General features: G+C 45.7%; 1 long non-coding RNA gene and 1 pseudogene across 1 annotated transcript; one reads left to right on the forward strand and one right to left on the reverse strand.

Annotated features, from left to right (window-relative positions):
• Positions 1–31,784: 31,784 nt before the first annotated feature.
• Positions 31,785–38,715, reverse strand: LOC147974107 (polyubiquitin 11-like; annotated as a pseudogene).
• Positions 38,716–46,563: 7,848 nt separating this feature from the next.
• Positions 46,564–60,359, forward strand: LOC147974108 (uncharacterized). The gene is made up of 3 exons (XR_015603093.1): positions 46,564–46,821; positions 47,871–48,086; positions 60,125–60,359. It is a non-coding gene; the product is annotated as an uncharacterized LOC147974108 (long non-coding RNA).
• The last annotated feature ends 11,730 nt before the right edge of the window (positions 60,360–72,089 follow it).

Here is a 72,089-nt window from a genome sequence, read left to right on the forward strand (position 1 = left end):
CCATCGTCCCCGTCGCCGCGCCGCGCCCCACCCCGTCCTCCCGTCGTCCCCGCCCGGCCCATCCTCCCGTACGTCGTCCCCGCCTGGCCCGTCCCCGTCCCCGTCGTCGCCGCCCCGTCTCCGTCTCCGTCCCCGTCCCCGTCACCGCCCACCGTCGTCGCGCCTCGCCGGTGAGCTGTGCCCCGTCCGCCAACCACACACACACACACACACATTGTAATAGAATTGTTAGCAATCTTTCTGTTTTTTAGTTATAGAATTATTAGAAATGTTAGTTTTAGTTATAGAAATGTTAGTTATATAGAAATGTTAGTTATATAGAAATATTAGAGATGTTAGTTATATAGAAATGTTTTTTAGTTATGGAAATATTAGAAATGTTAGTTTTAGTTATAGAAATATTAGAAATGTTAGTTTTAGTTATAAAATTTAGAATTTGCATATATGAAATCACAACCCATCATTTAAAATTTACTTTTGTGGCATATAGTATTTGTTGTCGACGATGCCCGGCCCGCATCCTCGCCGTCGACCTGTTCGTGACGACGTCCTGCTTCAGAGGACCCATGTCCGGGACTGGGCTCTGCCGGGCTAGCACTGGGAGGTGCTACCTTCAGGGGCGCGATGCTTGGTGAGGAACCCGGCCCCGGGTCCCGTCGTCGACCCTCATCTCCTTTGGTGGCGTTCGTGTGGGCCACTTTCGGTGCGGAGGGAGCCGGCCCCGCCGGAGGTGGTACGTCGCCGTGTCAGGGAGGAGGACGAGCACGTCCATCGCTACATGGCTGCTATGGACGTCAGGTTCTCCAATACCTGGCAGGTTCTTTTGGGAGATCACCCGAGCTATGATCCAGTGATGGTTCCTTCTCTTTGGGTGTCCACCGCCCGCACCTCAGGAACCGCGAGTGGCCTAGATTACTCTGTAGTATTCGATCTTTATTAGCTTGCTAGCTAGCTATTGATGTATTTGATATTATATCTATTATTCGAGACGATGTATTCGAGATTATATCTATTATTCGAGATGATGTATTCAAGATTATATCTATTATTCGATACGACGTATTCGAGATTATATTCGATGATGCTTATTATGTACTATGATTGATTCAGTTTTTCCTCATTAATTGATTGCATCCATGCATTGTAATTTGAATATATTTCTTTTGGATTAGTGAAACAAAATCTATGGCGGACAATACCGGCAGAGAGGGAGAAGAGGCCCTGTTCAATAGCATACGCAATCCTCGCGGGCCAGATGTTGATCAGAATGAAGAAGATTATGACGGCTCTGAATATCTAAACAACACCGGGGAGGGTGATATGATATTCGATCGCGACGACCGAATTGATGAAGTCATGAACTATGAACATGACGAAGAAAATGTTGATCTTGAAACAACAAAGACCGGCGAGGTATATATATTTATATAAGCAGGCATCTGATGATCATCACATGTTTTAAATGACTTGAAGATATATTAATGAATCGATCTTTCTTCTTTCAGCCATCCAGATTGAGCAAATCTTTAGGCAAAAGGAAACGCAGCCCGAACAAAAAGTTCAAGGAGGGCGTAAAGTACAATATCGAGGCCATCAGACCTAATGGTGAACCATTAGCGCCTAAGAATATTGCGGACAAGTTCATTCGTCAGTGCGGAGTTCTTCTGAAGGACCAACTCCCGATATCCCTTCAAGAATGGAGAGAGCCACCAAAGCCACGTCCAGGAGTTACTTTTGTCGACGACAGACAAAACCTTCTGCTTTGGGAAACGCTCATGGAAAATTGCACCCTACCAGATCATTTCACAGATGCAGATGTGGAGAAAGTCAAGGACGCTGCTCTTAGGAAGATGGCGGTTGCATTCAAGAACCACAAGATTCGTGAATGGGACAAGTACGTCAACGGAGGAAGGAAGACTCCAGTATTCGAGGGAACACTAGAGAAGCAAAGTGTTCATTGGGACGATTTCGTGAAATTCAAGGATTCGGAATTATATAAGGAATGGTCGAGAATAAACAAGGCCAATGCCGCAAAAAAGGATAAGTTCCATAAGCTGGGGCCAGGTGGCTATGCGGTGGGAATGCCTAAGTGAGATAAGTCTGAGAAAGAGATGCTGGATGCAGGTGTCACTCTAGAAACATTGAGCTGGCCCCCCCAGGTGCAGGACTTGGTTCTATGCGCATGGGAGGGGAGTTGGACCCGAAGACAGGCAAAGTTTCGAAGAAGGCATGTCTGGACGGAGCCGAAGATAAGCTACTTGTTGCAATAGAAGAGGATCGATCGGGGTTGTTCGAGCCCAACAGAGAGAACGACGAGCTTACGCGTGCCCTGGGAAATCCTGAACACCCGGGAAGAACACGAGGCATGGGCGCTATTCCGTGGTATGAGGGGTTTTCGGACTGGAACACCGACTACAGAACCCGTGTGAGAAAGAAGATTGCGGAGGAGAAGAAGAGGAAGATGGAGGAGGAGCAGAGGAAGCTAGACTATGAATGACTTCAAGGCCTAGAATCAGCGCACGCGGACTTGGCAGTCAAATTTCAGCGGCAGCAGGAGCAGATCGACTCACTTAGCCAGCAAAGGGGGTCTCAGCAGCTAGCGGATGATCCACCATTGGATAGCACCGTCCCATCCATGCCAAGAAGCAGCGTGGGTTCCGCCCCGGGCGACGCATTGCTGGATAGCTACCCTGTGGATGACATCATGGAGAACACTAATTGCGAGCTACACTTCAAAATGAAGAACATATCCATGAAGGTGGCGGACGCCCTTGCTTTTACAAATCCCCCCGAGGCAACCTTCCATGGCAACCCGATTCCAGAGAGCTATGCTCGTGTCTTGGTTGATGAGGTGGTGGACCAATATTCGGGGCTAGAGCTTGACATTCCTGGAGGTGCGATGAGCACACACTAGGAGAGGCCAACTATCGTATCATCCTATGGAGAAAGGATTGCATCATCTTTCGAAGGCCACCGACACCGCGTCATCCGACTCCTCGTCGCAGTCCGCCACCGAGTGAGCAGACTCCCGCTCCTCCAAGTCCACCAACGCATCAGGCCACTCCTTTCCAAGTCCGGCACAGCTTCAGGCCACTCCTCCTCCTCCATGTCCAGCAAAGCGTCAGGCCACTCCTCCTCTAAGTCCGGCACAGCTTCAGGCCACTCCTCCTCATCCAACTCAGCCACATCAGCCGTCTTCGCCGCCTCAGCAATCACGGAAGAGAGCCGCCTCAGTTATGGTGCGTAGCGGTACAACTCGAGGTAGTACTGGAGGTACAGGCGGAGGCAAGCGATTTCAATATGGTCCAAGCCTCACGCCTCTTCCGCAGAGGCCTAACGACAAGTCCAAGGAGGAAAATGTAGCCATATCGAAGGCCGAGGTGGAAGCCCATTTTGCACCGAAATCGCCACCGCTGCCAAGGGAGAAAGTGCCTGTGGCTAGAGCACCAGCTCCCAAGCCTGTTGACACAGACTATGAGCGCCACATCAAGAAGTTAAATCGAGCACGTCTACAGAAAGAGGCGAGCTCGAGCTCAAGCAAATCAGCTGGCAAAAGGAGCGGTAAAACCGTTCCCCAGCTGGGAGAACAGGCGGTGCAATCAATCCCCCCGCTTGTTGTGCTAACAACACATGAGAGTAGGCGCGCCCAATATTATTGTGGGCAAACCGTTAACGTTCCCGGGGTGGGCGATGTGGTAATAACCGAGGAGCATATTGCGCAGGCTGAATCGATCGGGATCACTGTTGGACAACTCCTCGATATCGAGCCCATGTCTCCGACTAGAGAGGAGGAAATAAAACGGAAATATGCCCGGGGCCAACCTTTGGTCGAGCCAGAGGAGCTCTATAAGCTCCCAACGAGAATGTATGAATTGCATCAATGGTACATGGACATTACCAAGATTTCCAATTGAGAGTCCCTCATGGTGAATGTCAACAAGGATCATTACTACCATGAGAAAGCTGTGACCGTTGAGTATTTAGAACTATTTCAGCTATACAATCAAGACGCACTCGATAAATCTATCGTCAGTTGCTATTGTCTGTAAGTGATTTCTTTCTGTAATTTAAGTCTCAAGCTAGCTGTAGTGATCATTTTGATCAATCATTACCTGTAATTATCCTCACTATATTCTTTTCTGTGGTATTATGCAGGATGAAGATTTATGAAATGAAAAAAGGTGGACGCTATGGCATTGGGTTCGTTGACGCAAATACCATTAATGAATACACATGGAAAATAGATCCATATCACGAAAAAAGTGTAGAGGAAAGCATGCTACAGTTCTTCAAGGAACTCAAATACAATGAAGATATACTACTTCCTTACAACTTCCAGTGAGTCACACTGTCTTGTACTACAAATTCTGTTTTTCCCTACTAGCTAGCTACATGTTTTTGCTTACATATGCCCGCTTAATTAAGACATGCAAACGTGCATGCATGCAAATTTCACTGGATCTTGTTAATCATTAAAGTTGATGAAGGAACAGTTGAAGTACTAGACTCACTACTTAAGAAAGCAAGTGACTACACCATCGTGAAGGGGATAGTCAATAGGTAATTTCAATCATTATTAACTATATCTCGACCTATTTAATTAGTTCATCATTTCCTGATAACAACTATTTAATAACCCATTTATTCATTTTCTTTGTCGGCGGGCAGGGCTTGGGCAAAGTTCATCAGGGCCACTCTAGGCCCATGGAAACAAAATCTGAAATGGTATCGACCCAAGGTAAGTAATTAAGTAGTACTAGCTAGCTGCCATCTCTTTAATTATTATGCTTGATTAATTATTATCTGATCAAATTCCATTCTCGTAAAGGCCCTGAAGCAGGCGCCGGGGAATGATCTATGTGCATACTACATTTGCGAGAACATTCGCATGATGGCGTCCGAAAGGAGCAAATCTCAAAGACAGGAGTGGGTACGATATCGATTGTCAGAACACTATTCACAATTTTTACACCATTATCGATATCTAATCACACAACTAATACACATGCATATTGATCTCCTTAATAGTTCAAAGATGTGCGGGACAAGCTCCTAGCACAGGACCGCATAGAAGCAATTCAAGAGGAAATAGCGCGATTTTTGCTCGACCAGGTCATAGATCCCAAAGGAGAATACTATTACCCGCTACCGCCCACATGAACCACTTCCAATTGTTATCGTGCTCCGAAGGCACCAATTAGCTAGGCTAATGCCACTGGCTCCGAAGGCACCAATTAGGAGAAATTGTATATATATATATACATGTGTGTATATATGTGTGAATTAATTAATGGTGGTTGTGAGACATTCGATGATATATATATATATATTATGATCGGTTCTACTAGAAATTCTATTTATATATATGCATAACGTGTACAATATGTAGTATCATAAAATACCAGCAAACGCAAAATAATTAAATGGAAAACACAAAATTAAATGAAAAAGAAATCATAAACCCCAAACCCCCCCAACCTTTTAATACCGGTTGGTGACACCAACCGGTACTAAAGGGCTCCCTGCCCCCGAAGCTGGCTCGTGCCACGTGGTTACCCTTTAGCACCGTTTCATGCTGAACCGGTACTAAAGGGGGGGCTTCAGTGCCTACACTTTAGCACCGGTTACCAAACCGGCACTAAAGGGCCTTACGAATCGGTGCTATTGCCCGGTTCTGCACTAGTGAGAGTATATCCAATTGAAGGAAATATGCCCTAGAGGCAATAATAAAGTTATTATTTATTTCCTTATATCATGATAAATGTTTATTATTCATGCTAGAATTGTATTAACGGAAACATAATACATGTGTGAATACATAGACAAACAGAGTGTTACTAGTATGCCTCTACTTGACTAGCTCGTTGATCAAAGATGGTTATGTTTCCTAACCATAGAAATGAGTTGTCATTTGATTAACGGGATCACATCATTAGGAGAATGATGTGATTGACTTGACCCATTCCGTTAGCTTAGCACTTGATCGTTTAGTTTGTTGCTATTGCTTTCTTCATGACTTATACATGTTCCTATGAATATGAGATTATGCAACTCCCGTTTACCGGAGGAACACCTTGTGTGCTACCAAACGTCACAACGTAACTGGGTGATTATAAAGGTGCTCTACAGGTGTCTTCGAAGGTACTTGTTGGGTTGGCGTATTTCGGATTTAGGATTTGTCACTCCGATTGTCGGAGAGGTATCTCTGGGCCCTCTCGGTAATGCACATCACTTAAGCCTTGCAAGCAATGCAACTAATGCGTTAGTTGTGAGATGATGAATTACGGAATGAGTAAAGAGACTTGCCGATAACGAGATTTAACTAGGTATTGAGATATCGACGATCGAATCTCTGGCAAGTAACATACCGATGACAAAGGGAACAACGTATGTTGTTATGCGGTTTGACCGATAAAGATCTTCGTAGAATATGTGGGAGCCAATATGAGCATCCAGGTTCCGCTATTGGTTATTGACCGAAGATGTGTCTCGGTCATGTCTACATAATTCTCGAACCCGAAGGGTCCGCACGCTTAACGCTACGATGACAGTTATATTATGAGTTTATATGTTTTGATGTGCCGAAGGAGTTCGGATTCCCGGATGAGACCGGGGACATGACGAGGAGTCTCGAAATGGTCGAGACGTAAAGATCGATATATTGGACGACTATATTCGGACATCGGAAAGGTTTCGAGTGATTCGGGTATTTTTGGGAGTACCGGGGAGTTACGGGAATTCGTATTGGGCCTTAATGGGCCATACGGGAAAGGAGAGAAAGGCCTCAATGGGTGGCCGCACCCCTCCCCATGGGCTGGTCCGAATTGGACTTGGGAGGGGGGGGGGCGCCCCCTTCCTTCCTTCTCCTTTTCCCTTCCCTTTCCTTTCCTCCTACTCCTACTACTTGGAAGGGTCCTAGTTCTACGAGGAAAGGGGGAATCCTACTACCGGTGGGAGTAGGACTCCCCTAGGGCGTGCCATAGAGAGGGCCGGCCCTGCCCCTCCTCCACTCCTTTATATACGGGGCAGGGGGCACCCCAAAGACACACCAATTGATCTCTTGATCTCTTAGCCATGTGCGGTGCCCCCTCCACCATAATCCACCTCGCTAATATCATAGTGGTGCTTAGGCGAAGCCCTGCGTCGATAGAACATCATCATCGTCACCACGCCGCCATGCTGACGGAACTCTCCCTCAAAGCTCGGCTGGATTGGAGTTCGAGGGACGTCATCGAGTTGAACATGTGCAGAACTCGAAGGTGTCGTGCGTTCGGTACTTGATCGGTCGGATCGTGAAGACGTACGACTACATCAACCGCGTTGTGCTAACGCTTCCACTTTCGGTCTACGAGGGTATGTAGACAACACTCTCCCTTCTCGTTGCTATGCATCACCATGATCTTGCATCTACGTAGGAAATTTTTGAAATTACTACGTTCCCCTAACAATGGCATCCGAGCCTGGTTTTATGCGTAGATGTCATATGCACGAGTAGAACACAAGTGAGTTATGGGCGATATAAGTCATACTACTTACCAGCATGTCACACTTTGGTTCGGCGGTATTGTTGGCTGAAGCGGCCCGGACCGACATTACGCGTACGCTTACGCGAGACTGGTTTTATCGCCGTGCTATGCACACAGGTGACTAGCGCGTGTCAGTTTCTCTAACTTTAGTTGAACCGAGTGTGGCTACGCCCGGTCCTTGCGAAGGTTAATACAACACCAACTTGACAAACTATTGTTGTGGTTTTGATGCGTAGGTAAGAACGGTTCTTGCTCAGCCCGTAGCAGCCACGTAAAACTTGCAACAACAAAGTAGAGGACGTATAACTTGTTTTTGCAGGGCATGTTGTGATGTGATATGGTCTAAGACATGATGAGATATAAGTTGGTGTATGAGATGATCATGTTTTGTTGAAGTTATGGCAACCGGCAAAAGCCTTATGGTTATCTCTCTATTGCATAAGATGCAAGCGCCAAATTATTGCTTTACTTTATCGCTATGCGATAGCAATAGTTGCAAGAGCAATTGTTGGCGAGACAACCATGTGACGACACATTGATATAGATCAAGATGATTGAGATCATGGTGTCATGCCGGTGACGATGGAAATCATGACGATGCTTTGGAGATGGAGATCAAAGGCACAAGATGTTGATGGCCATATCATGTCACATATTATGATTGCATGTGATGTTTATCTTTTATACATCTTATTTTGCTTAGCTCGGCGGTAGCTTTATAAGATAATCTCTCACTAAATTATCAAGGTATAAGTGTTCTCCCAGAGTATGCACCATTGCGAAAGTTCTTCGTGCTGAGACACCACGTGATGATCGGGTGTGATAGGCTCTACGTTCAAATACAACGGGTGCAAAACAGTTGCACACACGGAATACTCAGGTTAAACTTGACGAGCCTAGCATATAACAGATATTGCCTCAGAACACGAAGACCGAAAGGTCGAGCGTGAATCATATAGTAGATATGATCAACATAGTGATGTTCACCATTGAAAGCTACTCCATTTCACATGATGATCAGACATGGTTTAGTTGATATGGATCACGCGATCACTTAGAAGATTAGAGGGATGTCTGTCTAAGTGGGAGTTCTTAAGTAATATGATTAATTGAACTTTAATTTATCATTAACTTAGTCCTGGTAGTATTGGCATATCTATGTTGTAGATCAATAGCTCGCGTTTAGCTCCCCTGTTTTATTTTTGATATGTTCCTAGAGAAAATTAAGTTGAAAGATGTTAGTAGCAATGATGCGGATTGGATCTGTGATCTAAGGATTATCCTCATTGCTGCATAGAAGAATTATGTCATTAATGCACCGCTACATGACAGGCCTATTGCAGGAGCAGATGCAGACATTATGAACGTTTGGCTAGCTCAATATGATGACTACTTGATAGTTTAGTGCACCATGCTTAAACGGCTTAGAATCGGGACTTCAAAGACGTTTTGAACGTCATGGACCATATGAGCTGTTCCAGGAGTTGAAGTTAAATATTTCAAGCAAATACCCGATTTGAGCGATATGAAGTCTCCAACAAGTTCTATAGCTAAAAGATGGAGGAGAATAGCTCAAGCAGTGAGGGTACTACAATCGCTTGAATCAAGTAGGAGTTAATCTTACAGATAAGATAGTGATTGACAGAGTTCTCTAGTCACCATCACCAAGTTACTAGAACTTCGTGATGAACTATAGTATGCAAGGGAGTACGAAAACGATTCCCGAGCTCTTCGTGATGTTGAAATCGACGAAGGTAGAAATCAAGAAAGAGCATAAAGTGTTGATGATTGATAAGAACACTAGTTTCAAGAAAAGGGCAAAGGGAAAGAAAGGGAACTTCAAGTAGAATGACAAGCAATTTGTCACTCCCGTGAAGAAGCCCAAAGCTGGACCAAAGCCTAAAACCGAGTGCTTCTACTGCAAAGGAAATGACCACTGGAAGCGGAAATTCCCTGAATATTTGGTGGATAAGAAAGATGGCAAAGTGAACAAAGGGTATATTTGATATACAGGTTATTGATGTGTGCCTTACTAGTGTTTGTAGTAGCCCCTGAGTATTTGATACTTGTTCGGTTGCTAAAATTAGCAACTAGAAACAGGAGTTACAGAATGAACATGAACTAGTTAAGGGTGAAGTGACGATGTGTGTTGGAATTGGTTCCAAGATTGTTTTTTCATCATCGCACACTCCCTATACTTTCGGGATTAGTGTTGAACCTAAATAAGTGTTATTTGGTGTTTACGTTGAGCATAAATATGATTTGATCATCTTTATTGCAATACGGTTATTCATTTAAGTTAGAGAACAATAGTTGTTCTGTTTACATGAATAGAACCTTCGATGTTCATACTGAAGGAAATATGCCCTAGAGGCAATAATAAAGTTATTATTTATTTCCTTATATCATGATAAATGTTTATTATTCATGCTAGAATTGTATTAACCGGAAACATAATACATGTGTGAATACATAGACAAACAGAGTGTTACTAGTATGCCTCTACTTGACTAGCTCGTTGATCAAAGATGGTTATGTTTCCTAACCATAGAAATGAGTTGTCATTTGATTAACGGGATCACATCATTAGGAGAATGATGTGATTGACTTGACCCATTCCGTTAGCTTAGCACTTGATCGTTTAGTTTGTTGCTATTGCTTTCTTCATGACTTATACATGTTCCTATGAATATGAGATTATGCAACTCCCGTTTACCGGATGAACACCTTGTGTGCTACCAAACGTCACAACGTAACTGGGTGATTATAAAGGTGCTCTACAGGTGTCTTCGAAGGTACTTGTTGGGTTGGCGTATTTCGGGATTAGGATTTGTCACTCCGATTGTCGGAGAGGTATCTCTGGGCCCTCTCGGTAATGCACATCACTTAAGCCTTGCAAGCAATGCAACTAATGCGTTAGTTGTGAGATGATGAATTACGGAATGAGTAAAGAGACTTGCCGATAACGAGATTTAACTAGGTATTGAGATATCGACGATCGAATCTCGGGCAAGTAACATACCGATGACAAAGGGAACAACGTATGTTGTTATGCGGTTTGACCGATAAAGATCTTCGTAGAATATGTGGGAGCCAATATGAGCATCCAGGTTCTGCTATTGGTTATTGACCAGAGACGTGTCTCAGTCATGTCTACATTGTTCTCGAACCCGTAGGGTCCGCATGCTTAACGTTACGATGACAGTTTCATTATGAGTTTATATATTTTGATGTACCGAAGGTTGTTCGGAGTCCCGGATATGATCAAGGACATGACGAGGAGTCTCGAAATGCTCGAGACATAAATATCGATATATTGGACAGCTATATTCGGACACCGAAAGTCTTTCGGGTGATTTCGGAGAAAACCGGAGTGCCGGAAGGGTTAACGGAACCCCCCGGGGAAGTATTGGGCCTTAGTGGGCCTGAGGGGAGAGAGAGGGCAACGGACCAGGAGGTGGCGCGCCCCCTCCCATGGGGAGTCCGAATTGGACTAGGGGAGGGGGGCGCAACCCCTCTTTCCCTCTCCCTCTCCCTCTCTTTCCTTCCCCCTTCTCTCTTCCTAGTTGGACTAGGAAAGGGGAGTCCTAGTCCTACTAGGAGGAGGACTCCCCCCTCCTTGGCGCGCCCCAAGGGCCGGCCGGCCTCTCCCCCTTGCTCCTTTATATATGGGGGCAGGGGGCACCTCTAGACACACAAGTTGATCTTCGTGATCATTCTCTTAGCCGTGTGCGGTGCCCCCTTCCACCATAATCCCCGGTAATATTGTAGCGGTGCTTAGGCGAAGCCCTAAGACGGTAGAACATCAAGATCGTCACCACGTCGTCGTGCTGACGGAACTCTTCCCCGACACTTTGCTGGATCGGAGTCCGGGGATCGTCATCGAGCTGAACATGTGCTAGAACTCGGAGGTGCCGTAGTTTCGGTGCTTGATCGGTCGGGCCGTGAAGACGTATGACTACATCAACCGCGTTGTGCTAACGCTTCCTCTTCTGGTCTACGAGGGTACGTAGACAACACTCTCCCCTCTCGTTTCTATGCATCACCATGATCTTGCGTGTGTGTAGGAATTTTTTTGAAATTACTACGTTCCCCAACAGTGGCATCCGAGACAGGTTTTATGCGTTGATGTAATATGCACGAGTAGAACACAAGTGAGTTGTGGGCGATATAAGTCATACTGCTTACCAGCATGTCATAATTTGGTTCGGCGGTATTGTTGGATGAAGCGGCCCGGACCGACATTACGCGTACGCTTACGCAAGACTAGTTTTACCGCCGTGCTATGCACACAGGTGACTAGCGGGTGTCAGTTTCTCCAACTTTAGTTGAACCAAGTGTGGCTACGGCCGGTCCTTGAGAAGGTTAAAAAAACACTAACTTGACAAACTATCGTTGTGGTTTTGATGCGTAGGTAAGAACGGTTCTTGCTCAGCCCGTAGCAGCCACGTAAAACTTGCAACAACAAAGTAGAGGACGTCTAACTTGTTTTTGCAGGGCATGTTGTGATGTGATATGGTCAAGACGTGATGAGATATAAGTTGTTTTATGAGATGATCATGTTTTGTTGAAGTTATCGGCAACTGGCAAAAGCCTTATGGTTATCTCTCCATTGCATAAGATGCAAGCGCCAAATAATTGCTTTACTTTATCGCTATGCGATAGCAATAGTTGCAAGAGCAATAGTTGGCGAGACGACCACGTGACGACACATTGATATAGATCAAGATGATGGAGATCATGGTGTCATGCCGGTGACGATGGAAATCATGACGATGTTTTGGAGATGGAGATCAAAGGCACAAGATGATGATGGCCATATCATGTCACATATTTTGATTGCATGTGATGTTTATCTTTTATACATCTTACTTTGCTTAGTTACTATGGTAGCATTATAAGATGATCTCTCACTAAATTTCAAGATAAAAAGTGTTCTCCTTGAGTATGCACCGTTGCCAAAGTTCGTCGTGCCCAGACACCACGTGATGATCGGGTGTGATAAGCTCTACGTCCATCTACAACGTGTGCAAGCCAGTTTTGCACACGCAGAATACTCAGGTTAAACTTGACGAGCCTAGCATATGCAGATATGGCCTCGGAACACTGAGACCGTAAGGTCGAGCGTGAATCATATAGTAGATATGATCAACATATTGATGTTCACCATTGAAAACTACTCCATTTCACGTGATGATCGGTTATGGTTTAGTTGATTTGGATCACGTGATCACTTAGAAGATTAGAGGGATGTCTTTCTAAGTGGGAGTTCTTAAGTAATATGATTAATTGAACTTAAATTTATCATGAACTTAGTCCTGGTAGTATTAGCATATCTATGTTGTAGATCAATAGCTCGCGTTTAGCTCCCCTGTTTTATTTTTGATATGTTCCTAGAGAAAACTAAGTTGAAAGATGTTAGTAGCAATGATGCGGATTGGATCCGTGATCTGAGGATTATCCTCATTACTGCACAGAAGAATTATGTCCTTAATGCACCGCTAGGTGACAGACCTGTTGCAGGAGCAGATGCAGACATTATGAACGTTTGGCTAGCTCAATATGATGACTACTTAATAGTTTAGTGCACCATGCTTAAATGGCGTAGAATTGGGGCTTCAAAGACGTTTTGAACACCATGGAGCATATAAGATGTTCCAAGAGTTGAGATTGGTATTTCATACTCATGCCCGTGTCGAGAGGTATGAGACCTCTGACAGTACTTTGCCTACAAGATGGAGGAGAATAGCTCAACCAGTGAGCATGTGGCAGATTGTCTGAGTACTACAATTGCTTGAATCAAGTGGGAGTTAATCTTCCAGATAAGAGAGTAATTGACAAAGTTCTCTAGTCACTATCACCGAGTTACTAGAACTTAGTGATGAACTATAATATGCAAGGGATGACAAAAGTAATTCCCAAGCTCTTCGTGATGCTGAAATCGACGAAGGTAGAAATCAAGAAAAGCATCAAGTGTTGATGGTTGAAAAAGACCACTAGTTTCAAAAAGGGCAAAGGGAAGAAAGGGAACTTCAAGAAGAACGGCAAGCAAGTTGTAGCTCAAGTGAAGAAGCCCAAGTCTGGACCTAAGCTTGAGACTGAGTGCTTCTACTGCAAAGGGACTGGTCACTAGAAGCGGAACTGCCCCAAGTATTTGGCGGATAAGAAGGATGGCAAAGTAAACAAAGGTATATTTGATATACAGATTATTGATGTGTATTTAACTAGTGTTCGTAGCAACCCCTCGGTATTTGATACTGGTTCAGTTACTAAGAGTAGTAACTCGAAACGGGAGTTGCAGAATGAACAGAGACTAGTTAAGGGTGAAGTGACGATGTGTGTTGGAAGTGGTTCCAAGATTAATATGATCATCATCGCACACTCCCTATACTTTCGGGATTAGTGTTGAACCTAAATAAATGTTATTTGGTGTTTGCGTTGAGCATGAATATAATTTGATCATGTTTATTGCAATACGGTTATTCATTTAAGTAAGAGAATAAATTGTTGTTCTGTTTACATGAATAAAACCTTATATGGTTACACACCCAATGAAAATGGTTCGTTGGATCTCAATCGTAGTGATACACATATTCATAATATTGAAACCAAAAGATGCAAAGTTAATAATGATGGTGCAATTTATTTGTGGCACTGCCGTTTAGGTCATATTGGTGTAAAGAGCATGAAGAAAATCCATGTTGATGGGCTTTTGGAATCACTTGATTATGAATCAGTTGATGCTTGCGAACCATGCCTCATGGGCAAGATGACTAAGACTCCGTTCTCCAGAACAATGGAGCGAGCAACAGATTTGTTGGAAATCATACATACTGATGTATGTGGTCTGATGAATATTGAGGCTCGTGGCAGGTATCATTATTTTCTGATCTTCACAGATGATTTGAGCAGATATGAGTATATCTACTTGATGAAACACAAGTCAGAAACATTTGAAAAGTTCAAAGAATTTTAGAGTGAAGTGGAGAATCATCATAACAAAAATGAAAGTTTCTACGATATGATCGCAGAAGTAAAATATTTGAGTTACGAGTTTGGCCTTCAGTTAAAAACAATGTGAAATAGTTTCACTACACACGCCACCTAGAACACCAGAGCATGATGGTATGTCCGAACGTCATAACCGTACTTTATTAGATATGGTGTGATCTATGATGTCTCTTACCGATCTACCACTATCGTTCTGGGGTTATGCATTAGAGACAGCTGCATTCACGTTAAATAGGGCACCATCAAAATCCGTTGAGACGACACCGTATGAACTATGGTTTGGCAAGAAACCTAAGCTGTCGTTTCTTAAAGTTTGGGGTTGCAATGCTTACGTGAAAAAGTTTCAACCTGATAAGCTCTAACCCAAATCGGAGAAGTGCGTCTTCATAGGATACCCAAAAGAAAATGTTGGGTACACCTTCTATCACAGATCCGAAGGTAATATATTCATTGCTTTGAATGGATCCTTTCTAGAAAAGGAGTTTCTCTCGAAAGAAGTGAGTGGGAGGAAAGTAGAACTTGATGAGGTAACTGTACCTGCTCCCTTATTGGAAAGTAGTTCATCACAGAAATCTGTTCATGTGACTACTACACCGATTAGTGAGGAAGCTAATGATGATGATCATGTAACTTCAGATCAAGTTACTACCGAACCTCGTAGGTAAACCAGAGTGAGATCCGCACCAGAGTGGTACGGTAATCCTGTTCTGGAGGTCATGTTACTTGACCATGACGAGCCTACGAAATATGAGGAAGCGATGATGAGCCCAGATTCCGCGAAATGGCTTGAGGCCATGAAATCTGAGATGAGATCCATGTATGAGAACAAAGTATGGACTTTGATTGACTTTCCCAATAAACAACGAGCCATTGAGATTAAATGGATCTTCAAGAGGAAAACGGACGCTGATAGTAGTGTTACTATCTACAAAGCTAGAATTGCCGCAAAAAGGTTTTCGACAAGTTCAAGGTGTTGACTACGATGAGAGTTTATCACTCGTATCTATGCTTAAGTCTGTCCGAATCATGTTAGCAATTGCCGCATTTTATGAAATCTGGCAAATGGATAAACAAAACTGCATTCCTTAATGGATTTATTAAAGAAGAGTTGTATATGATGCAACCAGAAGGTTTTGTCAATCCTAAAGGTACTAACAAAATATGCAAGCTCCAGCGATCCATCTATGGACTGGTGCAAGCATCTCGGAGTTGGAATATACGCTTTGATAAGTTGATCAAAGCATATAGTTTTATACAGACTTGCGGTGAAGCCTGTATTTACAAGAAAGTGAATCGGAGCACTACAGCATTTCTGATAAGTATATGTCAAAGACATATTGTTGATCGGTGATAATGTAGAATTATTCTGCAAAGCATAAAGGAATGTTTGAAAGGAGTTTTTCAAATAAAGACCTCGGTGAAGCTGCTTACATATTGAGCATCAAGATCTATAGAGATAGATCAAGACGCTTGATAAGTTTTTCAATGAGTACATAGCTTGACAAGATTTTGAAGTAGTTCAAAATGGAACAGTCAAAGAACAAGTTCTTGCCTGTGTTACAAAGGTGTGAAGTTGAGTAAGACTCAAAACCCGACCACGGCAGAAGATAGAGATAGAATGAAAGTCATTCCCTATGCCGCAGCCATAGGTTCTATAAAGTATGCCATGCTGTGTACCAGACCTATTGTATACCCTGCCCTGAGTTTGGCAAGGGAGTACAATAGTGATCTAGAAGTAGATCACTGGACATTGGTCAAAATTATCCTTAGTGGAATAAGGATATGTCTCTCGATTATGGAGGTGACAAAAGGTACGTCGTAAAGGGTTACGTCGATGCAAGTTTTGACACTAATCCAGATGACTCTAAGTCTCAATCTGGATACATATTGAAAGTGGGAGCAATTAGCTAGAGTAGCTCCATGCAGAGCATTGTTGACATAGAAATTTGCAAAATACTTACGGATCTGAATGTGGCAGACCCATTGACTAAACTTCTCTCACAAGCAAAACATGATCACACCTTAGTACTCTTTTGGTGTTAATCACATAGCGATGTGAACTAGATTATTGGCTCTAGTAAACCCTTTGGGTGTTGGTCACGTCGATGTGAACTATGGGTGTTAATCACATGGTGATGTGAACTATTGATGTTAAATCACATGGCAATGTGAACTAGATTATTGACTCTAGTGCAAGTGGGAGACTGAAGGAAATATGCCCTAGAGGCAATAATAAAGTTATTATTTATTTCCTTATATCATGATAAATATTTATTATTCATGCTAGAATTGTATTAACCGGAAACATAATACATGTGTGAATACATAGACAAACAGAGTGTCACTAGTATGCCTCTACTTGACTAGCTCGTTGATCAAAGATGGTTATGTTTCCTAACCATAGACATGAGTTGTCATTTGATTAACGGGATCACATCATTAGGAGAATGATGTGATTGACTTGACCCATTCCGTTAGCTTAGCACTTGATCGTTTAGTTTGTTGCTATTGCTTTCTTCATGACTTATACATGTTCCTATGAATATGAGATTATGCAACTCCAGTTTACCGGAGGAACACTTTGTGTGCTACCAAACGTCACAACGTAACTGGGTGATTATAAAGGTGCTCTACAGGTGTCTCCGAAGGTACTTGTTGGGTTGGCATATTTCGAGATTAGGATTTGTCACTCCGATTGTCGGAGAGGTATCTCTGGGCCCTCTCGGTAATGCACATCACTTAAGCCTTGCAAGCAATGCAACTAATGAGTTAGTTGTGAGATGATGTAGAATGAGTAAAGAGACTTGCCGATAACGAGATTTAACTAGGTATTGAGATATCGATGATCAAATCTCGGGCAAGTAACATACCGATGACAAAGGGAACAACGTATGTTGTTATGCAGTCTGACCGATAAAGATCTTCGTAGGATATGTGGGAGCCAATATGAGCATCCAGGTTCCGCTATTGGCTATTGACCAGAGACGTGTCTCGGTCATGTCTACATTGTTCTCGAACCCGTAGGGTCCGCACGCTTAACGTTACGATGACAGTTTCATTATGAGTTTATATATTTTGATGTACCGAAGGTTGTTCGGAGTCCCGGATATGATCACGGACATGACGAGGAGTCTTGAAATGGTCGAGACATAAAGATCGATATATTGGACGGCTATATTCGGACACCGGAAGTGTTTCGGGTGATTTCGGAGAAAACTGGTGTGCCGGAAGGGTTACCGGAACCCCCCGGGGAAGTATTGGGCCTTAGTGGGCCTGAGGGGAGAGAGAGGGCAGCAGCCGAGGAGGTGGCGCGCCCCCTCCCATGGGGAGTCCGAATTGGACTAGGGGAGGGGGGCGCGGCCCCTCTTTCCCTCTCCCTCTCCCTCTCTTTCCTTCCCCCTTCTCTCTTCCTAGTTGGACTAGGAAAGGGGAGTCCTACTCCTACTAGGAGGAGGACTCCCCCCTCGGCGCGCCCCAAGGGCCGGCCGGCCTCTCCCCCTTGCTCCTTTATATACGGGGGCAGGGGCACCTCTAGACACACAAGTTGATCTTCGTGATCGTTCTCTTAGCCGTATGCGGTGCCCCCTTCCACCATAATCCCCGGTAATATTGTAGCGGTGCTTAGGCGAAGCCCTGCGACGGTAGAACATCAAGATCGTCACCACGCCGTCGTGCTGACGGAACTCTTCCCCGACACTTTGCTGGATCGGAGTCCGGGGATCGTCATCGAGCTGAACATGTGCTAGAACTCGGAGGTGCCGTAGTTTCGGTGCTTGATCGGTCGGGCCGTGAAGACGTATGACTACATCAACCATGTTGTGCTAACGCTTCCGCTTCTGGTCTACGAGGGTACGTAGACAACACTCTCCCCTCTCGTTGCTATGCATCACCATGATCTTGCGTGTGCGTAGGAATTTTTTTGAAATTACTACGTTCCCCAACACATACACACCAACGAAAATGGTTTGTTGGATCTCGATCGTAGTGATACACATATTCATAATATTCAAGCCATAAAGATGCAAAGTTAATGATGATAGTGCAACTTATTTGTGGCACCGCCGGTTAGGTCATATTGGTGTAAAGCGCATGAAGAAAATCCATGCTGATGGGCTTTTGGAATCACTTGATTATGAATCAGTTGATGCTTGCGAACCATGCCTCATGGGCAAGATGACTAAGACTCCGTTCTCCGGAACAATGCAGAAAGCAACTGATTTGTTGGAAATCATACATACTGATGTATGTGGTCCGATGAATATTGAAGCCCACGGCAGGTATCATTATTTTCTGATCTTCACAGATGATTTGAGCAGATATGAGTATATCTGCTTGATGAAACAAAAGTCTGAAATATTTGAAAAGTTCATATAATTTCAAATTGTAGTGGAAAATCATCGTAACAAGAAAATAAAGTTTCTACGATCTAATCATGGAGGAGAATATTTGAGTTATGAGTTTGGACTTCAGTTAAAACAATGTGAAATAGTTTCACTACTCACGCCACCTGGAACACCACAGTGTAATGGTGTGTCCGAACGTCATAACCGTACTTTATTAGTTATAGTACGATCTATGAAGTCTCTTACCGATCTACCACTACCGTTTTGGGGTTATGCATTAGAGACAGCTACATTCACGTTAAATAGGGCACCATCTAAATCCGTGGAGATGACACCGTATGAACTGTGATTTGGCGAGAAACCTAAGTTGTCGTTTCTTAAAGTTTGGGACTGCGATGCTTATGTGAAAAAGTTTCAACATGATAAGCTCGAACCCAAATCGGAGAAGTAAATCTTCATAGGATACCCAAAAGAAACTGTTGGGTACCCCTTCTATCACAGATCCAAAGGCAAGTTATTCGTTGCTGAGAATTGATCCTTTCTAGAGAAGGAGTTTCTCTCGAAAGAAGTGAGTGGGAGGAAAGTAGAACTTGATGAGGTAACTGTACCTGCTCCCTTATTGGAAAGTAGTTCATCACAGAAATCTGTACCTGTGACTACTACACCAATTAGTGAGGAAGCTAATGATGATGATCATGTAACTTCAGATCAAGTTACTACCGAACCTCGTAGGTAAACCAGAGTGAGATCCGCACCAGAGTGGTACGGTAATCCTGTTCTGGAGGTCATGTTACTTGACCATGACGAGCCTACGAACTATGAGGAAGCGATGATGAGCCCAGATTCCGCGAAATGGCTTGAGGCCATGAAATTTGAGATGAGATCCATGTATGAGAACAAAGTATGGACTTTGATTGACTTGCCCATTGATCGGCGAGCCATTGAGATTAAATGGATCTTCAAGAGGAAGACAGACGCTGATAGTAGTGTTACTATCTACAAAGCTAGAATTGTCGCAAAATGGTTTTCGACAAGTTCAAGGTGTTGACTACGATGAGAGTTTCTCACTCGTATCTATGCTTAAGTCTATCCGAATCATGTTAGCAATTGCCGCATTTTATGAAATCTGGCAAATGGATAAACAAAACTACATTCCTTCATGGATTTATTAAAGAAGAGTTGTATATGATGCAACCAGAAGGTTTTGTCAATCCTAAAGGTACTAACAAAATATGCAAGCTCCAGCGATCCATCTATGGACTGGTGCAAGCATCTCGAAGTTGGAATATACGCTTTGATAAGTTGATCAAAGCATATAGTTTTATACAGACTTGCGGTGAAGCCTGTATTTACAAGAAAGTGAGTGGGAGCACTACAGCATTTCTGATAAGTATATGTATGACATATTGTTGATCGGAAATGATGTAGAATTATTCTGCAAAGCATAAAGGAATGTTTTGAAGGAGTTTATTCAAAGAAAGACCTCAATGAAGCTGCTTACATATTGAGCATCAAGATCTATAGAGATAGATCAAGGCGCTTGATAAGTTTTTCAATGAGTACATACCTTGACAAGATTTTGAAGTAGTTCAAAATGAAACAGTCAAAGAAGGAGTTCTTGCCTGTGTTACAAGGTGTGAAGTTGAGTAAGAATCAAAAACCCGACCACGGCAGAAGATAGAGAGAGAGAATGAAAATCATTCCCTATGCCTCAGCCATAGGTTCTATAAATTATGCCATGCTGTGTACCAGACCTATTGTATACCCTGCCCTGAGTTTGGCAAAGGAGTACAATAGTGATCTAGGGGTAGATCACTAGACATTGGTCAAAATTATCCTTAGTGGAATAAGGATATGTTTCTCGATTATGGAAGTGACAAAAGGTTCGTCATATAGGGTTACGTCGATGCAAATTTTGACACTGATCCAGATGACTTTAAACTCAATCTGGATAGATATTGAAAGTGGGAGCAATTAGCTAGAGTAGCTCTGTGCAGAGCATTGTTGACATAGAAATTTGCAAAATACTTACGGATCTGAATGTGGCAGACCCGTTGACAAAACTTCTCTCACAAGAAAAACATGATCACACCTTAGTACTCTTTGTGTGTTAATCACATAGAGATGTGAACTAGATTATTGAATCTAGTAAACCCTTTGGGTGTTGGTCACATGATCATGTGAACTATGAGTGTTAATCACATGGTGATGTGAACTATTGATATTAAATCACATGGCGATGTGAACTAGATTATTGACTCTAGTGCAAGTGGGAGACTGAAGGAAATATGCCCTAGAGGCAATAATAAAGTTATTATTTATTTCCTTATTTCATGATAAATGTTTATCATTCATGCTAGAATTTTATTAACCGGAAACATAATACATATGTGAATACATAGACAAACAGAGTGTCACTAGTATGCCTCTACTTGACTAGCTCATTGATCAAAGATGGTTATGTTTCCTAACCATAGACATGAGTTGTCATTTGATTAACGGGATCACATAATTAGGAGAATGATGTGATTGACTTGACCCATTTCGTTAGCATAGCACTTGATTGTTTAGTTTGTTGCTATTGCTTTCTTCATGACTTATACATGTTCCTATGACTATGAGATTATGCAACTCCCGTTTACCAGAGGAACACTTTGTGTGCTACCAAACGTCACAACGTAACTGGGTGATTATAAAGGTGCTCTACAGGTGTCTCCGAAGGTACTTGTTGGGTTGGCGTATTTTGAGATTAGGATTTGTCACTCCGATTGTCGGAAAGGTATCTCTGGGCCCTCTCGGTAATGCACATCACTTAAGCCTTGCAAGCATTGCAACTAATGAGTTAGTTGCGGGATGATGTATTACGGAACGAGTAAAGAGACTTGCCGGTAACGAGATTGAACTAGGTATTGAGATACCGACGATCGAATCTTGGGCAAGTAACATACCGATGACAAAGGGAACAACGTATGTTGTTATGCGGTCTGACCGATAAAGATCTTCGTAGAATATGTAGGAGCCAATATGAGCATCCAGGTTCCGCTATTGGTTATTGACCGAAGACGTGTCTCGGTCATGTCTACATAATTCTCGAACCCGAAGGGTCCGCACACTTAACGCTACGATGACAGTTATATTATGAGTTTATATGTTTTGATGTGCCGAAAGAGTTCGGATTCCCGGATGAGACCGGGGACATGACGAGGAGTCTCGAAATGGTCGAGACGTATATATCGATATATTGGACGACTATATTCGGACATCGGAAAGGTTCCGAGTGATTCGGGTATTTTCGGGAGTACCGGGGAGTTACGGGAATTCGTATTGGGCCTTAATGGGCCATACGGGAAAGGAGAGAAAGGCCTCAATGGGTGGCCGCACCCCTCCCCATGGGCTGGTCCGAATTGGACTAGGGAGGGGGGGCGCCCCCTTCCTTCCTTCTCCTTTTCCCTTCCCTTTCCTTTCCTCCTACTCCTACTACTTGGAAGGGTCCTAGTTCTACTAGGAAAGGGGGAATCCTACTACCGGTGGGAGTAGGACTCCCCTAGGGCGTGCCATAGAGAGGGCCGGCCCTGCCCCTCCTCCACTCCTTTATATACGGGGCAGGGGGCACCCCAAAGACACACCAATTGATCTCTTGATCTCTTAGCCGTGTGCGGTGCCCCCTCCACCATAATCCACCTCGGTCATATCGTAGCGGTGCTTAGGCGAAGCCCTGCGTCGGTAGAACATCATCATCGTCACCACGCCTCCGTGCTGACGGAACTCTCCCTCAAAGCTCGGCTGGATCGGAGTTCGAGGGACGTCATCGAGTTGAACGTGTGCAGAACTCGGAGGTGCCGTGCGTTCGGTACTTGATCGGTCAGATCGTGAAGACATACGAGTACATCAACCGCGTTGTGCTAACGCTTCTGCTTTCGGTCTACGAGGGTATGTAGACAACACTCTCCCCTCTCGTTGCTATGCATCACCATGATCTTGCGTGTGCGTAGGAAATTTTTGAAATTACTACGTTCCCCAACACCAATAGCAGCACGATGCTTCTTCAGAGTTTTCAATAATCTTTCTTCTTCATGCTCTGAAAGGTTAGCACTAATAATAATAGGATATATCTTCTTTTCATCAAGATAAGCATATTTAAGATTATCAGGCAAAGGTTTAAGCTCAAACACGGGATCACCCTTGGGTGGAGGAGGATCCCCCAAAATTTCAATAGGCAAGTTATGATGCAAAATAGGTTCCTGTTTAAAGAATACTTCATCCATTTCCCTTCTTTCATTCATGAACATATCATTTTCATGGTCTAGCAAATAGTGCTCTAGAGGATCACTAGGAGGTACGACAATAGAAGCAAGACCAATAATTTCATCCTTACCGGGCAATTCTTCCTCACGATGTTGTTTACTAAATTTAGATAAATTAAACTCATGAACCATATCATCCAAGCCAACAATAACAATATTCTTAGTGCAGTCTATGGTAGCATTGACAGTGTTCAAGAAGGGCCTACCAAATATGATGGGACAAAAACTATCTTGTGGGGAAGTAAGAACAAGAAAATCAGCAGGATATTTAGTTTTCCCACACAAGACTTCAACATCTCTAAGAATTCCAATTGGTGCAATAGTATCTCTATTAGCAAGTTTAATTGTGTCAATATCTTCCAACTCAACAGGTGCAATATCATGCATAATTTCTTTGTATAAGTCATGAGGTACAACACTAGCACTAGCACCCATATCACATAAGCCATGATAACAATGATCTCCTAATTTAACAGAAATAACAGGCAAGCACAAGGTTTAGCAATTCTAGCAGTTTCACCTTCGAACTGAATAACATGCCCATCAATATTATCAGACAAGAGATCCTTAACAATAGCAATATTAGGTTTTACTTTAACTTGCTCAGGAGGTGTATATGTTCTAATATTGCTTTTACGAACAACAGTTGAAGCTTTAGCATGATCCTTTACTCTAACAGGGAAAGGTGGTTTCTCAATATAAGAAGTAGGAACAATATGATCATTATAAGTGACAGTCTTTTCTTCAACTTTAATAGGTGCAACTACTTTTACTTCTATGGGAGGATGATATTTAAACCACTTCTCCTTGGGGAGATCAACATAAGTAGCAAAAGATTCACAGAAAGAAGCTACTATCTCAAAGTCAAGTCCATATTTAGTGCTAAACTTACGGAAAATATCGGTATCCATAAAAGATTTAACACAATCAAACTTAGGTGTCATACCTGACTCCTTACCTTCATCGAGGTCCCAATCTTCAGAGTTGCATTTAACTCTATCCAATAAATTCCATCTGAATTCAATAGTCTTCATCATAAAAGAGCCATCACAAGAAGTATCGAGCATGTTGCGATTGTTTTCAGAAAGCCGAGCATAAAAACTTTGCATAATTATTTCTCTTTGGAGCTCATGATTGGGGCATGAATATAACATTGATTTAAGCCTCCCCCAAGCTTGAGCGATGTTTGCTCCTTCGCGAGGCCAGAAATTATATATATAATTGCGATCACGATGAACAAGATGCATAGGGTAATATTTTTGATGAAATTCCACCTTCATTCTTTTATAGTCCCATGATCTCATATCATCACATTGCCTATACCATACCAATGCGTCTCCCTTCAAAGATAAAGGGAAGGCCTTCTTCTTAGCAACATCATCGGGTATACCTGCAAGCTTAAATAATCCACAAACTTCATCCACATATATTAAGTGCTCATCAGGATGCTTTGTTCTATCTCCTGTAAAAGGTCAGGTAGCAGTCTTTCCATCATACCCGAAGGAAATTCAAAAGGAGTTTCATTTTCCATAGGTTCAGTAGGTTGAGGAGCAACTCTTTGCTCTACCGGACAGGGTGAAGATACCCCGAACAAGCCCCTCAGAGATTTACTTTTCATAGTAATAAGTGACAGTAAATTTCAGCACACTATATAAATTTTTCCTTACCAAATTCCACCTACCAAAGGCGCTACACTCCCCGGCAACGGCGCCAGAAAAGAGTCTCGATGACCCACAAGTATAGGGGATCTATCGTAGTCCTTTCGATAAGTAAGAGTGTCGAACCCAACGAGGAGCAGAAGGAAATGATAAGCGGTTTTCAGCAAGGTATTCTCTGCAAGTACTGAAATAAGTGGTAACAGATAGTTTTGTGATAGGATAAATTGTAACGAGCAACTAGTAACAAAAGTAAATAAAGTGCAGCAAGGTGGCCCAATCCTTTTGTAGCAAAGGACAAGCCAGAACAAACTCTTATAATAGGAAAAGCGCTCCCGAGGACACATGGGAATATCGTCAAGCTAGTTTTCATCACGTTCATATGATTCGCGTTCGATACTTTGATAATTTGATATGTGGGTGCACCGGTGCTTGGGTGCTATTCTTACTTGAACAAGCATCCCACTTATGATTAACCTCTATTGCAAGCATCCGCAACTACAACAAAAGTATTAAGGTAAACCTAACCATAGCATGAAACATGTGGATCCAAATCAGCCCCTTACGAAGCAACGCATAAACTAGGGTTTAAGCTTCTGTCACTCTAGCAACCCATCATCTACTTATTACTTCCCAATGCCTTCCTCTAGGCCCAAATAATAGTGAAGTGTTATGTAGTCGACGTTCACATAACACCACGAGAGGCTAGACAACATACATCTTATCAAAATATCAAACGAATACCAAATTCACATGACTACTCATAGCAAGACTTCTCCCTTGTCCTCAGGAACGAATGTAATTACTCACAAAGCATATTCATGTTCATAATCAGAGGGGTAATAATATGCATATAGGATCTGAACATATAATCTTCCACCAATTAAACCAACTAGCATCAACTACAAGGAGTAATCAACACTACTAGCAACCTACTAGCACCAATCCCGGACTTTGAGACAAGAATTGGATACAAGAGATGAACTAGGGTTTGGAGATGAGATGGTGCTGGTGAAGATGTTGATGGAGATTGCCCTCTCCCGATGAGAGGAGCGTTGGTGATGACGATGGTGATGATTTCCCCCTCCAGGAGGGAAGTATCCCCGGCAGAACAGCTCTGTCGGAGCTCTTGATTGGATCCGCCAAGGTTCCGCCTCGTGGCGGCGGAGTCTCGTCCCGAAAAGTTCCTCTCTATTTTTTCTCATCAAAAGACCTCATATAGGAGAAGATGGGCATCGGAGAGCCACCAGGGGGCCCACGAGGTAGGGGGCGCGCCCCCCACCCTCGTGAGAGGGGTGTGGGCCCCTGGCCTTCATCTTTTGCGAGGATTTTTATTTATTTATTTTAAGAAGTTCCGTGGAGTTTCAGGACTTTTGGAGTTGCGTAGAATAGGTCTCTAATATTTGCTCCTTTTCCAGCCCAGAATTCCAGTTGCCGGCATTCTCCTTCTTTATGTAAACCTTGTAAAATAAGAGAGAATATCCATAAGTATTGTGACATAAAGTGAAATAACAGTCCATAATGCAATAAATATCGATATAAAAGCATGATGCAAAATGGACGTATCAGGTCGCCATGCAGATATGCAATTTCCAATGTTGAAACCCTAGGAGTGCAATAATACATGTCTCAAATATTGTAGGCAAAGCACGTTGTCAACCGATGGCTTGCTTTGAGAGCACCAAAAAGCAACAGGCCATGCACTTGCTCCACAAACTAGACAAGTTCCCTCTCGACAACTAGATACTACCACGGAGATGGTGCAGTCTACAAGCGGCCTCCAGTCAAGCTTCTGTGAAACGAGCTCAAACTTTTATACAGTTTATAGTGGCCATATGATGACTCCGTGCCGGGTGCCAAGGATATCAAATGATGTTCCGTGGATTTAAACAACTGCATCTGGTATGCCGTCGAGGCACAATCGCCACTTCCGGTGGCAACGTCTGCCCCTCTCGGTGGCAGGGTATGCCCCTCCTTTAGCTGCACAAGACCTACACATGTTGTAAAGACAACATATAGGATTTTTCAAACTGCTTTTCGACATGATTTCATGTGGCTGCCGTGCAGATCTGCGATTTCCCTCCTTGAAACCTTGTGAGTGCAATAAAGGTCTAAAAAATTACAAGTGGGCCCAAAAATTGTCAAGCCCTCGCACGTGTCATCCGATGGCCTCCTTTGAAAGCACAAGAAGTTCGAGGCCAACAGAGCAATGGGTCCTGCACTTCCTTCACAAACTGGACAAGTTCCTTCTCAACAACTTGATACTACCCCGAAGATGATGCAGTTTACAAGCAGTCTCCGGTCAGGCTTCTGCGAAACACTCTCAAACTATTAACACACCCTAGAGTGGCCAGATGATGACACTCTGTCAGGTCCCGAGGATTTCGGGCATCATAAGATTTTCCGTGGATTTAAACGGTTGCATCTGGCATGTCGTTGAGACACATTTGCCCCCCCCCCCTTGTGGTGGGGCCTGCCCCTCCTTCGGCTGCACAAAGCCTATTCATGTAGCAAAGAAAACATATAAGATTTTCCAAACCGCTTCGACCAGATTTCATGTGGCCGCTATGCAGACCTGTAATTTCCCGTGTTGAAACCCTATGAGTGCAATAAATGTCTCAAGCCCAAAAATGCCAAGGCATGGCACTTGTTAAGTGATGTCCTCCTTTCAGAGCACAAGAAGTTTCGAGGCCAATGGAGCAATGGGTCCTACACCACTGGCGGAGCTACGTTGGGGCCAGCCAGTGCTGCAGCCCGCCCAACATTTCAAAATGTATACACTGTACATATACATGTGGAGCCTTATAAAATGAGCCTATACTGACTATTTCCTACTATTTAGCCTACCCAGCCCGCCCGAGACTGAGCTTCAAGCTCCGCCACTGCCTGGCACGTGTCATAGTAAATACGTATCTGTGAGTTGGAAATTAGGCCCTCCTCAGTGCTTCATGGTGGACAGGTGCTAAGCATGCCACCTAAGCAAAAACATGACATGGCACAACAATTAACAAGGAGAGAGACCATTTTGATGACCCTAGAAAAAACCAATGCCAAGCGCGTGAACCTAGATAAACCACTTAAATGAAAGAAGCGGACCAGTGCATGAAAGAGTTTAGGTGCTACTCCCTCCATTCCCAAATATAAGTCTTTTTAGAGATTCCGACAAGTGAGTACGAAGCAAAATGAGTGAATGTACACTGTAAAATATGTCTACATGCATCCGTATGTTGTAATCCATTAAAAATGTTTAAAAAGACTTATATTTAGGAACGGAGGGAGTAGATCATTAAATAAAGTGAGCTTAGCAACAACAAGTTAAGCACCTATACATTGTGAAATTGAGTTTCTAAGCTATTTAATACACTTAGCACCTTGTCTAAGCAACTTTGCATTGGAAATGGATTTAGGAACCACTCTTGATCCTCTAGGTTCTTCTTTGCCAGTAACTAATAGTCCATGAAAGCCAGGTATCACTTCTATTAGAGACGGCTATCTCATAATTAAGATTGATCACTTTGCATACGCTGGTCAACATGAGAAACAAATAAGATCAGACTACTTATAATTTATGGCACAAGAAAATAAGATCACTTTGCTTGAATTATGAATGAAACAATTCTTTGCGAACTTGCCACATGGCATTTCATTGTCGCGACCTTATTGTATGGTTCTCGGCATATGTCGCCTTCGCCGAGTGCCTTCTCTTTGCTGAGTCCGTTTTACTTGCCTCTCGGTAACGTCGGGTATTTTCCGTGCTCCATTCTTTGTCGAGTACGGCTCTCAGCGTACGACATGTTTGCCGAGAGCCCGTGCTTTGGCTATCGGTGTATCCCAAAACACTCAGTTTCCAACGATTTTGTTGAAATTAACCCAGTTGCACTGAAGTTTGTTTTTCTGTTATTCTGTAACAATAACGCACACTCTGTACGTGGTGCGACTGACTAGCTGTAGTGTTTACTTTGCCGTTGTAATTCAGTTATTCAGCTAGCCACGATCTGTCCGTGGGATGGCACGGGGAAACCGGATCGTGGGCAGCAATTCTGTTAGGAAGGAATAAAAGGAAAGCCAGAAAAGACGCACAGATTATGCGTCGCAAAACTGCCTCACCAGCGTTCGTGTGTGTGGTGTCTCCTGCTAGTCATCTTCCTTCTTGTGTCCATCTCGTGTGTGTGATCCTGAGAGTGTTTGATCTAACAGATTTTCCAGTAGTGTGCATATGCTATTTCATAATGGCGAGTCGGTCCCTAGCCGCACGACCCGCGCATGCGTAACCGCACGATCTGCTGTTCCTTCTCCATCCTCCTCGCACATCTCTCTCTCGAGAAAAAAAAAAGGAGCGCTCTCGACAGCACGCCGCACCCTCCGCATCTTGCGCACCCGCACCCCCATCATAGCTCGCCATCTTCGCCGGTTGCAGCTCGCCGGCATCGTATCTCGCCGCCAGAAAAAGGGTCGATTCAGCTCTCCAGTAGTTCTCGTCCCATCCATGATTGTAGCAAAAAAAAAATGACGGCTGTTGCTATCCGTGTTGCCGGTTCCAACAAAGCCCAACGATGCAACTCCCCTGTTGTGGTGCCAGCAAAAACCAATGATGCATCTCCCCGTCATGCTGGTCCCATCGCAGGTTCCAGCAAAAGGAAATTGTCGGTTGCAACAAAATTGGCACATGGTTCCAGCAAAAATCGTGATATGATGGTAGCAAATTTTGAGGTTGGTTCCAGCAAAAATAAAAAACGATGGAAGCAAAAATGCAAAAACATGGGAAATGTTCCAACAATCGAAACACCGAAGGTAGCAAAAATTGAAGTGGTTCCAGCAAAACAAAACACCATTGGAAACAAAATTCTAAAAATTGGGCGTTTGTTCCAGCAAAAGAAAAAAATGTCTAATTGTAGCAAAAAAATGGATTTGGTTCCAGCAAACTAGAACACCGGTGGTAGCAAAAATTGGCATTGGTTCCAGCAAAATCAAGAGCGCCGGTGGTAACAAAATTTTGAGCTAGTTCCAGCAATCCTAAAGAGCGGTGGTAGCAAAAGAAACAGTAAAATTGGGACGAAACCAAAAAACATTGGTAGTAGCAATTTTAGGTGCTGGTCCGAGCTTCTTGCTGCCGTAGTTGTAGCACTTAGCTGGGGCGTTCTCGCCATCTTGCTGGTTGCAGACCGCCTCGTCAGTGCAGCTGGGCATCGGCGGCCGTCGTCATTCTCAACGCTTGCCTCTGCTCCTTGCAGGCCCACCAGATGTGGCTTGCAGCTCCCCTTGCACAGCACTTCAACGCCTCATACTCCAGCCCATGAGGAAGCAACTTCGTCTGGACGCAGTTGCAACAGCGGCCAGCGCAGTGAACACCGGCCGACGGTGGAAGTGGGGCTTGCGTGGAGCGGGGTGCGGAGAGGACGAGAGTGAGATAAATTGGAAGATGGTGTGGCGGAGGGCTCTCGCTAGAGACGGAATGGAGGAAGGGAAGGGAAGGGAAAGGGAGGGGATTGGATAGAGGATGGAGATGCACTGCGTTTGTGGATAAGAAAAGAGAAGTGGTGGAGGAGATAAGGCTCGTGGGCCTGCAGTGGACACGCGTGAGGGAGGAGACCGGCCGAGCGCTTGGCCGGTCGTCCGTTCCGAAACGTTTCCCTTTCATAATGGGTCCCGATAACTGCCACACGTGTGGTGTATCGGATAGTTGTGCCACACGCCTCGTGTGGAATGGACAGCAACCAGCCCACACACATACGTGTGGGTAAAACAACTAATGCCCACACACATCTTTTTTTTCCCTCCTGAACCCTCTCACACGCATGCGTGTGGGCGAAGTTGATAATGCCCACACGCCTGTATGTCAGGCCTCGTACCCTTCTGGTCCCGCACGCGACGCGTGACGCCCACCGCGCGCCCGCAGTTGCCATGGTCCAGACCCTCGTCCATATTCGTTTATCTGCAGTTGCCATGTCGCTGAACTACGGTTGCCATGTCGGACAACTGCAGTTGCTATGGTTGCTCAACTGCAGTTGCCATGTATGGTCTGATCTAATGTAGTTGCCATGATTTCATAACTTTAGGAGTTGCCACATACTAACACTAGGCGGTTGAGAGAGTTGCCATATGCTCACAAGCATGCTACGGCAGTTGCCATGTAAAAAGAAAGAGTTGCCATCTGCTTACGTGCATGTTAGGGCAGTTGCCATGTACGTGCACGTTGGGGCAGTTGTCATGTACCATGCAAAAACACATGGCAACTCGGTAAAAGACAGTTGCCATCTGCTTACGTGCACACTAGGCAGTTGCCGTGTACCCTGCAAAAACACATGGCAACTCGGATAAAAAAAGAGAGTTGCCACCTGCTTATAAAGCACACTACAGGCAGTTGCCATATACGCTGCAAAAACACATGGCAACTAGCAGCTTACGTGTGGGAGAGGAGACGGGCGTGTGGGCGAGATGGCAAATGCCCACAAACCAGCCCTTGTGCGTGACTGGAAACTGGTGTGTGAGTGAACTGCTAAACGCCCACACACCGGCCCCTCCGTGTGGTAAAACGGATGTGTGGGTGAACTATGTCACACACCACACACACGCCTTGTCCTACGTGGCACAGAAAATCAGCCAGATTGTGTCAAGATTCGTGCATATAGTACTGGACGGTGATGGATGCGTGTGGTCGAGATGGTCAACGCCCACACGTGTGGGCATTAACATTTCCGTTCATAATTTGCGTGGCGAGCTTCAGATTGTATTTACCAAACTGCAAAGAAACAGTGTATTTCATTGATTTTCTTCGTGTTGTGTAGCGTGACCGTGGAGAAAGCAACCAAACTGTTTATTCGCAAAAAAAAAGGCAACCAAACTGGAAACAATCACACGATAGATACAGGAATAAACCTACTAATATGTAGAAGTCCGACCAAAGAATGATTCCAGCAAATCGCTTCAGAGACAGTAATACACTCTCTAGTGATGGGTTCCCGGACATTTAGTAGCACATGAATAAAGACGGAGGCAAAGATGAAATGTGGATTCAGCCTGGATTTGTATTCCGCCAGTGTGAAGCCATCCTCCAGCTACCGCCCGGCAAGATGAGGCGTTGGCTTGCCCGGTCAATAGGTTCCACCTGCTCAATCTTCTCCTTGACACTGCGGATAGTATCTGTGATCTCAACCTTCAAAGTCAGGGCCTTCCCTTTCAAATTCCTGACGAAGATCTCCATCAGTCTTGGTCGGTGACAGACTACAAGGTCGAGTGTGGCTCCATTCTGGATTCCATAATCGGCTAAAGTACGGCAGCCCTGTAAGATTGAGTATGGAATAATTGGGGATGTCATCGTCGTCTTGTGACGCATAAGGCGTTGCTGGCCTGGATGAATATCATACTCATTATTGTTTGGCAATGCAACTCTCAATTGTTTGGATGCATACACGCACGTTATATATTTACAATGAGCAGCCCACGGCTTCGACTATACATGGAAACTAGGAGGCGGGGCTAGGTAGGAAATGATCCTACATATACATGCGATATACTGCCTATCCCCCCTCCCCCCCCCCCCCCCCCCCCCCCCCGCCCTGCTCACGCACGAAGTGAATGTCGAGCTAGATGTGCTTCATGCGACGATGGTGAACGGGGTTGGCAGAGAGGTAGACGGCGGAGACGTTGTCGCAGTAGACAACGGTAGCCTTGGCCATGCCAAGGTGCAACTCCTGGAGAGGCTGCCGTAACCAGGAGCACTCAGCAACAACATTGCCCACGGCGCGGTACTCAACCTCGGCACTCAATCTGGACACCGTGGGTTGTCATTTAGACGACCACGAGATGAGAGAGGGCCCGAGATAGACGCGGTAGCCGGAGGTGGAGCGACGAGTGTCAGGACAGCCAGCCCAGTCGGTATCTGAGTAAGCCACCAGGTCAGTGGAAGATGACGCCGTCAACGTGAGACCCAGAGCCATAGTGTCGCGGATGTAACGAAGGATCCGCTTCACCAGGGACCAGTGAGAGTCACGTGGGGCGTGCATGTGTAAGCACACCTGCTGAACTGCGTATTGCAAGTCGGGGCGAGTGAGCGTCAAGTACTGAAGTGCACCGACGATGGACCTGTAGAAGGCGGTGTCCTGCGCCGGAGTGCAATCAATAGCGGAGACATTAGCCTTCGTGTCGATAGGAGTAGGTGCAGGCTTGCAGTTAAGCATGCCGGCGTGCTCGAGTAACTCCTGGGCATACTGCTGCTGATGAAGAAAGAACCCGTTCGCACGCCGCACTACCTCGATCCTGAGGAAGCAGTGCAAAGGACCAAGGTCCTTCATGGCGAACTCGGTGCCGAGGCGAGCCGTGGGCTGACGAAGAAGCTCGGTCGAGGAAGCGGTCAGGATGATGTCGTCCACGTAGAGCAGCAGATAAGACGTCCCACCAGCGTGCTGGTATACGAATAGAGAGGCATCCGAGCGAGTGGCTACGAAGCCAAGCTGCTGAAGGAATGCAGCAATACGCTGGTACCAAGCATGAGGGGCCTGGTTGAGCCCGTAGAGCGAGCACGAGAGCAGGCACACGTGATTCGGCCGGGTGGCGTCGACGAAGCCGATGGGCTGCTGACAGTAGACCTGCTCGGCCAGATGGCCATGAAGGAACGCGTTGGAGACATCCATCTGATGGACGGGCCACGCGCGAGAGACCGTCAGCTGCAGGACAGTGTGGATGGTGCCCAGTTTGACAACCGGGGCGAAGGTGTCGGTGAAGTCCACACCGACACGCTGGCGGAAACCACGAACAACCCAACGAGCCTTGTAGCGCTCAAGGGTCCCGTCAGGTCGAGTCTTATGACGAAAGACCCACTTGCCGCTGATCACATTAGCGTGCGGCGGCCGAGGCACCAACTGCCAGGTGCGGTTGCGCTGAACAGCGTCAAACTCCTCCTGAATCGCGGCGAGCCAATGAGGGTCACGAAGAGCTTCTCGAGCCGACGATGGGAGGGGAGACGGTGCCGAGGTGGAAGCCGCAAGAAGATACTCGTCGGCGGAGTACCACTGACACAGGCGGAGTGCACCGGTCTAGGCACGAGTCACCATGCGGGGTGGCGGCGAGTCCGGGGCGGCAGCGGACGAAGGTGATGAAGAAGAGCCCGCTGCGGTCGAGCCTGCCGAGGGCACGGGAGAGTCCAGCGCGGACCCGAGCGACCCGGGAGCCGGAGACCGTCGGAGAGCCCGACGCGGTCGTCGTGGGCGAGGCCGCCGGAGAGCCCGGCGTAGGAGACCCGGTCGAAGGTGCCGGAGGCGCGGGTGGCGAGGAAGGCGCCGACGCGACCGTTGTCGCGAAAGAAGGGGGCGCCACTGCGTCGGCCGAAGCAGCAGGGCCAGGCGCCGAGCCCGCAGCCCTCGAGTGGGGCAAGGGGCCTAAGCCAGGAGGCATCCCGAGGTGGGCCCGAGGGCGCGCATGCGCACCAAGGGAGCTCGAAGCCAAGTCGCCGGGAGCCGGTGGTGAAGTCGGCGACGAGTCGGACGGTGGTACCTGCTGAAATGGAAAAACCCTTTCATCAAAGTAAACATGTCTAGAGGTGAAAACACGGTGTGAGATAGGGGCGTAGCAGCGGTAGCCCTTGGTGTTGGGAGGGTAGCCCAGGAAGATGCATGCGGGGGAGTGAGGAGCAAGTTTATGAGGGGTGGTAGAGGCGATGCTAGGGTAGCAAAGGCACCCGAAGATGCGAAGGTCATCATAGGATGGCGGGCTCCTGAAAAGCAGGTGGTGCGGTGCAAAGTTGCTGCGAACGCGGCATGGCCGAATGTTGATAAGAAGTGATGCGGTGGTGAGGGCGTCGGGCCAGAAGCGGGGTGGCACATTAGCATGGAACAATAGGGTGCGGACGCAATCATTAAGAGTACGTAAGACCCGTTCGGCCCGCCCATTTTGTTGCGAGGTATAGGGGCAAGTGAGACGAAATATCGTCCCATGTGTTGCGAGGAGATTGCGGACCGCAAGGTTGTTGAATTCCTTCCCGTTGTCGGTTTGGATGGCATGAATGGAGCGACCAAACTGCATGGTGACATATGAGTAAAAGGCGGTGAGAATGGATATGACATCGGATTTCCGCCACAACCGGAAGGTCCACACATAGTGCGAAAAATCATCCAAAATGACAAGATAGTAAATATAGCTGGTATTACTCGCAACTGGAGAAGTCCACACATCACTATGAAGTAGTTCAAACGGATACGATGCAACCGAAGAGGAAGTGCTAAAGGGAAGACGAGTATGTTTGCCTAGACGAGACGCATGACAAGTAGTGTGACCGTCGGTCTTATTACAAGTGAAGGAAAAACTCCAAAGAATATGACGAAGAGTGGTGTCATTGGGATGTCCCAAGCGAGCATGCCAAAGGTCCACACTGACGGAGAGGGGGACCGGAGATGTGTTGGTGGAGGTGGTTGGGTGGACCGGGTAGAGCTCGTCGGGGCTATCACAACGGTGGAGCACCATCCGGGTACGGGCGTCCTTGACAGAAAAACCACACATGTCAAATTCAACGGTAACAAGATTTTCACGAGTAAGAGAACAAACGGAAACAAGCTTTTTAATGAGGTCGGGAGACACAAGTACGTTAGATAACGATATCGGTGTGGATGTAGACGCAAAGTAAGCATGGCCTATGTGTGTAATGGGAAGTGATAGTATGGACGAATAAGAAGTGTGGAGAGTACCGGGGTTGGCAGCCATATGAGCAGTGGCGCCGGTGTCCATGTACCAATCGTCGCCACCCGTGTAGTTGGCCGGCGAGGGGGCGGAGTGGAGCGCCGCAAGGAGGGCCGGGTCCCACGGAGCCGGCGGGAGTGGGGGCGCCGACGGCTGAGCGACGTAAGGGGCCGGCGGCGGCGCGGCATATGGTGCCGCGGCATAGGGCGTTCACAAGGGCGCGGCGTACGGCGCTGACGGGAGTGCAGCGTACGACGCCTGCTGGGGCGCTGCGCTCAGCGCCTGGTGCGAGGTGGGACGCAGGCTCAGGAGGTCCGGAGCTGGCGGGCGGGGAACTGGCATGCTATACGCATGAACCAGGCCCGTCCACGGGTTCTGGGCCATGGCCCACGGCGCGCTGGCTTGCTGCTGGCAAGGCTGGCCGCCCTGGCCGTTGCCCTTCCGACCGCGACGCCCACCATGGCGGCGATCAGAGGAGGCCGGCTGAGGTGGCATCCCCTAGGAGAAGCCTGCGGGCGGCGGGTACTGCACGTAGGAAGCCGCCGGTGGAGGGAGCCGCGGCGTGGCAGACGCCTGCGGAGACGGCGGTGGCGGGCCGCCGCAGGAAGTCCTGGCGGTGAGGGCGATGTGGGTAGCCCTGGTTTTCGCCAACTTCATGCAACGCTCCTCCAGACGCAAATAGGCCACGACCTTGGGAAAGGTTGGCTCCGGGAGAAAGGTGAGGTTCGAGGCAGCGTTGCCGAACTCCTCATTGAGCCCGGCGGTGAGGGTGCTGAGGAGGAGATCGTTGGAGATGGTTTCACCAAGGTCACGGAGCTCATCTGCAAGTTTCTTGAGATGCATACAATAATCATCGATACACGAATCAAGTTGATGAGACCCAAAAAATTCTTGCTAAAGAAAAACCCGGCGTTGGAGTTGGTTGTCGGTGAAAAGCCCGTTGAGTTTGGTCCAAACGGCGAGGGCGTCATCCCCGTCGGTGACCACCGTGTGGAAGAGATCACGGGAGATGGTGAGGTAGAACCAACGAATGATCATCGCATCGATGGTGGTCCACTCTTCATCACCAAGCATGAGGCTGGAATCAACGGAACCGTCGACGTGATCATGAAGATGATACTCACGGAACACTAGAGAGAAATATGTTTTCCAGGCATATTAGGTGGAGGTGGAGTGATCAAGGCACAGGGGGACACAGCGGGGATGTCAAGGTCGCGGATGAGGACGGGAACGGGACCGGTGAACGAGTTGTTGTTGGTGGAACCGGAGGCGGGTGATCCGGGTGAGGCCATGTCGATGGAGGGAAGTGGCTAGGGTTGTGGGAGGGAGGAGAGGGTGCAGCGGCTGTAGGGAGGCAGCGGCGGCAGGGAGGAGGTGCAGCGGCGGCGTGGCTAGGGGCGGTGGCGGTGGCAGCCTAGGGGCGCAGCGGCGGTAGGAGCGGAAGCTTAGGAAATGGATCGTGTGAGGGAAACTAATACCATATTGTTTGGCAATGCAACTCTCAATTGATTGGGTGCATACACGCATGTATATATTTACAATGAGCAGCCCACAGCCTCGACTATACATGAAAACTAGGAGGTGGGGCTAGGTAATCCTACATACACATGCGATATACTGCCTATACAAAATATATCCAACACTCATCATTAATCTTCCTTGACGCTGTCGATAGTGTCTGAGCTCTTAACATAGAGAGAGTTGTCCAGCATCCTGATGCATATTTTCATCATTTCCTGGAGCTGGTAACGAAAGTCAGGAATGGGCCTATATCGGATGCCATAATCAGCCAATGTAAGCCTGTCGTCCAGTTGCTTCCCGTTGAAGATAAGGTGATGTTGAGCTTGAATCTCTACCTTGACTGCAAGGATGGTATCTAATGGGTCGACCTAGAGGGTGATCACCCTGCCGTCGAGGGTCTCCACAGAAATCTCTATCCATCCGCGGATGCGAGGGACAAGATGAAGGAAGGATTCCTTTTGGATGCTGTAGTCGGCCAAGGTCCGTTCATCCTCCAGCTCCTTGCTGCTACCAGATATGAGACGCTGCTGCTGTGGAGGGATACCCTCTTTGTCATGAATCTTGGTTTTGACGTTATGAACAATGCGCCTGCCAGTGTGGGCCTTCACAATGATCTACATCTCAAACGGGCACACCAAGCATCACTGATTTTAGACAAAAGGCTATTGCATGCAGACTACTATAATATTAGAAACTTAAACAGATACTAGAAGTCTAGAACTAGTAACATTTATAGATATACACGTCAGGTGATTCCGCAGTTTGACACGAGCGAGTTCGATAGGTTAAGCAAGTTAAACCTACACGATAGGTTAAGCAAGTTAAACCTACAACCTCTCTGATGTTTTCTTATAGAATGCAATAAAAATATTCAGGTAGCTAGGGAGCCTTTTTCTGCGGCGACAGTTTCAAAACAAAAAAACTATTCAACATGCTATATATATTGACGTAACTGTTGCCCTGGACTGTGTTTATGCTATGATGCCCTAACAAGCAAAGGAAGAAACAACATTATATTATGCATATACTCCCTCCGTTCCTAAATACTCCCTCCATTCCTAGATGTAGGGTGTATAATTCTTTGTCAAAAAATTCAGATTACAAGGTGTATTCCTTTAGTTGACACATTTACCCCTACACAAGCTACAACCCACGCATGACCTAGTGCATATCCCGCCGGCCTCCTCATGGCAATGGGTACCCGTTACCCGCTAACCCGACGGGTAAAAACCCTATTAGGATAAGGGTATGGGAAAATAAAATACCCATGGGTATTTAAATGAGAAAAATCTATACCCATCGGGTAAGCCGGGTATGGGTACGGGAATGCAATACCCATACCCGTCTATCAGCCTACCCGCATGTTACTACATCTTACATGTAGGCCCCCTATGTCATTCACTAGAAAAAGAAAAAAACCCTAGCCTAAGCACCCAGTGGCCGCAACCCTAGCCCCCGCAGGCCCGCAGCGCACAAAACCCTGTCCGCCCCTCGACCCCTCACCCTCACCCCATCGCGCCATCACACCCATCTCTCTCACCCGGGCTGCAACCCTAGGTGGCTGCCCCCGCCACCGGCCGCCGCCATCGCCGGCCGCTGCGGCTGCCAGGTCAGGGCACCAGGCCATCTCCCTCGTCTCCACATCTCCTCCCTCCACAACGCCTCCTCCACTCATCTCGCTTGTCATTGCCGCAGCTCTTCCATCTCAACTGCCGGAGTAAACGGAGCACCTCCCGGCCTCAACTTCGGCGCGGATGGAGAGCGGTCCAGAGGACGTCGAGGAGGCCCACTACTTCGGCGCGGATGGGGACCTCGTCCGCTCAACCTCAACACCCGTGGATGAGGAAGATCTCGGACAAGATGGCGCCGGCGGGAGTGGTTGTCAGGTGCGGACGCCGACGCCTTCGTCTAGCTCCAAGAACATGCGTCTCCAACCACCTTCAACGGGGCAGAATCCCGGGCGCCGCTCCAACTCATCTGCGCCCGGTTACAAGGTGGGCCGTGGCCGTGGCCGTGGAGGCGCGACGGCGGTGGCCAGCACCCGGCAGAGTCCGACTGCTCCTGCTTCTGCGAGGAACAAATCGACCCCACCAGCGAAAAGGGCACCAAAGCGTCCAAAGCGGTGAAATTTTTCTCACTTTTTCATAAAATTCTATGATGCATGAACTGATCTATTTGATTCTGTTGTGTATGAAGTATGTTGTAACATGAAAGTGAGTGTTGATAAATATGTACTAAATGTTGTTATCTTGTTGATCTTTAGAATCAGATTTTATTGTTCTAGTTCAGGATAGAAGTTTTGTATACCCATGAATTGGAACAACAAATTTGGGAGTTAGAATGCCATGCCGTAAATTTATTTCCAGATCATTGACTTGTTCTAGTTTAGGAGAAAAACTTGTATATACAAAAGAAGGTTATATAAAGTGAATCGTTTCTGTAAATCATTTAGTGTAGTTTGATCTTGTAATACAAAAGAAGGTTATATACAGTGAATCATTTCTGTAACTTTTACAAAGCAATTTCTATGACTGATCCTGTAAACATTTTTGTGTGGTATATTAAGTTTGGACAAATCTGGTTCTGCTATATAGTGAATTGTTAACTTTCTTGTTCAGTGATACAAGCCAAGTAGATGAGTCCATGGACACAACGACACCAATGGATGAAGTTGGAAATCATGTTAGCATTTCAGACGATGAAGGAGAAGAGGATGAGGCGGAAGAGGTGCATCCGCATCAACCATCTAGTCGCAAGCTCACATCTAAGGTTTGGTTGGACATGAAGAAGATCAAGATAAATGGAGAATGGAAGGCCAAGTGTAATTGGTGTCATAAGACACTTACCGCAGGATCAAGGAATGGTACTAAGCATCTAAAGTTGCATCTTCAGAGTTGCACTCTTAGGAAGTTGAAGACGAAGGATGGTAAAACTTTGCATCAAGCCTCATTGAAGGTGATGGCCGAGAATGATGGGAAAGTGAGCATGGAGAGCTACACTTTTAATCAAGAGTATGCTAGAGCAGAGCTTGGCAACATGTTGGTGTTGCATGATTATCCTTTGTCTATGGTGGACCATGTTGGTTTTAGGAGATTTGTTGCTGCACTTCAGCCATTGTTCAAGCTGCATACTAGAAATACTATTAGGTAATAACCGTAATATGCTGCTATGTCTTTAGTTTTCTATTTCCTCTTAATGTTTCTAGCTTCTCTTGCGCAAATAACATTGACTCTGTTCCTTATCTTCTGTTTTGTAGAACTGACATTGTGGAAAGGTACGACATAGAAAAGAAGAAGGCCATCGAGTATATGAGTATGGTACAATCAAGGGTCGCAGTCACCACCGATATGTGGACTTCTGACAGCCAAAAGAAGGGATATATGGCTATTACAGCCCATTTCATTGACGAGTCTTGGAGGCTAAGGAACATTCTCATGAGGTATATACATGTTCCCACATCATATATTTTCAGCAGTCCATTTCATTGTACTTATTTTCAGCGGTCCATTAATAAGCTTTCGTCAACTATTGCATTTGTGTGCATATTGTAGGTTTATTTATGTTCCAGCACCACATAATGCAGAAGTGATAGCTGATCAGCTCCATGAATCATTGGTTAAATGGAATCTTGATGAAAAGCTCTTGACTGTGACCGTTGATAATTGCAACGCCAATGACAAGGCAATTGCGGAGATTGTGGGGAAGATAGGAAAAATTAAGCTTCTTTGTGAAGGTACTTTACTTCACATGCGTTGTTGTGCACATTTTTTGAATTTGATAGTGAAGGATGGTTTAGATGTTATGCAATCAGCTATAGAAAACATTCGTGAAAGTGTGGCATATTGGACCGCCTCACCAAAAAGGATAGAGAAGTTTGAGGAAATGGCCAAGTATAAGAAAGTGAAAATAAAAAGGAAGTTGAGACTTGATTGCAAGACTAGGTGGAACTCTACTTTCGTAATGCTTGATATTGCTTTGCCTTATAGATCTGTCTTTGAACGTGCAAAAGAAAAAGAAAAGCAATATGAGTGGCTGCCTAGTTCAGAAGAATGGGCTTTTGCTGTAGATGTTGTAGAGAGGCTTAGGTTGTTCTATGAAATAACCGAGCTATTTTCTGGAACTGATTATGTGACTGCCAATGTGTACTTTCCTAAGATATGTGAAATTAAAATGAAAATGAGGCAGTGGGAAGCATCTAGCAACAACACTATCAAAGAAATGACAAAAAGCATGACTGAAAAATTTGATAAGTATTGGAGCGACATCCAAGGTCTAATGGCTATAGCTATAATTCCTGATCCTCGATACAAGAAGCAAATGTTGGTAGCTTGCTTTGCCATGCTCCATGGCATTGAGCCATCTTCTTATGAATGCATTGAAAAAGTTGATGACATAGTTGCTAGTCTGCGCTTATTATTGGAAGAATATGAAGTGGAAAATGAGGCATATACACCGGATGAAGAATCTATGATTTCTACAATGAAAGCTCCTGCAATCATGAGTGTCTTTCAAAACATTGTAGCTCAACAAATGCCCGCAACAGCTAGACTTCAAGGTGAAATAGATCAATACTTGAATGATGGATTAGTGCCTTACGTTGAGAAGTTCAACGTGTTGGATTGGTGGAAAGTGGCTGGAACTAGGTATCCAACCTTAAGGAAAGTTGCAAGGGACATATTTGCTATTCCTGTTACAACGGTTGCTTCAGAATCAGCCTTTTCTACAAGTGGCAGAAAGCTCAATGACCATAGAAGCCGATTGACACCACATATGGTTGAGGTTTTGATGTGCTCACAAGATTGGCTTAGAAACAAGTTCAAAGGTGAGCAAATAGTGCTTTCTATTAATATTTTCTCTTGTTTTCAGATTGTTGACAATTGTTTACTTCTGTAGATGCTAACACAGGAGAAGCTAGCTTTTGGACTTGCCTTCAAGACATCCAAGAAGGGATGAAGGTACATAAGAAGTGCACACATACCTTTCTTGTTTATGTCTTGGAAATATATAACTCTCCACAATTCAAGTTCTCATGTCTTTCTTGCATATGTCTCAAACTAGGATTTGGCGCTTTGAGTGAGATGTCAAGGCTCATGAAGATGAAGCGGAGAGAAGATCAATCTACTCAATTGGATTTTGTGTCATGTAGGAGATGCTCAAGTTGATATGATGACTATGTGTCAAACTTGAACCTATTTGTGCATTGAACTTGAACCTATTTTTCTCAAACCTATGTGCTTGTTGAACCTTTATATGTCAAACATATTTGCTTGTCGAACCTACAACCTATTTGTGTCCAATCTATGGCTGAAATGTGTTATGTCTATGGCTAAAATGCTACCTATATGTGCTGAAATGCTGTTTAGATGTGATGTAATGCTGATTATATGTGCTGTAATGCTGTATATAAGTGCTGAAATGCCGAAATATGAGCTGGAATGATGTTTATATGTGCTGGAATGATGTATATAAGTGCTGCAATGCTGAAATATGTGCTGGAATGTTGTCTATATGAGTTGAAAATGGGTTATATGTTGCTGAAATGTTGACTTGTGGTATATATGTTGCTAAAATGATGAAATATGCGTGTTGAATTGATGAAATATTGTATATATGTGATGAAACGCTCCAATATACTTGCTGAAATGTCAATTGGGTGAGGTGACAGAGTTGGGTATTTTTACCCGCGGGTATTACCCGTACCCGGCCGGGTACGCGTATGGGAACAATTTTATACCCGGGGTGCGGGTAAGGGTATGGGTATGGGCTAAAAATTTTGAGACGGGTAAGGGTTTGGGCGCGTATTACCCGCACCCGAACCCGGCGGGTGCCATGAGGACGCCGGCCCTTAGCTTCAGGGGAAAACAATCTTGTTCAGTCCTTTTATTCATTCGCTCGTGTGAACCGATCTGGCCACCTCTATTCGTTCATTCACATGGAGAATCAGCACGACACGAACTCCTATCCATCGGCCAGCTGACATCCCGTGCTGCTGGTGATCTCCATGTAGTCCGCCACCTTGCGTTCCATGCAGCTGGCGACTTCCCTTCTCGGATACAAGCCGGGGGACTCGCTCCCATGGACGGGGAGAAGATAAAACCCTCTCACTTCAGTTCCATTGGGAAAAGATGAGATGAAGTCGGCGGCCCATGCTTCAAGTGTATCAAGTGATTGGAACAATGAAACACCCAATAATTAATTGGCTCACAAACATGGGTTCCTACATGTGTTCCGGCTGCTGCAAGACTCAAGTTTAGTTCGAGCCGCCATCAAACGAATCTTCACCGAGCAGGTCCGAGCATAAATGTAGTGACGATGAAGAGCATGGAAGCGACTCGGACGCGGAATTAAAAAATAGGGAGTTTGTGAAAATGAAGTACGCGTCAGCAGACATGTAATATTTGATCAACAACATAAATGACGCGTACTTCATTATGTACCATGATAAATTTATTTATGCTGTCAATCAACTATTACATGTCCGCTGATGCGTACTTCATTTTCACAAACTCACTAATTTTTAATCCCGCATCCGAGTCACTTCCATGTTATTCATCGTCACTACATTTATTCTCGGACCTGCTTGGTGAACATTTGCTTGACGGCGGCTCGAACAAAACTGGAGTCTTGCCGCAGCTGGAACACGCGTAGGAACCCATGTTCATGAGGCAATTAATTATTAAGTCTAGCCAGGCTTTACCTTCCCCCGTCCACGGGAACACAATCCGCCGGCTTGGTATCATCCTCGTTGAGAGAGGAAGTCGCCGGCTGCACGAAACGCAAGGTGGCCGGCTCCATGGATGTTGCCGGCTGCATGCGATGTGAGGTGGCCGGCGGATAGGAGTTTGTGTCGTGTTGATTCTCCATGTGAATGAACGAAGAGAGGCGGCTATATCGGTTCACATGAACGAATGAATAAAAGGACTGAACAAGATTGTTTTGGATATGCACTTATACATGTAATCTTCTTTTTCCTAATTAATGTTAGGTTAATCTTGTTGATAGATTATTTCATGTTTTTCAAGTCATGCATATAGTAGTAGCTGCGACAGTGTGCACCCATTCAGACGTGTTCATGTGTGTGCATGCAAGCTAATGCTTTTGTGTAATTTGTGTGCTTAGCCGAGTCAGATGCATGCAAGTACGGAGTAGTTAGTTGTAAGCCGTATCACATGCTGGGCCAGGTTATTGCCAATTTGCCATTGAGTGGATGGCTGGACATGCATGCATGTAGGAATTGGTTATTGGGGGTTAGCAGTGCCGAGTGTGGTGGCTGGCCAGTACGTGCGTGGCTTCGTGCTGTTAGTCGCCGGGCATGGCGGCCGGGTTAGTGAGTTCCTTGTACTTATTTATAAGGTGATAAGATGAATGAGAAAAGGCAGCGGTGAGGGCACAAGCAAAAATGTAGCAATTGTGATAGCCAAGGAAGAGAGCCTATGGCAAAGTCTATTTGTGTTCTTCCTTGGTACATGCGTGTGTGTGTGTGTTCCTTATTTCCACCATTGTGTGTCTATGTGTGTGTTTTTGAAAGAAACCACAAGAGAGATTTGAGAGGAGGAAGGAGAAGAATTGGCGCTGCAAGGAGGCGGCGCAAACAATTAACCTACGGGGATGTGCCATCTTTTTTTTCTATGGAGGTCATGTGTGGGTTGTAGCTTATGTAGGGATAAAGTCTAACTAAAGCAATACACCTTATAATCTGAATTTTTTCGCAAAAAACTATACAACATACATCTAGAAACGGAGGGAGTAATAGAATATGGTGTAACTCACAAGGAACGAGATTGGATCAAAATCAGCGTCCGGGTGGAGAAGCGCCAGCCTTGCCCATCATGCCCCTGGACTCGGTGTCGGGAGGATAGACGGAGGCGGCGGCGGAGCACGTCGTCACCCATCGGCTGTCTCGTTCGGTTACCTGCAGTGGCCGCCACAGTTGGAGCTAGCTGTTAGAGAACCCGAATCGCGGCACATACGTACCAGGTACGGCAGGAGAGACAGAGGTCTCTTGCTTGCCTTGCTGGGGGTAGGAGCAGAAGACGGCGCGCGTGCAAGCTAGGGTTTAGAGCTTGGCTGGCGGTGGCGCCCTGATTCTTCTTATATATAAATAACATGGCGAAGGCGTCCTGGTAACGTACGTTACCTTTCCAGTTTATAAGAAAGATTCCTGTAAATGTTAAGGGCATTTTCAATGCAGGGCGCCTGTAGAGGCGCTTAGGCAAATAAAATAAATATCCTAAAATTAAAGGGCTACGCAACGCGTCGGCCGGTGGATAAGTTGAAAACATCCGCCGTCTGACTGACCATTGGATGCGTGCGGGATGCCGTTCAATCTCCCCATCCATGTGCGTCATCTCCTTTGCAACAAGAGCAGTGTTGCAAAAACATTTGTAACATAAGTCGTGTTGCAGAAACCTTTCAACAGACATGATGCTGCATAATTTTTTTGCAACAAAAATCATGTTGCGCAAACGTCTGTAGAAATTTTTGCAACAAAGTTAAAGTTACAAAAATATTTTTGTCTTCACTTTTATATAGGTGTTTCGGAAGAAAATTTTGCAACATCAATGATGTTACAGGAATCTTTCTTGCAACACGAAAGATGTTGCAAGAAATAAATCACGGTCTGCCGTTCGCCGTGGACTCCCGTTGAACAAGGGCGAGGAAGGAACGATGTTGGACCTCCGACCAAGTCGGCTCACCGTTATCCTCCTCCCCGGCGAGGTGGGTGCACCGCACGCGACCGACGGTCATGATGGAAGCCGGTGGCAACGGCGGCGACCACGCCCCCATCCTCCACTCCAGTGAGGTGGGCGGCTGCCGGCAAGGGCATCAACATTGGTGACTTTTGGCGACAACTATCATGCAGCGATTGGTGTTAGCGAGAAAGCAATGGAGATTTCCAGGGAGAAGACTCGTACGTGGAGGAAAAAGTCACCGCCTCTATTGGAATAAGGTTGGGTGTGACAGCAGTGGTGGATCTCCACTGGACACACGTCACGCAAATGAGGTGGCGGAAGAAGTCCCAGTTATTTGTCGGTTGATGATAAGTATTTCCCAAAATTAAAAGGGGCATACTACGCGTCCGTCGACTGATCTTTTCAAAAGATTGGTCGGCTCGCTAGCCGCCATCAAACAGTTGACGGATATCTTAGCTTTTGCAATATAGATTTTTTTTACAACAGAGATCATGTTGCAGATTTTTTTTACAACAGAGATCATGTTGCGGAAATGTCTGTAGAATTTTTTTGCAACAAAGTTTATGCTATAGAATATTTTCTGCAACAGAGATCGTGTTGCGGAAACATTTGTAGATTTTTTTTTACTACAAATGTCATATTGCAGAATTTTTTGCAATAATCAGGATTATTAGAGAGAAAGCCGCAATCTTTGGCCCAGCAATTAAACTTGTCTCTCTTGGGAAAGGAAATGAATGGAGGAAGAGGAAACGAAACGAAACGAACGCCGCACACTGCTCTCGATTTTCATATTAGAGACAGACACAGATTTGTGGCCTCGCTCAACCCTCTGACCTCGCCGCCCCGTCTCCCTCTGACCTCGCCGCCGGCCCCGACGCAGGGGCTCTCTCCGCCATGGCCACCCTCTCCCCTCTCCTCTCCTCTCCTCTCCTCATCACAAGAGAAGAGAAGAGAAGAGAAGAGAAGAGGGAGGGAGATCGTCCCAGCAGTTCAGGCGGCGGCCATGGCCATGGCGCGCCCGGATCCTCTTCGACCTGGAACTCAATCCTCTGCTCGAGCTGCTCCCGGCGACCACTCCGTCGGATACATAGCATTAACAGGTCGACACTACTTACTCTTATCTCCCTGTGTGCGATTATGTTTTACATATGGGCTTTTTGCGGTTTGTTCGATTGAAAAATAAAATGTTCCAAGATCATGTCGTTGTCTAATTATAACCTCGATCTGTTTGTCCTTGTCTGCATTTTTCTCTCATTGTTCATGTGTTATGATGACACTCGAATAAGATGATGAAGAGCTCTCATTGTTCACGTATTATGATTACACTCGATCTGTTTTTCTCTCATCTGTTTGTAGGGAACTCTCATCTCAATCTTTTTTCTCAATGTCCATTTGATCTAATATACGATCTTTCAATTTAATTTGATGCATTCGATGCTAGAGTTGAATGAGCCTGCTGATTCCAAGTTCATGATTTCGATTGTCACAAACCAACTGTATTATTGTCCTGCTTGTTTGTGATTTTCAGGAATCAGATTTTTTTTTAACACCACTCTTTTCTCTTCAGTTCTTGTGCATTTGAACATTAGTAAAAAGGTTTATGACTTGTGAAGTTATGTTGCTACAAGAAAATCATATTACAGGTGCTTTAACCAAAAGAATATATTACACACGCTATACATGTTACAGTTATGCTTTTTATTTATTTTTGTACTCAAAGATATATTGTACAATTGTACTGAACTTAGAAGATTTCGGAAGATAAAGCTAAACTTGAATGCTGAATACTAAAGAAAAATACAATAATATAGCCAGACCTAAACAATTTGGTTCTGCATTGGAGTAAAATTTGTTTTGGACCCAGCTCATCACTTCTCCATAGAGTCAAAGCAGGGTTAAAAACTAGTATGCAGGTCAGGACGAACAAGGTATTCATCAAGAATAAAGATGTTGTAATTAGGCAATATGCCGAGCAAATGATGATTCCATGTGATTCTTCTGATGTATGTTCCAAAATCAAGCTTTTTTAAACTAACATTCAGCCGGTCGCAAATCAGTTACCTGTTTCTGTGCTTCTTCCACTGAAGTTTGGTATCATAAATTGAAAAAAAAAACTTAATCTAACAGCGCTGTCTTGCTTGGTAATTAGGTACGAACACCTGAGACAGATTCGAGATGCGGGTGCACCAGAGGTTATCGGCCTCGTCAACTCCTCGGACATTGTCAAACTGATCACCATTGAGAGGTTGAGGTGACCAACAGCGACTAGTAGTCATCGTGAAGGGAACCAAGGACATGCAGCAGTTAGTGATGTACCTCCTGTTTGCAAAATCATGGACGTCCAGAAAGAGTGCCCGAAACCAAGGTACGTGTGGTATGTCTTTGGTGAATTTGTCGTCCTATCACTACTGAAGCTGACTGGCAATGCTTATGTTCGTTTGTAATTGTGTTAGACGATAGAATTGTGAACTGAATGTTCCTTGGTTTGCATTCTTGCACTAAGAAACCTGATTCCCTGAAAGTATCTCTCCTCCCTCGGGATTCGATCAATTATTGTAGCCATGTGACAATGCTTCTTGTAAATTTGCAGACCAATCTGTCTTTTAGCTTTCCTAGAAAAGAGAATAGCAGATTTCTTACTACACATTGATGCCCAATGAGTCAGTATACAATTTTATGATGGGAACATATTAGTATTTTTCGCATTTGTGGTGATAGTTTTAGAGTAGGTCTGTCCCATAGTCCTAGCACTACAATTAAACGTAACTTTTAGAAAAGGTTCAGTCAGTAGTCAGAGTTGTCTTGATAGTTTTACTGTTGAATCAGTAATGTGCACCACATTAGGCGAGGCGTGAGAAAAACTGAAACTTTCTTGAGAGATGTGCACCTCACAAGGATTCCTTCGGTGAATTGTTCTAGTTGCTTCTCCTGCAAATTTGAGCACCAACCCCTCTAGATTTCTTGATTGAAAAAAAGAATAGCAGATTTCTTACTACTATAAACATTGAGGATGCCCAATGATGAGTCGGTATACAAATTTTATCATGGCAACCTATGAAGTACAGCAGTATTTTTCGCGTCTCTGGTGATAGTTTTTTACACTATTAGTAGTCTCACTGTTGGTCACGAAACATAGTTTTTTCTTTCTTAGCAAAAGGGTTGCTCGCATCTCCATTATCACTGGTGGTTTTTTTCTTCTATCTATTCGAATCAGAAAATGAATTAGATTCAAAAACCACCATCCAACAAGAAAATCTATGCTAGATCCCTACAATCCTACATCCGTACAACTAGCGCGCCCATATGAAACTGATGCTCATTTACTTAGTGATATATTTTATTCTAAAATAAAAATCAGAGGCCAAAATGCAAGATAGAAGTTAATGGCATAAGTACATTATGTTGAATGAAATGTGTGTTAAATTACATGAAACTCATATTTGCTCAGATTACGTGTACGCAAACATTCTGGTTGGGCCAGTACATGAGTAGAAATACCTCATAAATATGTGAAGAAAATGAATCAGATTCAAAAACCATCATCCAAAATGCAAAAAAAATCTATGCTAGATCCCTACAATTAGCACTCCCATATGAAGTTGATGTTCATCTACTTAACAAGAAAAACCCCAATGACATTAAAAAACAGAGCACTTGAAGGAAAAATACATCTGATAAAACAAAGTAAACAGAATAGTACCTTAGAGAGCTCGTCGATGATATCCTCTTCGAAGTCGCTGCCCTTCCTGGGATCCACAGCCTCGTCGAAGTCTACCTCGTTCGCTTCGTAGAACTCCTCCTTGGTTTTGTTATAGAGCTCGCGCTTCATCCTTGCCTTCTCCTCGTCCAGATCTTCCCCAACCTTCTCCTGCACAGGCTCGCCGACGGGTACCGCGACGGCTGCGATGGCAACGGAAGGAGGCACAACAGTTGCTGCATCGCCAGCCGTCGACGCTACGGCGGACTCAGCATCAATCAGACCACCATTGAGAGGTTGAGGTGACCATCAGCGACTAGTAGTCGTCATGCGGGGAACCCAGGACATGCAGCTGTTAGTAATGGGACCTTTTAGGATGCGAACAAAGGTGGTCGACATCACCACCAGGAAGTCCCCCCTGTAGCGCAGACAAGGTGACCTCCCTCGCCTTTGGTCGATCACATTTACTTGGTTGATCCCTACCAATATTGTGTCGTATATCTTTGGTGATTTTGTCGTCCCATCACTACTGAAGCTGAGTTGAAATGCTTATAACAAGGTCACGTTTGTAATTGTGTTAGATCATAGAATTATGAACTGAATGTTCCATGGTTTCATTCTTGCCTCAAGAAACATGATTGCAGTTCAGTTGAAATGCTTAGAGAAGACCCCTGTTCGCATGTGTCAGAACAGGATTGTGAACTAACAGTTCCCTGGTTTGCTCTAAGAAGCCCATTTGTAGGTTTCGTAATATTGTGTATGATCTAGTTATGGATTAAGTTCATGACCATACGCTGATAAGGGTATGGAAAATCGGATCGTGTTTCTTCGAGAAGAATCATCTGTCTTAGAAAAGACCCATTTTCGTAATCATGTCAGATCATTTGATTGTGAACTATAGTTCATTGGTTTGTGTTAAGAAGCCCATTTGTTAAACAATGGCTGGTCTTAGCTAATGATAGTATCTTGGCTTTCATTTAGAAGCTTGTTTGTTAAAGAACAATCAATCTTAGCTACAGGACCTACCAGTCGTTGTATTGACAGTATTTTTTAAAAAACACTAATAACTCTTCCGTTTGTACAAAAACAACATCTCGTATGTTGTGAGCTATGGACTTAATGATTCTCATATCAGTAGGATATGCACAAGATGTTGCAAATGCTCAGAATTAAACTTCCCGAATTCTGCCATATTAAGGCACTTGGTTGTGTAACCAAGAGCCCACTTGTGGTTCCAGTAATATTTTATTGTTATGTAGGATGGTTTCGACTTACTATTGTGTGCAGATTAGCACCATGTAATCATGTCAAACCATTGGATTGTTAACTAAAATTTCCCTGCACTACTAGGGAAAAGCCTAGCAGTAGTGCGGCGCTACAGCTAAAGGTTAGCGGTAGCGTGTGCTGACACGCGCTACTGCTATATGTACTTAGTAGTAGCGCATGTTGGAACCGGCGCTACTAGTAATTACTAGTAGCGCGTCTCAGAGCCGCGCTACTACTATTCAGTATTCTATTTTTTATTTTATGTCGTTATTCATACACCTTTATACAAGTTTTCATACAATAGCAATTTAGAGATTGTTTTTACATCATGATGAGTTATTAGGATCACTTAGGATCCATCCACTTGAAACTAATCCGCGGTTCTTTCACCCAATGATATAATAACTCATCATCATGATCATCATCATATTAATATAAAAACTCTTACATCATATCATCACCACCAACGCTGGCTAATAATCATCATAGTCATTACCACTATTTAATCATCATAGTCATAGTGTAGCTATCTAATCACCACCAACACTAGCTAGCTAATAATAATCATCATAGTCATTACCACCAACACTAGCTATTTAATCATCATAGTCATAGTGTAGCACATCATCTTCAAACTTATTATAGGCAGCTAATCATTCCTACTGCTCTCTCTTAGGTAAAATAGCATAGAACGTGTGTAGCACTCCTGCTTCATCATATTGCAGCATGCAGATGAACCTGTCTCCTAATCTTGGACTGCGCTTCTGATTGCTGCCCCTAGTACTTCTCTGCGATCATTCATGATTCTGCTCCAGTCTTTCACAGTTAAGCATTCCTCAGTTTTAGAAATCCTGAATGCACTCATGTGCAATGTAGAATGTCTTGCTCGTAAGCTAATCATTATCATGCGACATTTAGTCTCGATCAAATGCGGCATAACTATCATCGGGAGTCCCTGTTGAAGAACATCGTACAGTAACATACTTAGCAATGAAGTTTAGCTTAAAAAATAATGTATGCAAAAGATGCATTGAGGACAAATAGTAAAAATCTTAACATCTTTCCTAAATAGATGTCACCGTAGTTCAATACGAACACTATTGGTCGCATGTTTTGAGTACTGAGATTTTTAAGTCCAGGAAAATAATTTGTCTTGACACCATCAAGATCCTGAAGCCATGAAACATAATGACTTATGCCCTCGCAGTTTAGTTCATCCCCGAGACAATGGACGGTCATGTCTAACAAGCGACAGACATGTTTGCTTGAATGGAAATAAGCTGTCAATAGAAATTAGTTGTCAACTATTTTTGAATAAACAATATCGAAGACATAAATATGGTTGAGAAAATCACATAATGGTAGAACTGGAGGCGTCTGCACATCGACCCAGATGTCTCTATTACCTTCAATATCATCTTCCGGACGAATATCAAAGGTGATAACCATATCAGGATCAAATGCATAAGTCTTGCATAGTGCTTGCCAAGTTTTGCATTCAAAATAGGTGTATGTGTCTGTATTGTATAATTTTGCGTTGAAAGTATAACCATGCTCGGTCTTTAAGTAAATTCTATTTACCTCCATAGTTTTCATAGGACTGAAACCTATCTTATCCAAGACAAAAACTCTTGCATGGCAGGGGATATGCTAGTAGAATAGTAAAAAAATATTAGTTGAAGCAAATGAAGCAGAAATCATGCTTAATTACGAAAAAAGACTTGTTGTTGTGACTTACTATATCCACTAACAAGTTCTCGTCCAGCTTGATGCTGAAGCGCCAATAATCAACTAGGAAGATTCTGTCGCACAGGCCGCGCTCGTCGTCACAGTATTCGCAAATACCAAAATCCTTTTCGTCGTCATACATTTCCTATGTTCATAGTTGAAACATTAATTGAAAATCGATCGAAGGCAACTATCAGGAAACTCAACACACAAATTTGGGGCACTCAATAGTTCCTACATATTTTAGCACAAGTTATGCTTAGATTCACGAAAAAATCCGGCATGACCTTTGGTAAAATAGCACATATCGAGCGCCTGAAATTTGCCGGAACGGAAATGAATTAACACTCCGGCAAAACATAGGCCACTCGGATTTTCCCAGCGATACAAAGATGTTCATACACATACAATGATGCTTAAACTTGTCCGGTAAGGCCTTCCGTACCCGTTTTTTTGTCCTACAGCCCGAGCAGATGCACAAGACCTCGTCCAATGTTGTGTAGGATGAAAGATTTTCACCAATCAAAGCCATATGCCACCTACCGCCCTACAAAAAATCCCCATTACTTGGCCTTTTGCGGTCTGGGGGCTTGACATGGTCGGACCCCCTTAAAGGGGGAAGCCATAAGAAAAAATACCTGCTGGTCATGGTGGATAAATTCACTAAGTGGATAGAGGCTAAACCAGTTAAAACGGTCGAAGCCGGACCAGTGATAGATTTCATATCTGGTGTCGTACACCGTTATGGTGTCCCACACAGCATCATTACTGATAACGCTCTAACTTCACAGCCGACGAGGTAAAAACTTGGTGTGTGTTAATCTGGGCATCAAGCTCGATTATGCCTCCGTCTTTGAACCTCAAACAAAACGGTCAAGTCGAACGGGCTAATGGCTTGATAAGGAGTGGCATTAAACCCATACTAGTGTGATCCTTAAAGGAGTCAGATAAACACTGGGTTGAGGAGCTCGACTCCGTACTCTGGGGGCTGCGGACCACGCCCAACCGCACGATCGGATACACACCATTTTTAATGGTGTACGGCGCAGAGGTCGTCTTGCTCGTTGATATTATTCACGACTCACCTCAAGTACGCATGTACGAAGAGAGAGAGGCCAAGCTCGATCGTCAAGATGACTTAGACGGCCTGGAGGAGCAGCGCGATGTCGCAAAAGCTCATTCAGCATTCTACCAACAACAAGCTTGAAGATACCAATGCAGAGAATTGCGGGCCAAGACTTATAATGTCGGTGAACTCGTTCTACGCCTACCAGAGAAAAAAAGGAAAAGCTCAAACCCAAATGGGAGGGTCCCTTCATTATAGATGAAGTTCTCACTTGAGGACCCTATCGCCATCGTAATACATCGGACAATCGCCTAGAGCCAAACCCATGGAACGCTGCCAGACTCTGAAGATTCTACGCCTAAGTCCGGAATCATTGTTCGTTACCTTTTTCCTCTTTTCTCTCTTTCTTCTTTTCGTTTTTATACGACTTCTAGCCCGTGTTCGGATAAACCGCACACTTAAGGGGTATACATCCTTAAATGTACATCCCCTAATACCTGGGGGCTTCTAGTCACAGAAGCTTATTATTATTTTTTGAGCATCAAGCTCACCGTATATGTGTCGTCTTCTCATATATGTCTTTTCTTCGTCATTATACGCACCTTTATGACTTAAGTTTTTGCCAAGCTGGGTTGTCTGGCTCCTGTGCTTATGCCCTACGTTGCCGCTTGTTTGGCTAGGGCATAAAGGGAGAACCTCTGCGATTGTTACAGCCGGGTTATCCGAGCGTGCACCTCAGACGTGTGAAGCCGAAAGTTAGCGTTCTTAAGGGAATAATAGGTCGGCGGACAAAAGATGAACTGCCCTCATTGCGATACAAGCCCCCAAAATACAATGTGTAGTGTGATTTTTAGCATCACAGCTCATGCACAACAACGCATGCTGGCCCAGGGAGAGGAACCCTTAACGGAACTATTCTCTCTGGAAGATGTTTCTTACGATCAAATGTAATATAACATAACTCCCCGAATACAACTTGTCTATTCAAGCAACTATGACCGGACTGCCCGGTTTCCAAACATACTTCGGGGTTTACCGTCGGTACAGTATTCAGAAACACTCCAAACTTTGGATTTTGGAGGTTAAAGCGGAAGGTCTACCATGACAATCGTTTTATAATTCGGCTGGAGTTACGTTTGTCGATAGAAGTACATTACTACTTGGACTCGAAAACTTCCTCTTCCTTTAGACCATCTAATAAGTTTTCTAGCTTACAATCCTGTTGCGAAAACTTGGCGGCTATCCTTACTTGGTCATATACTAAGCTAACAGGAATTTCCTGTCCATCTGGTCCCTGAGGCCTGACCCGGGCCATATGATTTGGATCAAGTCCGGTGTACCATGTTTTCACCGTGGCCCAGGCCTCTCGTGCGCCTTCTCGGCATGCGGATATCTTCCATAGTTCAAAATGGCGAAGAGCTCCCTTGAATAAATTCACGTGTTCCTCCATACTTCCTGGAGGAGACTCGGTCGGCCATAAAGCTTTAGCAATGTTCCTCATTGCCTTCCATGCTCGCTCATGCACTTTGGGCAACTCTTGTAGCAGATCACCTTGAAATCCGGACACCTCTCCTTCGGGCTGCCCAGTCAGCACACCTATAGAAATAAAGTTGCTCAAACTTCCCATTAGGGGACTATATGGAAGTGAGGTTAAAAAGCATACCGAATATGCCACCTTTCAGCTTTCTTTTCTCTTTCAAGGCATCCGTCAGTTGGGCTCATATGTCCTTCAGCTCCTTTGCCTGCTTGATGTTCGCATCTTGCAGCTTGTTCTTCTCATCCCTGGTCCGCGTTAGTATACGCTGACCAGCGGCCTCTTGCCTTTCGGCATGTTGTTTATCCGCTTGCGCGGCCTTCAGTCTCTCTTCCAGCTGATTAGGCGATCCTTCCGTCGTGAATACATTAGTGTTTCTTTCAAAAAAAACATGGCTGGCACATGATTATATTTTCCGGACAGTAGCGGACATTACCAGTCGGTGCCTCCTTGGACTTCGCCAGTTCGGCAGTGACAATTGTTAGCTGGGTCCGGCATTTTTCCAGCTCCTGAGACAGCATGTTGTTCTTCTCCGTGAGTACCTGATTATGCAACGATCCTTAATCAGTCGCGTCAACTGCTTTAAGTCTCGGGGGCTACTGACACATGATCTTACCCACATATCCTTTGAAAGCTGGTGAGTGGCTCCAGCGAGCCCATCCCGAGCAGCTCGGATATAGGCATCCGCTGAGCTGAAGGCATTAAATGCCTCTTCGGTGAAAGTTGGGTCGCGCATAGCTGCCCTCCGGTGCCGATGGTTCATCACACTCTCCACTTCGGAGTTGGTAATGGATACATCATCCGAATCCTCAGGGAGAGGACAACCCGGCATTTCACCGGTATCAACCCTAGCCCTTGGAACAGGGTGATGCATGACCAGCAAGGCCTCCGGATACAGTCCGGCGTATGCTTTTCCTAAAAAATGTGGCACAACGGAAAACGTCACAATTCGGTATATCTGCCAAGGGCATATTAAGAACCATACCTTTTTGATGAAGGTTGGGGATCAGCAGTATCGCCGTCCGCCTTTCTTTTTGAAGATCCGCCCTGCACAGGCGTCGCCTTCTTAAGGGACATTTCTGATGCGGCGTGGCAAGACGAGCGCCTCCCCTTTGGACCACGAGACAGTGCGGTGGGTGAGGCGTGATGAGAAAACTCTTTTGGAGGAGACGTCCCCTGGGTACTTACGTGGGAGGAGGGGAGAAGGCCGGGATAATCGGCTATGATGGCCACTTTTGTGCCGTCGTAGCTCGCCTGATAAAAGACCCCTCCTTGAGCTCTATGAATATATCCGGATCCTCTTCAAATCCAGGATCCAGGTCCCGAACATGGTCCTCTGGCTACGGGAGAGGGCTATAGATCCCCGCGACAAGCTTCCCCCATTCCTGTTAAACATAGTCGAATTAAGTTCAATTAGGTGCGACTCAGGAAGAGGATTGAGTAAGGTTACGAAGCGAAAGCTCACCCAGCTAGGGGGGTTGTACATGGCAAGGCCCTCTCGGCACTTAAGGCGAGTAAAATCTTCTTTCTCCCCTTTATAAAGATCAGCCAACATGGCGGCAAAGTTGTCCAGAGCCTTGCGCCCGCAGTGTGATGCATCATCTTCCCCATTGTAATGCCACATGGGGAGTCCTCTGGATTGGAGTGGCTGAACGCCTCGCGTTATTGAAATCGACATTACCTCAATTATGGATAGTCCGGATTGGGCGAGTATCTTTGCTCATTAGCTTCTTAATCTCCGCACTGTCCTCCTCTTCGATGCTCCGGGGACGCCAGCTGTGGCATTTCTTTAACGGAGCATTGTAAAACTCGGGTAGGCCCCGTCGGATTGGGTCTGGGAGACCTACATCTTCAATATAAAATCACTCTGAGGGTGTAACACCCCGGTGTAATCATGCTACAGTAACCCCTGGGATTAAGCTAATCATTTTTTCTAAACAAGTGTTTGGTCATCATTGTCCTCTATCTCTTTCATTATTCCAGTTTCTGATTCAAAATCAAATCCTAAGTGATTTTCAAAAATGCTCAAACATGAAAACTAAATTGTTCATCATGTGTAAAATATTCTCCTGGTAATATTGGTGGTGATCTAACATTTTTAAAAAATGCCTATGTGGCCTAAAATAGATAAAACAGAAAAGCTTTAAAAAAGAAAAAAGAGATAAAAGGGAGAGGAAAGAGAAACCCCCCTCCCTGGGCCGAACCCAACTGGGCCGGCCCACCTACCCACCCGAGCCAGCCCAGTTGTCCCTCGCACCGGTCTCCCCCCCACCCCCCGCCCTGTTCCTCGGTCTACGACCGCTACAGGGGCTCGTCGCCACCCGACCACCTCGCCGGCGACGATAGGGAATAAGGCCGCCCCGACGCCTCGGCCTCCACCCATCTCTCCCACTTGCTCCATCTCTCTCTCTGCCTCTCCCTCTCCCCACCAGTTCACCGCTCGCTTCCTCTCCCCCGGTTCTCCATCCACGCCCGAGCGCGGTCGCCGCCATCCTTCGTCGTTGTCGCGGCCACCGGCCACCCCGCGCCTCGCCAGCACGTCCATGAGGCGTGCCGTCCTCGGCTACAGCCTCTGCACCAACCGGAGCGAGAAGGGAGCCACCACCGCGATCCCGACGACCCCTTCTTCCTCTTGTGGCTGTCTTCGTCTCCGGCGCCGATTCGCCGCCGTTGGTCCTCCCCGAGCCCGCTAACGCACACCTATAGTCTCACGGTGAGCAGCCGCATCGCCTCCCCCTCTCTCCAGCCTCTTCCCGTAGCTGCAGCCGCCGCTTTTGCCGCGCCCGAACACCTCGCCGCCGATGAGCTCGTGGCCGTCGCCATAGCCGCTGTCACGCTCGCCTGACCACAGCATCGTGCTCCTGGTGCCCCCAGGAGCACAACGAACCCGCGCACGCGCTCCGCCGAGCTCCGTAGCGCCGTTTCCGTCGAGGTCCCGTACGCGCCGCTGCCGTAGCTCGTCGCCGGCCTCGTTTCCGGCCACCTTCGACCAAATAACCACCACAGTTCGACGCAGCTAGCTCCGCTCGTTCGAACGTGCCCTCTCGTGCGTGAAACAGCCACCTGTAGACGAAACCCGACGCCGTCCCATGCCTCCGCTGTGTCTGAAGGTCGCCGGTGTTGAGCCGCCGCCCGCCGCCGACGTGGCTAGGTGGGCCCCACCCCTGGGTCACTGCCCGTGGCCCCCTGGCCCCAGTTGACCACGTTGACCGTGGTCAACTGTGCTGCCTGAGCACGCAGAGTCATTGGCATGTGGGCCCCTTTGTTAATTAGGCTAATTAAACGTTTTTATAAATAAAAATAATTCGTTAAACTAAATAGTCATTGACTAATGGGGCCCACACCTCTAACTAGTACTGTTAGTCATTTTAATCCACTGTTAGTGCCACAGTCGCTGAGATGTGGGACCCACTGGTTAGTTTGACCTGGTCAGCCGTCCTGTTGACTGCTGATGTCACACTGATGTCATGCTGACATCTTTTTCTCTTTTCTGTTAATTTAATAATTCCATAATATTGCTTTAATCTTTGAAAAATCATAGAAAATAATCCGTAACTCCGATGAAAATGTTTTCTACATGAAAGTTGCTCAGAAAAATCCAACGAATTCGAATACGCAGTCAGTTCATCTGTCACATGCCCCTAGCATGCTGAACATGGAACTTTCCCCCTCTTTTCCTCTGTCCGGAATCCAACTAACGTTGGGAATTCATCCTCAGATGTTTATCCCCTCCGTCTGCAACGTGTAGTACTACGTTAGGGGAACCCTAGCTCTGCCTATCATCATGTTATGCCTTGTGATGCATTGTTTGATCTGTATTTACTGCTTCTTCCCCCTCTTCTCTCTGGTAGACCCCGAGACCGATGCCGCCCCTGTGATCGACTACATCGACGACGACCCCTCCTTGCCAGAGCAACCAGGCAAGCAAACCCTCCTTGAGCATTCCGATATCGCCCATTTATTTCCCTCTCATGCTTGCATTAGAACTGCTACTGCTTTCTGTATGATCCTACTCTGATGCATAGCCTGTTGTTGTTACCTGCTTTCATACCTTACCTGCTTATCCTAAACTACTTAGTATAGGTTGGTTAGTGATCCATCAGTGACCCCCCACCTTGTCCCAGTTGCCCCGCTTTATGTTTGATGACTCGATCAATGTGATCGACGTCCAGGCCCCGACACCGCACATCACCCCCCCCCCTTAGTTGTACGACTCTGTAGAGTAACCATCGAGTGCTGCATGCTCCTAATCCACTACGGTTTGGATATTTGATCCGAGGGGCCTCTGGCCTGATAGCACTAACCATCATGTGGGCATAGTATGGGCGTTCTGCGTCCTATACATCAGCCGAAGCTTAATATACGCCAGCGACTAAGCAGCGCGCGCCGGGTTGGACTGCGTAAGCTCCTGCCTTGTTGAAGGAGGTAGCTAGGTCTGCTCACCGGCCGCGTACACAACGTGCAAGAGTTCCCGGGAAGATGGCCCATGACCCCTGGGGGCATAGGCTTAGTCCGGCGTGCTGACCTCTCTATTAAGCCTAGGTCGGGTTCCGGCGTATTGTTTGGCCGAGGCCGAGCATGACCTAGGAAAGTGTGTTCGGCCAGAGTTAATCGAGCGTGATGGGTAAGTTGGTGCACCCCTGCAGGGAAGAAAACATCTATATCGATAGCCTATCCTACGGTAACGGACACTTGGAGTTGTATCCCGATCGATACAACTAGAACTGGATACTTGTGTTGAGAACTGGGTGGTGATGAGAATTGGATTGTGATGACACTTGGATAGTATGGCTCTGGGATTGCTTTCTCGCTGGGAGTCGAGAAAGGATCTCTGGCCGAGGTTGATAACACTACTACTTTACATTATGGTGATCTGTACTCTTCTATATGCTGCAAGATGCTTGAAGATGCTTGAAGACGCTAGTCTTCGATAGGCTAGGCTTTCCACTTCTCTTCTGGCATTCTGCAGTTTAGTCCACAGATACAGCCCATTTCCTTTGATACAGATGCATACTTAGTTTAGATCTGATGTAAGTCTTGCAAGTACTTTGGATGAGTACTCACGGTTACTTTGCTACTTCTTTTTTCCCCATACCCGATTATTGCGACCAGATGACGGATCCCAGGAGCCAGACGACGCCACTGATGACTACTACTACCCGGAGGATGCCTACTACTACGTGAAGACCGCAGACGACTAGGAGTAGTTAGGAGGCTCCCAGGCAGGAGGCCTTTCCTTTTCGATCGTTGTTGCTTTTGTGCTAGCCTTCTTAAGGCAAACTTGTCTAACTTATGTCTGTACTTAGATATTGTTACTTCCGCTGACTCTTGTGTATTCGAGCTTATGTATTCGAGTCCTCGATGCCCCTGGCTTGTAATATAAAGCTTTTATTATTTTAATTTGTGTCTAGAGTGTTGTGATATCTTCCCGTGAGTCCTTGATTTTGATCGTACACACTTGTGTGTATGATTAGTGTACGATTGAATCGAGGGCGTCACAAGTTGGTATCAGAGCCGACTGCCTGTAGGTAGCCCCCTTCCCAACTCCTTGGCCGAAGTTGAGTCTAGTCACTGAAAAACTTTTACTAACATTGGCTGTGTGTGTTACGAGCCCACGTCGCCATATGGGTGGTGTTAGGATCTTTTATTCCTCGTCTATACTCTGGGACTCCGATCTCTCTACTATTTAGGTTAAAATGGTTTTACTAACTCTAACATTAGGATCTCGTGACCACATTCACCCCAAAGCTGGATAAGCCATAGTTTTTCTTTAGATTAGTATTCTTGTTAGTACGCACACTGTCGTGATAACAACGAAGTGGTATCCATCGTACCTTTTTCATTATGAATGTTTCATCATGAATGATCCTTGTTTTACAAATGCTCAATGCTGAACTACCCCCTGTTACATGTTAGCAGGATGGTTAGACCCGCTGGTCGTGGCCGTGGTGCCAACGATCCACCACCGCCCCAATTCTTTGCTGGAATGATGCAACAATTTGAGCTGAACCGCCAGTTCATGGAAGGAATGATGGCTCCGTTTCCTTGTCCAAACATGAATCAACAGCCAACCCCAGCAACTCTGCAGGACTTCATTCGTCTCAACCCAACTATTTACCGTAGCTCAACTCAACCCCTTGATGCTGATGACTGGCTCCGCGACATCACATATGAAATGGAGTCTGCTAGTGTGGCCCATGCTAGCTATGTCACCTTTGCATCTTTCTTTTTGAAGGGTCCCACTGCTAAATGGTGGGACAGCCACAGGCGTACCCTGCCTGCTGGAACAGTCATCACTTGGCCGGATTTCCAAGCTGCTTTCCGTGCCCGCTTCATTCCTCAAGGAATCATGGAAAAGAAGAAGCGCGAGTTCCGCAACCTCACCCAAGGCAACAATACTGTAGATGCTTATCAGCGGGAATTTCTAGACTTGTCTTGTTATGCTGAAGAAAACATTGCAACTGATGCTCGTAGGCAAGAAAAGTTCTGTGATGGACTTCACCCTAATATTAAGCTAGCACTGCTCGCTCATGACTTTGCCGACTTCGCCACCTTGGTGAACAAGGCTATTCAGGTCGAGACTGGTCTTCAGGAACACCAGGGATCCCTTAGGCGCAGCCGTGACGTTGGCTCATCTTCGGGCCCGTCAGCGCAGAAGCGTCGGATATGGATTCCCCACAACATGTATCGTCCAGCTGCACCTGCACCAAGACAGACCTATGCCGCACCTCGTCTGCCTCCTCCACCACAGAGGCAGCCCCTTCGGGCTATACCACCCCAAGCTTCTGCTCCCAATCCCAATGATGGTCTGTGCTTCAAGTGTGGCCTTCCAGGTCACCGTTCCAGGAAATGCCCTCAAAATCAGAATCAGCTGGCTTTGCCTTCAAATGACCGTAACAATCAGCCCCATAACAATGATGCAAGACCTTATGGTCGTGGTCAGGCTAATCATGTTGATCTGAATGAAGCTCAAGACCAGCCTGCCACTGTGATGGGTACTCTTCTCGTTAATTCAGTACCAGCTTCTCTTTTATTTGATTCAGGAGCATCGCATTCCTTCATGTCAGAAAATTTTGCATATGCACACGACATTCAATGCGAGCCCATGAACACTCTGATAGTGGTATGTACTGTTGGAAATATGCCCTAGAGGCAATAATAAAATGGTTATTATTATATTTCTTTGTTCATGATAATTGTCTATTGTTCATGCTATAATTGTGTTATCCGGAAATCGTAATACATGTGTGAATACATAGACCACAACACGTCCCTAGTGAGCCTCTAGTTGACTAGCTCGTTGATCAAAAGATAGTCATGGCTTCCTGACTATGGACATTGGATGTCATTGATAACGGGATCACATCATTAGGAGAATGATGTGATGGACAAGACCCAATCCTAAGCATAGCTCAAAGATCGTGTAGTTCGTTTGTTGTAGCTTTTCCGAATGTCAAGTATCATTTCCTTATACCATGAGATTGTGCAACTCCCGGATACCGTATGAGTGCTTTGGGTGTGCCAAACGTCACAACGTAATTGGGTGACTATAAAGGTACACTACAGGTATCTCCAAAAGTGTCTGTTGGGTTGGCACGAATCGAGACTGAGATTTGTCACTCCGTATGACAGAGAGGTATCTCTGGGCCCACTCGGTAATGCATCATCATAATGAGCTCAATGTGACCAAGTGGTTGATCACGGGATCATGCATTACGGTACGAGTAAAGTGACTTGCCGATAACAAGATTGAACGAGGTATTGGGATACCGACGATCGAGTCTCGGGCAAGTAACGTACCGATTGACAAAGGGAATTGTATACGGATTGATTAAATCCTCGACATCGTGGTTCATCCGATGAGATCATCGAGGAGCATGTGGGAGCCAACATGGGCATCCAGATCCCGCTGTTGGTTATTGACCAGAGAGTCGTCTCGGTCATGTCTGCGTGTCTCCCAAACCCGTAGGGTCTACACACTTAAGGTTCGGTGACGCTAGGGTTCTTGAGATATTAGTATACGGTAACCCGAAAGTTGTTCGGAGTCCCGGATGAGATCCCGGAGGTCACGAGGAGTTCCGGAATGGTCCGGAGGTGAACATTTATATATAGGAAGTCAAGTTTCGGCCATCGGGAAAGTTTCGGGGGTAATCGGTATTGTACCGGGACCACCGGAAGGGCCCGGGGTCCACCGGGTGGGGCCACCTATCCCGGAGGGCGCCATGGGCTGAAGTGGGAGGGGAACCAGCCCCTAGTGGGCTTGTGCGCCCCCCTTGGGCCTCCCCTGCGCCTAGGGTTGGAAACCCTAGGGGTGGGGGGGCGCCCCACTTGGCTTGGGGGGCAAGCCACCCCTTGGCCGCCCCCCCCCCTTGGAGATTGGATCTCCTAGGGCCGGCGCCCCCCTAGGGGTCCTATAAATAGTGGGGGGGAGGGAGGGGAGCCGCACCCTAGCTCCTGGCCTCTCCCTCTCCCTCCCGTGACACCTCTCCTTCTCCCTGTGCTTGGCGAAGCCCTGCCGAGATCACCATTGCCTCCACCACCAGGCCGTCGTGCTGCTGGATCTTCATCAACCTATCATTCCCCCTTGCTGGATCAAGTTGGAGGAGACGTCTTCCGAACTGTACGTGTGTTGAACGAGGAGGTGCCATCCGTTCGGCGCTAGGTCATCAGTGATTTGGATCACGACGAGTACGACTCCATCAACCCCGTTCTCTTGAACGCTTCCGCGCGCGATCTACAAGGGTATGTAGATGCACTCCTTTCTCCCTCGTTGCTAGATGACTCCATAGATTGATCTTGGTGATGCGTAGAAAATTTTAAAATTCTGCTACGTTCCCCAAAAGTGGCATCATGAGCTAGGTCCATGCGTAGTTTCTATGCACGAGTAGAACACAAAGCAGTTGTGGGCGTCGATATTGCCAATTTTCTTGCCGTTACTAGTCTTATCTTGATTCGGCGGCATCGTGGGATGAAGCGGGCTTAGGGTTTAGGGTTAGACTGGTTCCACCGATTGACATGCACTAGTTGCATAAGGTGGTTGGCGGGTGTCTGTCTCTCCCACTTTAGTCGGATCAGATTCGATGAAAAGGGTCCTTATGAAGGGTAAATAGAAATTGGCATATCACGTTGTGGTTTTGGTGTAGGTAAAAAACGTTCTTGCTAGAAACCTATAGCAGCCACGTAAAAACTTGCAACAACAATTAGAGGACGTCTAACTTGTTTTTGCAGCATGTGCCATGTGATGTGATATGGCAAAAAGGATATGATGAATGATATATGTGATGTATGAGGTTGATCATGTTCTTGTAATAGGAATCACGACTTGCATGTCGATGAGTATGACAACCGGCAGGAGCTATAGGAGTTGTCTTCATTTATTTTTGACCTGCGTGTCAACATAAACGTCATGTAATTACTTTATTTTATTGCTAAAGCGTTAGCCATAGTAGTAGAAATAATAGATGACGAGACAACTTCAAGAAGACACGATGATGGAGATCATGGTGTCATGCCGGTGACAACGATGATCATGGAGCCCCGAAGATGGAGATCAAAAGGAGCAAATGATATTGGCCATATCATGTCACTATTTGTTTGCATGTGATGTTTATCATGTTTTACATCTTATTTGCTTAGAACGAAGGTAGCTTAAATAAGATGATCCCTCGTAATAATTTCAAGAAAAGTGTTCCCCCTAACTGTGCACCATTGCGAAGGTTCGTTGTTTCGAAGCACCACGTGATGATCGGGTGTGATAGATTCTAACGTTCGAATACAACGGGTGTAAGCCAGATTTACACAAGCAATACACTTAGGTTGACTTGACAAGCCTAGCATGTACAGACATGGCCTCGGAACACGGAAGACCGAAAGGTCGAGCATGAGTCGTATAGAAGATACGATCAACATGAAGATGTTCACCGATGTTGGCTAGTCCGTCTCACGTGATGATCGGACACGGCCTAGTTGACTCGGATCATGTTTCACTTAGATGACTAGAGGGATGTCTATCTGAGTGGGAGTTCATTGAATAATTTGATTAGATGAACTTAATTATCATGAACTTAGTCTAAAATCTTTACACTATGTCTTGTAGATCAAATGGCCCACGCTAATGTTGCCCTCAACTTCAATGCGTTCCTAGAGAAAACCAAGCTGAAAGATGATGGCAGCAACTATACGGACTGGGTCCGGAACCTGAGGATCATCCTCATAGCTTCCAAGAAATATTATGTCCTAGAAGCACCGCTAGGTGACGCACCCATCCTAGAGAACCAAGACGTTATGAACGCTTGGCAGTCACGTGCTGATGATTACTCCCTCATTCAGTGCGGCATGCTTTACAGCTTAGAACCGGGACTCCAAAAGCATTTTGAGAGACACGGAGCATATGAGATGTTCGAAGAGCTGAAAATGGTTTTCCAAGCTCATGCCCAGGTCGAGAGATATGAAGTCTCTGACAAGTTCTTCAGCTGTAAGATGGAGGAAAATAGTTCTGTCAGTGAGCACATACTCAGAATGTCTGGGTTGCATAACCACTTGACTCAGCTGGGAGTTAATCTCCCGGATGACGCGGTCATTGACAGAATCCTTCAGTCGCTTCCACCGAGCTACAAGAGCTTTGTGATGAACTTTAATATGCAGGGGATGGAAAAGACCATTCCTGAGGTATATTCAATGCTAAAATCAGCAGAGGTGGGAATCAAAAAGGAACATCAAGTGTTGATGGTGAATAAAACCACTAAGTACAAGAAAGGCAAGGGTAAGAAGAACTTCAAGAAGGACGGCAAGGGAGTTGCCGCGCCCGGTAAGCAAGCTGCCGGGAAGAAGCCAAAGAATGGACCCAAGCCCAAGACTGAGTGTTTTTATTGCAAGGGAAGTGGTCACTGGAAGCGGAACTGCCCCAAATACTTAGCGGACAAGAAGGCCGGCAACACTAAAGGTATATGTGATATACATGTAATTGATGTGTACCTTACCAGTACTCGTAGTAGCTCTTGGGTATTTGATACCGGTGCGGTTGCTCACATTTGTAACTCAAAGTAGGAGCTACGGAATAAGCGGAGACTGGCGAAGGACGAGGTGACGATGTGCGTCGGGAATGGTTCCAAGGTTGATGTGATTGCCGTCGGCACGCTGCCTCTACATTACCTACGGGATTAGTTTTAAACCTCAATAATTGTTATTTAGTGCCAGCTTTGAGCATGAACATTGTATCAGGATCTCGTTTAATTCGAGATGGCTACTCATTTAAATCCGAGAATAATGGTTGTTCTATTTATATGAGAGATATGTTTTATGGTCATGCTTCGCTGGTGAATGGTTTATTCTTAATGAATCTCGAGCGTAATGTTACACATATTCATAGTGTGAATACCAAAAGATGTAAGGTTGATAATGACCCACATACTTGTGGCGTTGCCGCCTTGGTCACATAGGTGTCAAACGCATGAAGAAGCTCCATGCCAATGGACTTTTGGAGTCTCTTGATTACGAATCATTTGACACGTGCGAACCATGCCTCATGGCTAAAATGACCAAGACTCCATTCTCAGGAACAATGGAGCGAGCAACCAACTTATTGGAAATCATACATACTGATGTGTGCGGTCCAATGAGTGTTGAGGCTCGCGGTGGCTATCGTTATGTTCTCACCCTCACTGATGACTTGAGTAGATATGGGTATGTCTAATGAAACACAAGTCTGAGACCTTTGAAAAGTTCAAGGAATTTCAGAGTGAGGTTGAGAATCAACGTGACAGGAAAATCAAGTTCTTCGATCAGATCGTGGTGGAGAATACTTGAGTCACGAATTTGGCACACACTTAAGAAAATGTGGAATAGTTTCACAACTCACGCCGCCTGGAACACCTCAGCGTAATGGTGTGTCCGAACGTCGTAATCACACTCTATTGGATATGGTGCGATCTATGATGTCCCTTACCGATTTACCGCTGTCATTTTGGGGCTATGCTGTAACACCCTCGATGCGACTATATCTCCCACGTGTTGAGGCACGACTTAGAGGCATAATCGCATTGAAGGCATATGTTGCAAGTTAGGCAATCTTCACAACATCCCATGTAATATAAATCATAAAGGGGAGATAACATAGTTGGCTTACACTCGCCACGTCAATCAAGTACATAAATAACATTACATCATCCAAACACTCATGGCCCGACTACAGCGCCAAAATAAAAGACAACCCAACAAGCGACACGGTCCCGATCACCCCCAACTGGGCACCACTACTGATCATCAGGAAAGGAAACATAGTAACATTGAGAGTCTTCGTCGAACTCCCACTTGAGCTCAAACGCGTCTCCTGGAGCGGAATCAACAGGCCCTACATCTGGTGTAATAGTAAACTGTGAGCCACAGGGACTCAGCAATCTCGCACCCTCACGATCAAGACTATTTAAGCTTATAGGTATGGCAAGGTAAACATAAGTGGAGCTGCAGCAAGCGACTAGCAAATATGGTGGCTAACTTATTCGCAAAAGAGAGCGAGAAGAGGAGGCAAAGCGCGAGCGAGAATCTAGAGAACAACCTGCGCAAACATTACTCCAACACCGTGTCCGCTTCCCGGACTCCGCCGAGAAGAGGCCATCACGGTAACACACTCAGTTGATTCATTTTAATTAATTAAGGTCCAGGTTATCTACAACCAGATATTAACAATTCCCATCTGCCCATAACCGCGAGCATGGCTTTCGAAAGTTCAAATCCCAGCAGGGGAGTCCCAACTTAGCCCATGACAAGCTCTCACGGTCAACGAAGGAATAGACCTCCTCCCAAGACGTTCCGATCAGACTCGGTATCTCGGTTCTTCAAGACATTTCGACGGGTTAAAACAAGACCAACAACACCGCCCGAATGTGCCGACAAATCCCGATAGGAGCTGCACATATCTCTTTCTCAGGGCACACTCAGATTGTCTAAACTTCCGGTAGGCCGGCCCAGAGTTGCCCCTGGTAGCCACCGGCGGCTGACAGTTTGGACCAACACTCAGAGGAGCACTGGCCCGGGGGGGTTAAAACAATGATGACCCTTGAGTCTGGAGAACCCAAGGGAAAGAAAAGGCTAGGTGGCAAATGGTAAAACCAAGGTTGGGCATTGCTAGCAAAGCTTTAATCAAGGCGAACTATCAAGGGGTTCCCATTATAACCCAACCGCGTAAGGAACACAAAAATCCGGGAACATAACACCGATATGACGGAAACTAGGGCGGCAAGAGTGGAACAAAACACTAGGCGAGAGGCCGAGCCTTCCACCCTTTACCAAGTATATAGATGCGTTAAGATAACAAGATAATATAATGATATCCCAACAAGTAAATAAATGTTCCAACAAAGAACGGCCTCCAATCTTTACCTGCAACTAGCAACGCTATAAGAGGGGCTGAGCGAAGCGGTAACATAGCCAATCAACGGTTTGCTAGGACATGGTGGGTTAGAGGTTTTAACATGGCAATTTGGTAGGCTTGAAAGCAAGTGGTAGGCATCGTAGCATTGGCATAGCAAAAGAGTGAGCAAACTAGCATAGCAAAGATAGTAGTGATTTCGAGGGTATGATCATCTTGCCTGCACAGTTGTCAGAGTTGACTGGATCCTCGAAAGCAAACTCAATGGGCTCCTCGTTAGCGAACTCGTCTCCTGGCTCTACCCAAACAAGACAAACAAGCACCAAGGACACAATCAACCACGTGCAAGAATCAAACAAGACGAGTCAAAGATGATATGCTATGCGGGATGCGATGCGGGATGCAAAATGCAAGATATGCCAGGAAACGCATGAAACTGGGCTCAACTTGGAATTCCAAGTGTGCCACTGGAAAGATGAGATGAAATCGCTTGAAAACAATATAAAGATCATCGGAAACGGAGTTACGGTTTGGAAATGGCAAGCGATAAAAAAATGGCACCGGTCTGCGATCAACAGCAAGTAGGCATCTAAATGCAACGAAATGAACAAGCTACAGCACCCAAACATGGGAACAAAATACATGAAAGGGATGCATTCAAGATGCTTAACAAAAGTCTAGCACTGAGCTACGGCCAAATCATCCATTAACAGGTTCAAACAAGCATGGCAAAAATGCATATGGCAAACAGATCTTAGACTTAGTGAAATTAACACTTGTCTGGAATTTCAGATCAGGTAGCACTCTTCGGAGCAACAAAACAACATGCTACAGGATCTGAACATGGCAAAGTAAAGCATGGCATGGAGCTACTCGAAGAGCTTAACAAAAGTCCATTAGTGACCTTGAGCCAAACGGGACCAGAAAATACAATTGCAAGCATGTGAACATAGCAAAAACATAATCAGTTATCAGACATAGTGAAAACTGGCACATGCTGAAACATAACTCAAGTAGGCATGCTTACGAGCTCGATGCACTCACTACGGTGCAAGTCATGGCAAGACAAGCATACATCCATCAATAAGGCACAAAATGCAAGCTAGACATGACAAGAACAATAGCATAGCATGCACGGATCAACTACAACAACACCGGCAAAATTGCAAACAAGTTGACAATCTGCCCAGATTCACAAAGTAGCAAAAGTAGAGCTCGGTTGTCTCAAGCTAGGGTGCTCTATAATTGCAAACAAAGACATGGATGGATAGAGCACTACAATATTAACAAAACATCCTTACTGATCATCCTCAAAAGAGGCACGGATCACTAGGAAACAACATGAACTTATGGCAATATGAGATAAACAGGTCAAGGACTTAGTGGAATTGCTAAGTCCCTGAAAATAGAATTAACAAGTGCACCACTTTGCAAGCTTGCACTAGTCACCACACACATCACAAAAATACATGGGTTGCACCTCTGGAAAGATGACAAGACCCTTAACAAAACACATGTAGAGCATCATGGCATATCATGCACACATTAATCATGGCAAAAATGACAAAAACCTAAATGGAGCAGCAGATCTGACAATTATCTCAAGTAGCCCTCTTCTAACAGCATTTCGGGCATCAAGATGAACTCAAATCAAAATGATGCAATGGAATGAAATGATGTACTCTCTGAGATGAACACTTTAATATGCTATATGCATGAATCAAAGCTACGGATGCAAAGTTACGGAGCTATGAACAGGGGCACTTGGATTAGAAAATCCGGGGACTTAGTGAAAAAAACAACCTCTCTCAGATCTAGGTTTCGGTGGCACGCGAACCGAGGCGGCGGCGCACTGTTCACCAGCGGCGGGGTTGACACAAGAGGAGAACGAAGCGCCGGAATGCAAAACGGACAACGGGGAAAATGCTCGAATGCATGAGATGAACACGTATGCAAATGCAATGCACATGATGACATGATAAGAGATGCATGACAACGACAACAACACACGGAGACAAAGACCTGAACCCAAGAAAATAAATTAACTTAACGCCGGAAATGGCAAGAGTTGGAGTAAAAATTGGGAAAGTTACATCCGGGGTGTTACAACACTCCACCACTACGAAAGGATCTCGTCCCGAGATCTAGGACTGAAAGAACGCCGGGTGCTCAGAACGGAGGTGATCCTCGCGTTCCCAGGTAGCTTCACGGTCGGAATGGTGTGACCACTTGACTTTGAGAAATTTGATTGACTTGTTGCGAGTCTTGCGTTCAGTCTCTTCAAGAATAGCCACTGGATGCTCACGATAAGAAAAATCTTCTTGGAGCTCAATGTCCTCGAAGTTGACGGTGCGGTCAGGAGTCTTGAAGCACTTTCAAAGCTGAGAGACATGGAACACGTCATGAACATTTGCAAAATTTGAAGGAAGCTCGAGTTGATAGGTGAGGTCGCCTCTCTTGCTGATAATCTTGAAAGGTCCCACGTATCTGGGGGCAAGCTTCCCTTTGATACCGAAGCGAGGAGTACCTTTCATAGGAGAGACGCGGAGGTAAACATGATCTCCGATCTAGAAAACCAAATCACGGTGCTTACTATCATAGTAGCTCTTCTGGCGGGATTGGGCTGCTTTGAGGTTATCACGAATGACTTTGCACATTTCCTCTGCCTCTGTGATTAAGTCATTACCCAAAAGCTGACGTTCACAAGTTTCAGACCAGTTGAGAGGGGTACGGCACTTCCTGCCATATAGAATTTCAAAAGGGGCCTTGCCCGAACTTGCTTGAAAACTGTTGTTGTAGGAGAATTCAGCATAAGGAAGGCAATCCTCCCATTTCATGCCGAAGGAGATCACACAAGCCCTGAGCATATCTTCAAGAATCTGGTTGACACGCTCGACTTGACCGCTAGTTTGAGGATGGAAAGCTGTGCTGAAGCGGATGTTGGTGCCCATGGCCTTCTGAAAAGAATCCCAAAACTTTGAGGTAAAGATGCTGGCACGGTCTGAAGAGATCACTTGAGGAATACCGTGCAGTGAGACAATTCGAGAGGTATAGAGTTCCGCCAATTGAGCTGCAATGATCGACTCTTTGATAGGCAGGAAGTGAGCCACTTTAGTGAGTTTGTCGATGACAACGAATATAGCATCATTGCCACACTTGGACTTTGGAAACCCAGTCACGAAGTCCATTTCAATGTGGTCAAACTTCCATTCTGGAATGGCAAGAGGTTGGAGGAGACCAGCTGGCCTTTGGTGTTGTGCCTTCAGTCTTCTGCAGACATCACATTCATTCACGAATTGAGCAATCTCGCGCTTCATTCGAGTCCACCAATAAGCCTGCTTGAGGTCCTGATACATCTTCGTGCTCCCAGGGTGGATGGAGAGGAGAGAATTGTGAGCCTCGTTCATGATCACTTTACGGAGGTCACCTTTGGGTACAACAATACGATCCTCAAAGAAGAGAGTGTCCTTGTCATCAAGGCGGTAGCACTTGTACTTGGGCTGACTCTTTGCAATCCCAAACTTCACCTTTTTCACCATAGCATCAAGAAGCTGGGCTTGGTGAATCTGGTCTTCCAAAGTAGGAGATACTTGAAGGTTGGCGAGGAAACCTTGAGGAACAACTTGCAGATTAAGTTTGCGGAAAGCTTCACAAAGCTCGGGTTGATAAGGCTTGAGAATCAGACTGTTGCAGTACGCTTTTCTGCTCAAT

This window comes from Triticum urartu, chromosome 5A (assembly GCF_056163025.1).
Source record: "Triticum urartu cultivar PI428250 chromosome 5A, HENAU_Tu73, whole genome shotgun sequence".
In the NCBI taxonomy this organism is placed as follows: Eukaryota; Viridiplantae; Streptophyta; class Magnoliopsida; order Poales; family Poaceae; genus Triticum; species Triticum urartu.